The sequence below is a fragment of the Juglans microcarpa x Juglans regia genome, chromosome 3D (assembly GCF_004785595.1).
Source record: "Juglans microcarpa x Juglans regia isolate MS1-56 chromosome 3D, Jm3101_v1.0, whole genome shotgun sequence".
NCBI lineage: Eukaryota > Viridiplantae > Streptophyta > Magnoliopsida > Fagales > Juglandaceae > Juglans > Juglans microcarpa x Juglans regia.
In genome coordinates this window covers 11,121,035-11,191,917 of record NC_054598.1, presented here as the reverse complement: position 1 = coordinate 11,191,917, position 70,883 = coordinate 11,121,035, and the positions used below count along the sequence as shown (strand labels likewise).

Genomic DNA, 70,883 nt, shown 5'->3' with positions numbered 1-70,883 from the left:
ACCATTTCTAATTGATTAAGTTTCCTGTTGACATCCATATCATATCCTTTTCCATTTACATTCATCTCATTCATTCCAAATCCCATATTTACGTTAAGATACATTGAGATTCATAACACTTTGATGATGACAGGTGTCATAATTTAATTTGCACAGAATGCGTTGTAACTTGCCATTTGTCATTGGAATTCAATTGAATTGACATTTTCAGGAACCCAACTTTTGAGCACGACGTTGAGTGTGAAAGAATATGTGCAAAATGAATTTCAAAAAGTGGAAGAAGAAATCATATCCCCTAACAAGCAGCTTTTTACTTCTCCTATAACATTGGATGAGTTCTTTTGGGCATTTGGAATACTCAGATCAAGGGCATTCTCACGCCTGCGCGGTCAAAATCTTGTTTTGATCCCCCTTGTAGACTTGGTAAAGCATTTTTTCCCTCTTCATATTAGTTTTCAGTGACAGTCACCTGACTTTTAAATTATGGACAACACTAATTTGTATTGAAAAGTGAAATAATGTCTCCTACAATATATGTATGGACGCTATATATGATCATTTATATATTTTTTTTTTGATAGGTGTATATGATCATTTATATTTTATTGAAAAGATTTTCTGGTTTATTCTTTAATAATGGAGGGCACGATTATCAATCATCTCCATATGCTGATGCCTGTAAAAATTTGACTGCATAAAAGCTGTGTTGGATATCCCATAAATGGAATGCCATTTAAAATTTACTAGGTTGTAATGTACTCGTATTACTTGAGTATCAAACGCAGTTGTGAAGATGATGCCTTCATCCGAAGCACTTGTCATATAAATTGGTCTTAAGGAACTGTCCCATAAAACCTTATTAAAAAACTACACATTTTATTTATCATTTTTACATAAAGGCTGTATTTCACATTCTGATGAAAAAAAAAAAAAAAAAATGGTGCACTTTATGCAATGCTGTTGCTATTTCCTTTGATAATGGCTAAGCTGCCTCTAGTTATGAATCAGATTAACCACAGCCCTAGCATAACCACAGAAGATCATGCATGGGAGATTAAAGGAGCAGCTAGTCTCTTCTCTTGGGATTCCTTATTTTCTCTACGCACACCCGTTTCTGTCAAGGCCGGTGAGCAGGTGAAGTATTCCTGCTTCTGATGTTTCTTATTGAATTTGGTTCCATTGGCATTCCATAGATCTGAACACGCATATTTTTTCTAGTTGACATAAATGGTTATAATCTTTTAATTCATCAGCAAGTTGGACAAAGTTAATGAAAAATAATGTTCCATAAATGGAGAGTCATTTTGTGTCAAGATGAGGTGATGTGTTCAAAAGAAGTGGGATATTAAGAACTAAGTATCAACGTGTTCATGCCTTGAAACACATGACTGCTCTTTTGAGTTTTCATGACTAGCCCTCTCATTCCTTTTTTTTTTTTTTTCTAGCCCTTTCATTCCTTATGAATAAGTTCTGATTTTATTTTGTTAATGGGTGACAATTGGAAGTTTTTCAATAGGTTATGATCCAATATGATATAAATAAGAGCAATGCTGACCTGGCCCTCGACTATGGGTTCATAGAACCTAAGGATGATCGTAATGGTTATACTCTAACACTAGAAATATCCAAGTCAGACCCATTTTTCGGTGACAAGCTTGACATTGCCGAGGCAAATGGTTTGGGTGAGACTGCATACTTTGACTTTGTTTTTGACCGTCCACTTCCAACATCAATGCTTCAATATCTGAGGCTGGTAGCACTTGGTGGCACCGATTCTTTCCTATTGGAATCTATTTTCAGAAATTCTATATGGGGCCACCTTGACCTACCTGTAAGCCGTGCCAATGAAGAACTCATATGCCGAGTTGTCCGAGATGCCTGCAAATCTGCTCTTTCTGGCTACCATACCACCATTGAAGAGGTAAACTTTTGCCCTCCATGTTGCCATTACTTCTCATGCAATCTTATAAATTCTTGTTATATGCACTTCACATCATAAGGATGATAACGAAAAAGGTTAAACTACACTTTATCCACTTTTGTTTCGAGTTGAGTTTCCAACCTTTAATTTTTAAATATGAGCTTTATGTACCCCAAGCGTAATTGCATTTGCTTTTGAATCAGGAGTTTACTATAAAAAAAAATTTATAAGTAAGTTGTTGGTGTAATGAGGTTGCTATAACCCTTGGGGGTTGGCTCAAGTGGTAAAGGCCTTGGGCTTAAGGGTATGCTCCTCCTAGGTCTAAGGTTCAAATCACCATGGGTGCAAAAAATCTCTAGGGGTCATCAAACTGAGGGATTTTCCTCTTGAATTACCCGAGTTGGACTTGCAGGAAACTCCTTGCCAAGAGCCCGTGCACCCCCGGAATTAGTCGGGACGATGTTCCCAGACACCCGGTGCCAATAAAAAAAATGAGGTTGCTATTGCCTTTTTTTGGTTTTTCTTTTGTGACATGTGATTTAGATGTATGAATCTTAAGTGTTTTCAAATGAAAGTCTATTAAAATATGTGATCTCAGGTGAGTAATTGCCCAAAATGAAAAATATTAGTACCATTTGTATTTTGCTTGTAAAAAAATGAAGTCTTATTTGTCAAGGCCTTCTGAATGCAGTACTATAAGCTGCATCAAATACTTGCTAGGTAGAATTCCATCATACGCAGAATTATAATGTAGGTTATTATGTGGAAGCGTAGCCATGCACCTTTTAAGACAATGGTTACTGGTTGATAACAGCTCAGTTCGGCAGGTCCAACTACCTGAGTTAGCTACAAAAACAATTAAGTGAAATATTACACTGATCTCCCTGCCACGTCCCATTTGTTTTTTGTTTTTGTTTTTTTTCTATGGCTGGTGGGGGAACTCCTCCTTGTCCTTGGAACCTTCAATCTCTTCTTTGGAATTATAGATGGGTGGTGTCCCCCAATACTCAATCCATCTAAACTGATTATAACTAAATAGAAATGTGTATTGCAGGATGAGAAGTTAAAAGGAGCAAATCTTGATCCTAGGCTAGAAATTGCTGTTGGGATAAGAGAAGGGGAGAAGAAGGTGCTCCTACAAATTGATGAGATCTTCAAGGGTAGGGAATCAGAATTGGATGAATTGGAATACTACCAAGAAAGGAGGCTGAAGGATCTTGGCCTATGTGGGGAGCAAGGTGAGATCATCTTCTGGGAGCCCAAGTAGGGCCAAGTCTTCAAATGCCCCTCCTAAACTATGATCATTAGGTTATTACCTGAACGAAACACTTTCTTGAGAACTTCTCTAAGGGGAAAAAGGGACAGCCACTCAGCTTAATTTCTGCAGCTAGGTTGTACTTGTAGTTCAATAGCAGCAATATGTGATTGGTTGAGCTATAATCTTTCTCAATAGCTAGTGCATATTCTTGTCAACTCTCTTGGAGTAGCACCCTTACTTGTTAAAACTAATCGTGCAAACAAATTTCTACTCAAAGTAGCTCTTAAAAGGAAGTTACTGGGTTTTGTAGAAAGTTAAGAGGCTTACAAAATTATGGCTCTTGTTGGATAGAATCGTAGAGATACTTTTGACATACTCTGTACAAGACCCTTGGTCTCTCTCTTCACTTGAGGGTACAGTTTGTGACTTTCTTCGTTACCAATGTACACACAGAATTTTGATTATTAATGGCTCATCCCTCTGATTTGCGACTAATAGAATTTAAAGGGAATGCACACTACAAGGTCTAAAATAATTCAAACAAATTGATGTCGATTCTGTTCAGTATTTTGTATATTCACTGAGCATTTAACTCATTTGAACAATGATCTAGAATGTTGAATTTCTTGTCACCGAGGATATATCGATCCACTGAACACTCTGACTAGAGAGAACCAAAAAATATATAAATAAAAATAACACTGAAGACGCATCTTTTGAAACCTAAACTTTTCTTCTTTTTTTTCTCTAATCGTTTCGTGCAAAACTCTTCTGAAAGTGGTCGTGTATACATTGCATATATGCCTTATCTTATGGACGTGACATGAGAGCTGTTTACAATAGTATTCCCGGAAAAATTCAGAGGTTCACTGTCCAAGATGATCTCAAAGTTGGCTGATTGTAGTCACCTTAATATAATTGATTTTCCAGGGCCTAGCAAGTCATCACAATCTGTAATTCCCTCACAGAGGCACTCCTGCGGATTTGCATAAAAATAATCTTCCTCCTTTGGTCTGTCCACGGAAACTTTACGAGGCGTTGGCTGTCCCATTCTTTTCTCATGAGCCGACCGGACAGCATTGACAAACTCGTTCCATGAAAGTGTTCCATTCTGATGCATATCCAGTAACCCTACAAGCCTCTTCCGATCCAATAGGATAGTTTTTTTAAACCCAAGATATCTGCAAGAGATTAATCGGAAGTGTGTTTAAGATCTAAAAATAAGAGTGCTTAGCTTCCATTGCCATTAAATCAACTAAAAGGCCAACTTTGGAAGGGTAGGTATACAAACCTGCGGTGACCTTCCACAACTTTTGCCATGTTTCCATCGTAGGTGGGAATAAAAGTGCTACTGGCTACCGAAACCATAAAATCTAAAGCTGCCATTTGTGATGAATGATTCTGGAACTGTCGCAGCTCCTCTGGGGCTAGCAATGTTTCTTTTTTCACCTGAAGTTTTTGGGTCTCAAATTTTAGAAGGATCATGTGCAAAGATATGCAAGATGATCTGAATGATCCAAAATGTTTGTCAAGTATACCAGTAAATCCGATATATCACTTCACAACTGCTCAACAGACACTAAGGATTAGCTATTAAGTGAAACTTATAAAGGAAAACCCATCAATGTCATGCTTGATCCTCAGCTTGTGAAAATCACCATGTCATTTGGAAAGATTTCAATATGTTACAACTGAAATCACTCTTAACTAAAAATAACTACCAGACAGTGAGCCAATGAGCTATGGGCCAACTGGCTCTACTTGTCTTTAGGGATCATGGGGTGCAACACTGGGGGTTTTTGATCCCCCCCCCCCCAACTTGGCAATTGTGCCCTCTTCCAAAAAAAAAAATCCTACTGGAGACTGTAGAAAGTGGAGTGTTTTCACTAAAAGGAAAACAAAGATAAGGGCAAATGCAGAATAGCGATAAACTCACAATCTGAGGAAATGCAGCTCTTAGTGCCACAAGCCTCTGTTCACTGCCATAAATTTCACCAGCTGCGATATAAATCTGTGTCTCCTTATTGAAACCCAATGCCTGCAAAACCAATACCATCTCCTCTGGTGTCAGAGGACACAAACCTTGTGATCTTCTCTCTTCTGACACTATCTCTTTCTCTCTCCACCAAGGGTAAGCATACCTGAAAGAAAGGTGTGAAAAGATGAATGATATTTGTACTTAAAAAAAAACTAATTTAAAACTTATCAAAAAGGGATGAATGCTATTTGTAGGTGTGTATTGTAGTAAGTGGATGAGTACAAACTAGTTTTAACTTGAGATACTTTTTTTTTTTTTTTTTTTGGATAGGTAATCGTTGAAATATTATTAATAGAAATAGGCCAAGTCTAGGTACACAGAAAGTATACATGAGAAACACCTAATTAGGGTTTACAAACGAAAGGAGAAAGTCATGGACGTTAAGTCCATTACAAATAATGGTTCCCGCCTATAAAAGCAATGACTTATAGAAGAAAAGTTTTAATTCATCCATTGTTCTCTCGCAATCTTCAAAGCTTCTTTAAGTTGAGATACTATCATAGACTTGAGTGAAAATAATAGATACACTTTGGTCAGGAAGGATCATACATTATACTCTTTCCTCTGCTCGGTGCTAAAACCCTGAGCTTCTTGTTTCAGAAACAAACAAGCGGGAACTGACCTTATTAAAACTCAATCAGGACATTTCAGAATTACCCCCATTGACTCATCATACATTTGGCATCCTCTCCAAATCATCATACACAAGGCATTACAGCATAAAGAAATTTGAAATTCCCTGATCATTTGAAAACAAACAATGACTATTCCATACTGTTCCTTGTCCTTTGTTCAATGCATCATGAAGTGAAGTGCTTCCTAAGCAAAGTATACTTATAGAGAACGTTGGTCAAGCTTTTGAAATGGCATTTAGAACTAGAAGAGACCAAAAAAGTATAATAAACACTACAAACCTCATCCTCTTGAGCTCCGCAGCTTCTTCCTCAGTGCAGCCATGTGTACAACCTGAGAAAGCCAACATGTCCATCTCATATCTCAGATGCAGAGCCAGGAAAGGTCCCTTTTCTTGAAGCATGCGAACTAATTTGTATCCCAAAGTCTCAATCTGAGGAGTGAATCTCAGTGCCTGGAAATTAACACGACACCTGAGTTTCTGAAGATAAGGTGGGATCCCATTATTCGCCAAACGTGCATCTGTCTTGTTGAAGTGCAATACTTTATACTTGCCAAAAAGTGGAAGAATCTGCAGAATGTGATCAAAGACTTAGGATAATGATGGATAGCTGAAATTTAACAGTTGATTTTTATTTTTTATTCATTTATTTTTTTTCTTTTGTTTGGGGGGGGGGGGGGGGGGGGGGGGGGGGGGGGGGGGGGGGGGGGGGGGGGGAAGGGCTTTTTGGTTCAAAATTCAAATCAGTCAATCCTTTAAGGATGAGGCCAAATTTAATATGCACTCACATCATAATTTGGCAATATAAGCCCCACTGATAAAATGGATTTTGTAGGGAAATGAAGCATGCGATGGCCATATGAGGTAAAAATCTCATGTATGGTTCTGTAGTGGCAGTAAGCCCTTCATCTGTCAACTTTTCCACTATCACCCCCAAAAAACCATACTCTGGCAACAGTTCGAGGAGCTCTTCAAAACTACCTTTATGCCCCCAAAAAATTGAGGGAAAAAAGTACTTCAAGTTGATCAAAATCAAACTTTGTAAATTCTAATTATCCAAACTATCGATACCCATGAATTGAACTACTTTTTCTTTTCTTTTTCATGACTATATTTTTGTAAACTGTAATTATATAAGGTTTAAAACCCATATTAATAAGACTGACGGGTATCTTCATTTCTTCTTTTCATTTTCTCTGGGAAACAGATATGGTAGGTAAATAATGCAGAAAGAGGTCACACACTGAATACTTTCTTTTACCTCTGTAGTGCTTCTAACACAATACTCATTGAACTTCCACAAATGCACTACCATGCACGCAGGTACATATCTTGATACATATTTTGATATTCTACTTGTACAATTACATTCATCACTAATTTTTATGAGTTGATCTATGCATAGATTTAGATTGAATCCTGATTAGAGTAAAACCTCTCTAAAACTTGTTTTAGTTTTCAGTACTGACACTAAAAACAAGACATATCATGATGTTCATAGCATGAAGATCAACCCATGTAGATTTGAGGGGATCTTTTTCCTTTTGAAGAACCTTCCCCACAAAGATAGTTATCCCCTTCCACAAAAATAAAAATAAAAATCAAGTGAATTCCCCTATTTTTAGGACTCATTGAGAGCCCTAGTCAGTCACAAGATCAAACAAGATGCAGAAGTATTCTCATTAACCTAACAAATCTACAGACATGCTGTGAAGTTGATATGTAGCAAAAAAATTCATTAATTAAATACAAACTAATAAAAAGCACACAAACCTGTTGCACGTAATATTTTTCATTTGACCAGCTAACAGGAGGCATCTCAAGTGGAATGAGACCATGTTTCCTATTAAACCTCTTTGGCAGCCTTTTTATGATTCGGACTTCATCTCTTAGTGAATTAATGAAATGTCGCACATCAAAGATGTCCTCAAAGTTACTGCAGAAAGAATATTACGGGTTAAAAATTCTTATATAAAAATAAAAGAAGAAAATTAAGCCAGTTCTTTTAGAACAATCAATACACCTAGGGTCAGCCCAGAAAGATGTCTTGTCGAGCTCTGGAACAACCAAAGTGAGATTTAAAAGCCGAGCAACAGTCACCATGTCACATATCTGAAATGTCAAACTAGCTAAATCAACAATTTGACGTATGATAACAAAAGCAGGCAAAGAAAAAGAATAAAGGGTACCAACCGCTGCACGCATTTGATTCAAGCCTCCATTGCAAGACACTCGTAGAATACCATTACTTTTATACTTTCCTGGAATATTTCAGGAGTTAAGGTTCCATTTGGAAAGCAAGAATAAAATATGCTTAAAACCAATTAAAATGCAGGTACTTCATACGCTAAATTATAATACCCCATAATTCCCCAGTTGATTATGGTCTTGATCATATAAACCTCGTAGAAGAAAATAATTGTGAAGGCATGGAATGCGTTGGTATTTTAGAAAACCATACGATGGAAGCACTTGGGACTTTCAAAACATCACCAGAAAATGATTAGAAATTAATCACGAAATTTGATCAGCAATGCAGTAATTCAGCATCATTATTATGTCAAACAGCATGCAGGAGACAGCACAAGGCATTAGAAAAGTAGCAATTTAGCATAACTCATGCGGCTCCAAGCAACGGCATCCCCAAAATTTTCTCAGTATCCATTCTAAAATCACGTAGTGCTGTAACATTCTTTTTCTCTAATGAAATCAAACTATGCATCCAAAATTTATATCATATTGAAGTGCAATAGAAGTTTTTTCATCTGCAGTTTTCTACTATCCAAAGACGCAATATATCGCATGCAGTACTAAACTGAGACAAATTGAGTAGCGACATTATTGATGAACCGATTCCGATTACTAACGCACTAGAGCTTTGGGTCTCAAGAACTCACTTGCAGGTAGAAGAGGCGGCAGCGATTGCACCTCTTCGACGCGAAGCTGAGCTACCCTCGATATTCGATTTGTAATCCCAGCCAGCAAATGCGGATGCCATAGCTCCCCGACCGCCACCAGCTGAACCAAGCACGTCCAGAGCACAATGCTCGAGCACACGCGGATGAACCACAACTGCAATCGCGTCCTCGGAATCACTGGAGCCGGTAGCTTATCGCAGTGCACCTGTATACTCTCTGATCTAACCTCCATTTCTCTGCCCAACACCCAATCGCCGCTTCATCGAACCTCTCTGCCTCCACACCAATTTTTAACCCCGATTTCGCTACTCAATTGTAACACCACAAAGCCGGCATGAATTTCACAAACAAATAGGCATCCACACTGTAAACCCTAAGCTAGACTTATCCCCGAATCCGAAGAAGGAAAAGAAAATGGGAACGTAAGTAACTAGGATAACGCAATTAGGAGGTTGTGAAAGATCGAAAAAAATAATAAAACCTTAAGAGAGCAAAACACGAGCGGAGAAAAGGAGGGATAAAATCGAACAACTTTTATCAACAGCAGTACAAAGTACAAACCGATCAAGTCAGGTGCTTCGTTCTGAATTATGTTGGATATTTTTCGGGGAAAATTTCCTTTCCTTTTTCTTTTCCTCACAACGGAACCGTCAGACGCTGCATCATGTTTTCATGGGAAGAAATAATGAGAAAATGACAAATAGAAATATAGTATGGCTTATTCTCGATCCATCTCTTTATCATGGACTCGAAATAAAAGAAAGTGCTGTAAAGATCAGAGGCTTTTGAACGGAAAATCTTCGGAAATAGATCTCTTCATTTCTGATGGATCCGTACGTTCCTAAACTTCCTCTATGCTTCGAACTTTGAAGAGGTCGTTCTCTACTTCGCATTGAAATTTTCCCCGTTTATATAATTTTTCAAAATTGCTGAGATATTTGCAATTGATTTTATTTTGATTATTCCATAGCATTAACTATTACCAAATTTAATTTAGTTAGAATCTTAATTTTTTATTATAATATTAATTTTTGACTAAATGAGTCTATATTAGACTAGTTATCTTAAAGTTAAAATAATAATATAATATAATATTTTTTATTTTTTTTATTTTTTTTTTAAATCTAATTTATATATTTTTTATATCTTCATACTTTATAGAAATAATGTATCTATTCTATCAATATTCGCAATCAATAGAATAAATAAAAAATTTTATTAGTGCATGCCATGCATATTTTACCATTCTAAGAGAGAGGTAAGTGATCAAATAATAAAACATTATTTTCTATTGTGAATAGTAACTAGTCATGTTTGGAGAGGATTTAAGATTTACTGTAACTCAAATCTTAAATTTTAGACCATTGACTAATCTAATATAGAGATTTTTTTTTATATCTAACTAAAGTTTGAACTTACATTAACATTTAGCTAGTCTATTACCTAATGCTCTAAGGGGTAGGGACTAGGGAGAGTATTTTTCAAAACTGCAAACATTCTTGGGCACTGATAGCCTGTTAGGATATCGGTCCAAGTTTTAATTACCTGTATACAAGTGTTTGTGTTAAAAACCCAAAAAACAAAACAAAATAAAACTATTTGCTTATATTTTTTTGTCTTTTTACATATCTCTATCTAAATGGAAAAAATCTACACAATCTTCACACACCACACTTTTTTTAATTTTTATTATTTTTTCTTTTATAAAAAATTTAATATATGAATATTAAATAGAAGAATTGAATTAGTTTAAAAGGAATAAACTCAAAAAAAAATTAAAAAAAATATTAAAAATTTTAAAAAATGTGGTGTGTAGAGGTTGGGAGGTTGTGTAGCATTGCTTATCTAAATATTTGTGTCATCTAGTATAGATACAACACCATGTCGAATTAGGGATGGGAGACAGGCCTCCGCATCTGGCCCACTCACCACCCTCGTGCCCCTGCCTGGAGCGAGCAAGGGCATCTATCTGCACATAGCTGGCGTGTGGGCAAGCGCACACATTTGGGTGCCAGGGTTTAGGTTTTCACCCATTAGCATGACCCTAGGGGTGGGTGGTGGAACTCGCCGTCTGTCTATCCCCACCTCCCCTCCCTTCCCTTCCCCTCCCCTCAATCAGACCCCCAATTGGTCGAGGTACAGGCCCTTGCCCGTCCCATGCGAGCTACAGGGCATTCACTCGCATGGTTTCACCATGCGAGGGCTAGGCGCAAGCCAGCCCGAAGTTTATCACGTTCGACCCACACATTATATATAAATATATTTTAAAAAAATGTTTATAATACCCAAAATGACGTTGTTTCATTACAAGGTTACAAAATCCTACCACCTACGTATAAATATGACATTTTCTCTCTCTCATCTCATTTCTCTCAATCTAGGCCCCTCATTACCCCCTCCATCTTCTAAATTTTCTCCCTCGTCCATCAAGCTTTCACGCCTTAATGCCAATGGCATGCCCATGGCCACCATCCTTGGACCTCGACTTCTCTCTCATTTCTCTTTTTCTCCCTCTTCACTTCTTTTCCTCCTCCTCCTCTAAGCCGATAGAAATAAGAGAATTTCTCTTTGTAACGTCGTCATGGGTCTTTGTAACTTTGTTTTCGCATGTAACGAATGGCAGCTGGGATTGTGGGTGACACTGGAGTCCACGACGTCGTGACGGGTCTTCGAGTTTAATGACCCACGACCGCGACCATGGGCCATACAGGTTTGCCCACAGATATTTGAAGATCTGTGCACATATCCGTATGACCCATGAATGCGATCGTGGCCCGTGGGTCTGTTGTTCAATTTGTTCGATTAGGTTCTTTGTTCAATTTGTTAGATTTTTTCTGATCTCTTAAGACTGTAAGTTTGTTTGGTTTCTAAGTTTAGTTTTTGGTTTTCATTTGGATTTGTAAGATTTGTAATATTCTGTGCAATTTGGTTGCAATTTTTTTTTTTTTATTTTGGTTGTAAGTGTGTTCTGTAAGTCTATGACACTATGTAATGTAGTGTTCGACGAGGTGGCAAACAGGCGAGGGGGCCATTTTAAAATCCCCTCTCCCTCGCGTCTCTCTCTTCCTTCTATTTTAAAGTCTCGTCCAATCGCAGTCTCTCTCTCTCTCTCTCTCAATATGCCCCGTCATTCGAACATGAGCACCTGCCCACGGGGGCGAGGTTAGAGCCTCAGAGCCCAACTCTTCCCCCGGCCCATGCGAGGGCCAGGGGCTGCCTACTCGAGAGTTGTGGTAACACCCCTACGTCAAGTATGGATTCGAATTAGTTGCAATTCTGTATTTTGCTTCTTGGAGGGAATATTATAGACTAGATTAAAATGTATATAGATATGGTGCGAAGTTATTAAATATCCATAGATAAGTGAAGCCACAAAAATAAACTAATGTCACCACGTCACCATCTATAAAGTGAATCATCACGTGCAAAACGTAATAGTATGTTATGATCTAGAGTGTCATGTATAACTTGATTGTGAATTTAACAATGTTTATCTCATTTTAAGGATTAATTCTAATTAGAGTTTGTATCAAATATTATTTTTTTGTTTTAAAGAAACTAATATCTTATGGGAACAATTTTCCTTTTTTTCCCATTCTCCTTTGAGGTCCTATTTTCCTTCTCATAGAAAAACTTCCCTTTTAAGAAAAGCAAGGTGGAAGGGATGAAAAATGATTGATGCCATGCAATGATATTATACATCCAAGAACCTTAACTGTGACAACATTATGATGATGCGTAAGGGACCAACAAATATCAAAGTACTGTCTTATTCAAGGAACCCCCAAACCGTAGTGAGCCTCGTGTACTTGTGTTATGTGCATGTACAACCCGTTGATAATGAGTAACTTTGATAATAAGTTTATTAAAAGAAATGGTTTAGCTGTAGAGTAATTTTATAAAAGTAAATTTGCAAAATGATATGATAATTTAATGTAATATGTTAAATATACTTTACAATAAAAGTAGTTTTATAATTTAATGTACTAAATCAAACAACGTCAGTTTGTGAATTTACTTTTATGAAATCTCTAAGTGGCAAAAATATTTCTTTTACTAATAACGATTTCACAAATAATAAAGAAATGATAACAGTAATGATCGAGATATCGACGAAGAGTCTCCATTCTCAGATGATGACGACGGTGATAATGATGGAGACACGAGCACCATAAAGTTATGTTTTAATCCATAATGCCATATACAACTTCATTACATCCATTTATTTAGTAATTTGTGGTGTGATAGTTAATTAATTATCAAAGTAGGACTGGACCCATGGGGAACATTAAGGTAAGTTCACATCTACTCTTGACAATCCCAAGTGACAAAGGAGTGACGTGTTATTGTGTTTAGTTTATGAGCTATATTAATTACCGGGTATAAAGTAACCAACACGAACATTATGATTTCGGAGTAAGTTGTGCACGTGAAGAAAAATAAAAGTACACCGTATCCAATATATATTCGATATGCTATACTTTTATTTGTATTTGCATTTGCATTGTATTGTTTGATTTCGAGAAACATTATTGTTCGCATAATTTGACAATTTGACAATATGTTTCTTCAAGACTTCAAGTCCCACTCAATTCTACAATAATAAAGATTGATCTTGTTCTTATCCGTTTTGAATCTATTAACGTCGTGTTTCGTACGCTTTTAGGCTAAATTTTAACAACTTAGATCTTCAGAATTTAGACCTGCGAAAATAGAGATGAAAGCAATCTGGAAGAGGGTGATCTTGGGGCCAGAGAATCTCCAATCCCAAAGTCAGTAAATTTTCTTAGAAGTTTGTAAATAAGTATGAGAGTCTAGTGATAAGAGAGAGTTTCTCGTACCTGAGACTTGCTATTTATACCCTGAGTCTTGGGGGACAGATCGTGTCTGCCCCCATGAAGTTTGTGTCTTTCATACTGTTCCTTTTGTCAGAGCCCTTTAACGAGACGTGGCTCTACAACAACGTCATTATGTGGCGTGTAGCTAAGGTAGTGGTGCAATTAATGCAGCGTGGTTTCCCGATTTGTCTCACCCCGTTGGCGTCTTTGGTGGTTCGTTGATGCCTCCCATGTCAAATGATCGAGAGTTTCCCGTATTTTCCTCTCATTACGCAGACAAGCATTCAAGAGCTGAATACTATTCGAGGGGTTTCTAGATCAGCGAGTCACATCCCCTGTAACACGTTCCCTTATGTAAGTAGTGTTCAGAGGAGCCTACCAGCGGGCTGAGTCGAAGAGTCTACTTGCTCTGGACTGGGCCTTTGCTTCTTATCCCTTTAGTTGCCCTTCTCAAGCCAGCTGAGACAGAAGGGGGGAAAAACCCCTTACATGATGTAATAACGTCTTTAACCTTATATATACCGAAGAAAAATAATTATATCAACTATAGATAATTCTTTCTATGAGAAATCATATTTGTAGCTATAGAATGTGTAAATGCCGTATATTCATTTTGAAAAACGTGAATAAATATGAGATTCACATGAAAAAAAAAATTAATTTTTTATTGGTAAACTTCCTCTTTTTCAAAAATAATGCGTGGCGTTTACACGACCTGTTAACGTCGTGTTTCGCATACCTTTGGACCAAGCTCCAACAACTTAGGTTTTCAAAAACAAGCCCTGTACAAGGTAGACAATAATGCAGCTTTGAGATAGTGACCTTGGGGCTGGGGAGCCTATGATCACTAAGTTAGTAAATATTCTTGGAGTGTAGTAAATAAGTAAGAAAGTCTAGGAATGAAAGAGAGTTTTTCAATACTTGGGATTTGCTATTTATACTGTGTCTGGGGGGGGGGGGGGTGCAGATAGTCTTTTCCCATGAAGTTCATGCTTCTCTTTTGGCGTATGCGGTCAAACTTTCTTTAATGTAGCGTGGCTCCATGTCGACTTCATAATTGTGGCATGTGACTTAAGTAACAACGTTATAAATGTTGAGTGGTTCCCTGAGCCCCGATCCGATTTATATGAGCCGTAGATTACATGATGCTTATAAATCGAAAGTCCCTTGTGTTTTCCATGTGTTCTGTGCACATTCTATTCCCGAGGAGGGCTGCTGCAGTGTGTCAAGTCGTTCTGTCTTGTCCATCAATCGGCGTCCTTCCCTAGTTGTCATTCTATTCCTTGTTTGGTTAAGAGATCCCATTGGGTTGGGTTCTTAGGCTAAGGCCTTATGGGCATTTCCAAGAGAAAAATTTTTCATACATAATCCATAACTATATCTAGTATTATTCTTTTGAGCTCAATCCCTACAACAGAAAAGAAGATGGGCCCAATCAATTAAATATGGGCTTTTCATACAAAATATGTGTTAGTTTACATTTGGTGAAAGATTGTTAAACACATCCTATTAGAGTTTATCATTTTTTAGTCATCATTTTTTTATTATCTTCTTGTATGACATTAAATTATTGAAACATAATATAATATAAACAATAATTTTTTAAAATTTTTTAATACTATATAAAAGTAACAAAAGAAAAATGATTAAAATTGTGATATTACACATCTTTGAGCTAATTCATAAAATAAATAGAATATAATAAATAAATGAGTATGATATACATACAATATATATTGTATAATAATATTATAAAATAATATTATTTTTATAAAATATTTTATAAAAATATTTTTATTTAAAATATAATTATATAAAATATTATAAAAAATATTGTGTATAAATTATTTTCTTAAATAAATTATGCTCATCAGTGACACTTCCTCGAAAAATTATTAGATATTTTTATAAAACGATATATTTGTATATATAAAATTAAAATTATTTATATAAATATCAATTAATCAAATTTAATTGACATGGGAGAGAAACATCAGCCAATCAGCAAGGTCCACTTAAATGAACTTACGCGTCCTATGCAATCACAGATCACCACGTGGCTCAAATAAATAGGAAAGAAACGACAACTCCTCCTTCCTCGCTCAGATTTCGTCTTACGAAGTCCAATCTCTCTCTCTCTCAGGAAAAAAATAGAAAAGAACAAGATTTTGCCATATAGCTCTCACGCTATGATTCAATCCCAGCATCTATATTTCCTGCTAATCTTAGGGTTGCTATCGTGTACATCGGAGTCGATTCGGTTTGACCTGCAATCGGGTCACACCAAGTGCATCTCCGAAGATATAAAGAGCAATTCAATGACGGTGGGAAAGTACAGCGTCGTCAACCCCAACGAGGGCCATCCCATGCCCGATGGCCATAAACTCACCGTTAGGGTATATATATATTTTCTCTTTAATTGTGCTCGATGTGTTGACGTTTTTTAATGTGATTAGACTACTTATGGTAATTTGGCGACAATTTTTGGTGTTGCTATGCATAGGTAACTTCTTCTTATGGGAATAGTTATCATTACTCGGAGATTGTGGAATCGGGGCAGTTCGCGTTTGTGGCTGCGGAGGCCGGAGACTACATGGCGTGTTTCTGGGCAGCCGATCACAAGCCCCAGATCACGTTGACTGTGGATTTCGATTGGAAGACTGGTGTAGCCGCCAAGGATTGGTCTAATGTTGCTAAGAAAGGCCAAGTCGATGTAAGTCTCTTTTTTGCACCTTTTATTGGTCTAATATTACTTCCGACAGGTTACTTAAACAATTTTGTTCCTTTTTCATGCGATTATGGTTAGGTAGTTAGATTTATTGTTGGTCTTTGGGCGATGAAATTTGAGATTTTTTAATTTAATACAGTGTGGGCTTGAAGCTTGTCCATCACTGCGTTAGGAAAGTTGAATTTTAGAATTTTATGCTGTGTTATTCAGGAGTTACAAAACGAGATGCCAAGAAAATTGTGGGAAGGAGAGTTTCTTCCCTTTCCCAGTGAATGCAAAACGCGAGCATGGTATTTCAAGATAACGGACCCTGTTTGCTATTGCTTATGAGTTCTATAGGGTGTGAAGTTGATGAAATTTGCCTTCAGATGGATATGTAGAGAACCCCATTTTTTAAGGAGTATACCCTAAGCATGAATGAAGAACTGGTCTCTGAAATCTATTTATATAGAAGCCGAGCTGTTCAGTTCTGGAAAATGATTAAAAACACCAATTATGAGTTTATAAATTCTGGCTGCCTCATCTGTGTACCTGCTGCATTTCTTATATAGGTGGTCCAAATAATGTGGTGGTACAGTTGAGGGCTGGTTTGTTATCCACCTCTCCTGTCACAGCAGGAAATGCGACTTGTCAAAATTAAATGAAATATAGAGGAAATATTGGTGTAATGGGTAATGGAAACTTTGGGTTTCTTGAATTGCAAAGAAGTTGTACTGCAAGTGTGCCACAAGTGAAGATTCTAAGTCGCTTTTATGGTTGGTGAGTACAGCCGAATTCATTAAGAGTGTGTATAGTTTCTCACTCCAGAGGCACCCTTACTAGAAAACACTTTGGGTGCCATCTTTGAAACCTTTTTTGGCTATAGGTTTGGCCTTGCTTTTGATAGTTCAATATAAAGGCCTAGCTGGTGCTTTTATTTCATGTTTTAGCAGCATTCACTGCCCTTGAAGTGGCATTGCTGAAGTGCAGTTCAGAAGGAAGTAATGATTCCTCATTGTTGTTTCATAAATACGCTTGCTTATAAATATGACTGAGATGATGTGCTTGTGTATTTATTGGGATTTCAATACAACTGGGCTAATTTGTTGAACTAATTTGTGGTTTTGATTTCAATTTTTTATGATCATGTTATGCTTTCATAGAATTCATTTCATTTGCTATATCCAGTGTTTTTGCCTGCTCTTCAGACTTTTATTTATACAGTTTCTCGGTCATCTTGTTTGATGTAAAATTCTGGAAAGTCAAGATAAATGTTTTTTGGGGAAGTGTATTGTTTTCCCCAGTTCTGCATTTTTTATTGCATTTTCAGAATCTTCACTTGTGGCACACTTGCAGTACAGCTTCTTTGCATTTTTAGTTTTATTGCAAGTGTGCCACAAGTGAAGATTCTGAAAACTGTTTACTGTTAACTTAACAAGTTTGTTGTGCCAAACCTCAGAAAATGCAATAAAAAATGCAGAACTAAATGGAGCCTGTATATGGAAAGTTCGTGCTGAGGATAAACCCTCTTCAGCTGTATGTAGATGGTTTCCCTGGACTATCCTGGGATTGGGAGCTGGGAGTGAATAGAATTTGGTGTTTTTCATGTGTTTTTATTATTAAATAATAACAAACAAATAAAGAAAGGAAATCTATACCTTATGATATGATTAGTTACTTTTTGGGAATTATGCTGGATGTTTAGTATGTCTATTTTCAAATAATTGTATTCCCATTGGCCTGCACTTTTTAATCAATATATTTTTAGTGGTGTTATTTTCAATATAAGTCTTCAGCTTTTTACATATTCCAGGGTTGAGATGTGAGGGGAAAAACTTATATTGTTGTCATTACTTCATATGTCAGGCCATGGAACTAGAACTTAAGAAGCTGTATGATACTGCTATTTATATTCAGGAGGAAATTTATCATCTCCGGGAGAGGTAAGGAAGCATCTTTATCTCGACCAAGTTGTCATAGAAGGGATATGTTTTGGCATCAGTATTATTACTTGAAAAAATAAAAAATAAAAAAAGAATTCTAAAAAAAAAGTCATAGAAGGGAGATTTTTTGTTTTTTTGTATTGTTTTAATTGTAATTGGAGCTATTTTTGCTTGATGTTTCAGAGAAGAAGAAATGCAGGAGCTCAATAAAACTACCAACTCCAGGATGGCCTGGTTGAGTTTTCTTTCGCTCTTTGTTTGCTTATCAGTGGCAGGCTTGCAGCTATGGCACTTGAAAACCTTTTTTGAGAAAAAGAAGCTCATTTAGTCTTATTCTGGGCAGGTTCTACAATTTTTCTCATCTGTTTCGATTTACAACATAGAATCAATGTACCTTTCGAGTAGATTACTACAGTTGAAAATTGCTTACAGCCTGCAGAATCTTGTCTGCGTGTGTAGCTACCTTACATGAATCTAGGAGCAGCGTACCTTAATCATCAGTTATTTTGTTTCAGTTAAATTTGATATGTTGTAGAAGGTTGGATTTAGGTTCATGTGACTTTTAGGCCTCTTTTTTGATAGTCAGATGAGATGAGAAATCTATAAAATAATAGTGAGATGGTTTGTAAATAGTAGTAAAATAGTTTGAGTTAATATTTTTATTGAGTTTTGGAAAATGAGAGATAAAAAGTTGAATAAAAGTATTATAAAGTTAAAATATTGTTAGAATATAATTTTTTAATATAATTTTTGTTTTGTGATTTGAAAAAAATAAATTTTTTTGTGTTTTATATAGAAATTGAGAAAAGTTGTAATGATTAAATGAAAAATATTAGAGAGAGATTGAAAAGTGTTTGTGTTTGAATAGTGTTTGGATGTTGAGATAAGATGAGACGAGACTAATTGACCATCCAAACGAGGCCTTGATTTCCATATTATGTGTTCTTGGAAGGTTTTTTTTTTTTTTTTTTTTTTTTATCAGTACCTTCTTGGAAGTTCTTCACATATGTTTATACCCACAATAGCATTTAGAGGAGACATAAAAATTAGTAAACAATGGATGCTTTCATAATCATCAGCCTCGTAATTGATCAACTTGTTGCATGGCAAGATAGCATCAAACCCTTTCAAATAAATTGTCCAAAGGCACCATATAATCTTGGTTTAACTAAGGCTCAAAAAAAGCTTTTAATTTAAGCCGATTCAAATTGTATCAATAAGAAATCGAATTGATTTTAGTGAATATTTTTATTGTTTACTAAACTGCTTCAATCAGCTGATTTTGACTGATTTGAGTCTATTCTAACCAATTCAAAATTGTATTTTTTTAAAACTGTCTAATAATTGTGTTTTTTTTAATCAAAGAAAAATTGAAAAATAAAACATAAAGTTCCCATTTCAATATTAAATTTGTGGTTGCAAATAAAATATTACATTTATCATGTGCTTATAAGTTAATTAATGGTCTTTATCTTCTTCAGCAAAAAGAAATGTCGACATTTGAGGTTAAATACATGAATTCCAAGTTTATTCGAAACTATTTAGATTTCATATAATATTTTTATTAAAGCCAGTCAATGAATTTTGTGGGTTTCAGAACTTGCATCAAGAAAATTATAAAATCTGATCCATCTTCATTAATATATTTAATTATTGCACACGGGTTTTGTGCTAAACAATCTCCCTAAAAATGTTTAAAGTTGTTTAGATTACAAACATAATTGGTAGAGCTAATTAATCGTTCTCGGCTACTAATTACTAGACACCAAGTACAAGCTCCAACTGTCAAAATTAACAGCAACAAAAATACACAAAATCTTCACTTTCAGCCAAATACATCCTTTACACAAAGGATATGGGGGCTTAACCCCCACATCTAACTGTTAAAAGAGAACGCCTACAGAGCAGATATACTAGATGTTGCATGTTCTCTACTCTCAAATCCACTTCGGTACCAAAAACAAATTACAATTAAACGATAAAAAAAAAAAAGAAGCAAAGAGAATTAAGGTCAAAGGATGAGAAGTTTCTTTCTTCATATATGCCAATTTGGACGAGACTCTTAAAACGGGGTTGTTCACATCGAGATAATTGTAGAAAGTGAGAAAATTAATCAACATCACCATCTATCCGTTCATGACAAGATTCCAAACAGAATATTGGTAACCTGATCAGTAGTAGCTATTTCCTTGCCAACGACCAGTTTGGGTCTATTCACAATCCCCATCTGCTCTCGATCGGAGGCAGCACAGGAGAAGACCGGTAGAAATGGCAAATATATTATCTACTAACTGATCACACAAATTGGTCTTGGATATCATGTATTGAATAGGCTCCAGTGATGGTCAGTTGGTAGATTTTCCTTTATCTTTTCAAGCCTCTTGAGGATTTCCAAGAAAGAAGGTCTTTGGTTCATGTCAGCAGCCCAGCACTGCTCGGTTAACCTAAAACCATTCAGTACTAATGGAGATCAGAATAATTTCTAAAAAGCTTTTTGACTAATCTATCAACACAATAGTAAGTAATCAAAATATAAAAAATATCAATATCCTAATTGCATATTGAGCAACATGAATAGTTTTGGCCAAAAAGATTACAACAATGTTGAATAGGACCACTAAGGGGATACTTGGGAAATGAGATGAGATGAGAAATCTATGAATAGTATTAAAATGGTTTGAGTTATGATATTTTATGGAGTTTTGAGAAATGAGAGAGAAAAAGTTGAAAAAAAATATTATAAAGTTAAAATATTGTTAGAATATAATTTTTTAATATAATTTTTGTTCTGGGATTTGAAAAAGTTGAATTCTTTTTTGTGTTTTGTTTTTGGAAAAGTTGAATTTTTCCAACATTGGCATCTCCAGATTCTTAAATCCCCATACAAAATATAATAAACATTGGCATCTCCAGATTCTCCACCCGAAGGATGGTAGGGGTGGGGCAGAGAGGGTAGGAGCAGAATGAGGTGTAATAGGTTGTATGATGCACCATATAGCCAATTTGCTATATTAATCAATATTTTTACCAAATAAGATATCAAAGGCTTTGCTCAAACATGCAGCACAAAATGTGGACAAGAGAAAACAAAAAGGAATAAAAACAGATAGCAAATTGGATGAAGGGAAAACAACAACGAGAAGAATGAAAGCCATCCCGAGCCAACTAATCATTGCATAAGGAGACATTAGTTAAGTTAAAAGAGTTACAAGGACAAGAGAGATGGTAAATAACTTGGAGCATGGCCGTGAAGACGACAAGATGGCCATGAGGGAGGGAGGGAGCCGGAGTCAAACAACCACAAAATCATGGATTCAATTCAATTGATTGATCAGAGAAAGAAAGAAACAAAACAGGATCCAACTCCTCAATGACCTTTTGATCAACAGCAAATTATGGCAAACTTAGGCCTCGTTTGTTTTCGCAGATGAGATGAGATGAGTTGAGATTAAAGTTAAAAGCTGAATAAAATATTGTTAGAATATATTTTTTTAATATTATTTTTATTTTGGGATTTGAAAAAGTTGAAATGTTTATTTTATTTTTTGTTGGACTTTGGAAAAATTGTAATGATTAGATGAAATGAGATGAGATGAGTTGAGAGGAGTTGTGAAAACAAACGAGGCCTTACTCTTTCAGTTCAGGGATGTATCCTTTTGAGCGAAATGTAGGCCTGTGTCCTTCAGCCACATATTTGGCTGCTTCATAAGGCTCATGATTTGAAAGTGGCGGGTCCCCTTCAAGCATCTGAACCAGTTTGGGAATGTCATGAATTAGAAATAATGTCAAACACTTGTATGTCTTAACTCGAACCCTGTATAGAGAAAGTAGCATTACCTCATACAGTATCATGGCAAAAGAGAACACATCAACCTTCTTATCATATTTCCGATGCTTGAAAACTTCAGGAGCCATATACCGGTCTTTCATTTTGTGCCATGCCAAAAAGAATTAAAAAAAAAATTAAACATTCAGTATTGAAATTCCTATATGCTACAACAACTTTGTTAAAACACTCACAGCTTCCAGTCTCTCCGGTCATCTTGTACACGTCATGAGAATTCTGAACCTTGATGAGCTTGCTTAATCCAAAATCTCCAACTTTTAAATGGTCAGCACTGGAATTTACCAGAAGTACATTCCTGAAATTGATAAACAAATTTCAAAAGGTAAAAATGAAAACCCAATATCAAGGTCACTAAAGTTCTTGACAGCAGAAGCCAGAGAAAGAAATAAAAGGTGCCTTTTCAATTGGGTAAAGAAGCAATCCACCTAAGAACAGTAATCTCCTCACTATGAAGATGCATTAAGGGTACTAATTAAAACATAGCATCTTCAGCTACCAGTACAACACAGAATATAGTACGCCCACAAAGATAAGATACAAAATCAACTCACCTTGGTTTTAGGTCCCGGTGAATTATGACATTTGGTTCATTGTGAAGATAAGCCATGCCTCTGCCACATAAGATTTACATAAGATTGGCATAACAACTGAATTCACAGAGGATGCATCTTTTTAGTATATAGTATGATTGCATAAACTCAAATTGGGCATTCAGCAATATGCAACTAATTCTAAATATGTATTGTCACTCAAACTTGCCTTTCCTGGGAAGAAATCTCTGGACAACTCTCTCTCCACACAAAGTTATTTCATACAACCTCAAAAAGGTGTGGCTTAATTGAACTTTCCCACTTATAAGACAGCTTCTATTTACGATGCACAAGTAATCATAACTTGGGATAGAGGTCTGGCATTTTTCTTTAGGCAGGTATAAGAAGTCGAAGTACCTCGCTATGTCCAGTGCAAAGTTGATAGCTGTTGAAGGACTAAGGGAACTTTTTTCCTTGAGATATTGATGAAGATCACCCTATAACGGCATATAAATGCAATAATTAAGTGCTCTGCAAGTACATGTTTCAGATCACTGAAAAAGACTTCTCTCAATTTGAAACACAAAATAACCAGGCATTTGCTCACCCCTCGTAAGTATTCAGTAATTAACATAAGGGGCTTCTTGTCAGTGACAGCTCCGAGAAATTGGACTATATTTGGGTGACGAAGCTTCACTAGCAACTTAACCTCATGTCTGAAGTCCTGACTGAATCAAGAAAGTGCAGAACAGGTGAGTAATTTACATTCTCGATCAAGTAGAAATCAGATTGGTAAGGAAAACTTGATTATAGATAACAAGCACTCGATTAATAATTTTCATGAGGATAGCTGCCCTCCAGACATGTTGACATATGAATAATAAAGGCCTTTCTAATTTCAATAGACACACCATTTATTGGAAAGAACGCCAGGTAAATCATTAAAGAAAAGTTTTTTGGTCCGAATAAAACAACTCACCCATCATTTTGGTTCTGGTTCCATTGTATATTAGAACAGTTCATAATAAATCTACAGCCACAACTCAACTCAACTATGCCTTACTCCCAGCTACTTGACGTTATTAGAAGGATCTTATGCCGGTCGGTCCAGACTAGGGGCATATCCCTAGTCATATATTTTCAATGTCAGTCAGGAATGCCCCAACTCATATCTCAATAGGATCCATGCTTCATAGGAGGTGAAAAGTTATGTGCTGGCTGTCTACCTGCCATAACCCTCTGCCTTTATCCAGGCTTGAGACTCACTATCTAAAAGGATATAACATTTAAGCATGACTTAAGCAAGTTACTTCAAGAATATACATGCAGATATACAGAGGAAAGATTGTACCATGTCTCCAAAATAATCAGCTTATACAGGATTAAATAAAACAAACGAATAACAACCCCTCTATATGAAAATGTCATAAGAAAAATGGATCTTACATCACCAATCTGTCATCTGAAAGTGATGGGAGAATGCGTTTGATTGCTACAGGTGTTCCACGCCAATAGGCTTTCAAAATCTCACCAAAAGATCCCTGCTAGCATCAATCATCATCAGTTAAAAGCATGTCTGACAAATGGACTAAAAAAACACACCAAGAGCTGAACTAGATTCAAGTGCAAACAAAATGACCAAAAAGTCCAAGGCACACCAGACCAACAGAGTGAACTACGAGAAAGTACCAAATACAGATGAAATTATTTTAGCCCAAAGAATCATCTCGGCACGATGGCACTTTACCTAGCTAGGGGAAATGAAGTATAGGGTACAGGTGGAATAAAATTATGTGATTGGTATGGGGGTTCCTAAATCAATATCTCACAAGGCAGAATCTAGAAACTCTTGAAAATACAATTAGATTCTGCCTGCAGTAAAATAGTAGACAGAAAATCCTAGTCATTGTATTTGAGGAGAACCATCAGGCTCAGTTTAAAGAAGACAAATAAGAGACTTTTAAATATCATAGTGTACTTATCAAAAAACAAAAAAAATATCATAGTGTACCTATTTGGAACAGATTATTTAACTGGCCCTTATATAGTTTGCTCGTTACCAATCTTAAAAGAAATAAAATCAAACCTTTCCAATAATAGCTGAGTTTGAGAAGTCCAGTTCAGAAGGGTCAATTTCCCAGTCACACTTGTTTGGCAGAGGGGGTGGAACGGGCTTTGGTTCAAAATGGCTTCCATTTTGGCCCTACAGCATGAATAATCAAAATTAGAGCCTGTGAAAGAAAATAATATAAAACACTTATAAACAAGTCTTCATGAAGTAATATGATATAGGTCGCATTGATATTGAGCCAATTTAAATTCATCATAAGAGCATAAACAACAAATAAGAGAGTGCATTTCCATGGTGAAGCAAATTAGTCAGATATGACTTGTAAATTGTTTTCACATCTATGAGGAAACAACTCTACACATATTGATATTGAAGCTTGATACAAATATAATGCCGTGCCTTGTTATCCAACTTCCATTTGAAAACTAGTAAAAAACACGGTAAGGACATCATCATATTTGAAGGTTCATAGCCAAACACCACCAGACATTATTTTTTTTTTTTATCGGTAAACAAGATTTTATTGATCATAAAATGTGATATCCCATATGATAAGGATAAGAGTAGGTGATGCATGAGATCCCACATTGCTTGGGAATTGGAAGTTCTTGCTCTTTATAAGGTTCTAATGGGGCTCCAATTGTATCATTGACTAGTCCTTTCGGAGTATAAGTCATGTGGTTTGGGCCTTCCATTAGAGCATTACAAATGGTATCAGAGTCTATCCCAACCAGAAATGTGGGGCTTGAGCCGTGCCACCTACAACGCAGGCCCAACGAGGACGTCGAGAATTTAAAGGGAGTATATTGTGATATCTCATATAATAAAGATAAGGGTAGGTGGTGTATGGGTCTTGAATTTCGTATCGTACAATATTCCGTTTCTGTTGCGTAGCCGGTACAGAGAAGGGTACAGTTTCGTACCGGTCATAATTTCGGCCCGTACTGGCCTATATTTCACCTGTATCGGCCGATATTTCAGCCTTTAGTTTTTTTTTCTTTTTCATTTCTTCAAACTGCAAGCTCGTTTTTTGACTCCTAATTCAGACCAGACTATTTATAATTTATATATATATTTATATATAATTTATTCATATATAGACTATTCTGAAACGGTACCAGTACCGAAATATCTCGTTTCAATGCTTCGACCAAAACGGTCACCGGTACGGTATTCAAAACATTGGTATGGGATCCCACATACTTGGGAAGGAAAAGTTCTTACTCTTTATAAAGTTCCAATAGGACTCCAATTGTGTCATTGACTAGTTCTTTTGGAGTATAGGCCATATGGTTTGGGCTTTCCATTGTGGTGTTACATAAAATAGACAAAGCCCTAAGTATATGGGACATACACAAGAGCATCGCTTATGCAATCATCAGTAGACATTATTACATGCTCATTCCGATGGAAGACAACTTAGTCAGTCCAAAGTCAAACAATTTTGGACCAACTAATGAAACAGAACTACTTTCATAATTTCCCAAGCAAACCAAAGTTCTTCTCGCCCTATTCTTCTCAAACATAAATCATATATTAATGATCAATCTAACCCTGAAAAATGTCGAATACTCGATTGTATAGTTAAAGGATTAGGTTTGTTTTAATCTTAGCCAAGCAAACCAAAGTTCTTCTCCCCCTTCTCTTCTCAAACATAAATCATATATTAATGATCAATCTAACCCCGAAACGTGTCGAATACTCAATTGTATAGTTAAAGGTTTAGCTTTGTTTTAATCTTAGGTGTGGGATTTTTTTGTAAACCCTAAGGTAGTTTGTACTATGGTATACCTCCTCCATAAGTGAGGACTACTAATAAAATTGAGGGTACTATCCTCTTAAAAAATAGTGTCTAATATCCAATTATTTATAACTTGATGTGATGAAATACTTATAATGATGTTATGCTGCAATACAAGTGCTTAATGGAACCCAAAATCCCTAAAACGTCATGACCTCAATTTATCCTTGATGGCAATACATGCAACAGACAACAAGTTTCCAATAAACACACCTCTGGAGAAACCAGAGTATAACTTTTGGTTCTCTCTTACTGAAAGAAAGCCATGTTAAAATAACTCAGACCGTTCACTAGTTTATTAAGAAGCCTATTTTGTCATTCCATCATCAATCAGATATCATAAAAATGGATCCTCAAAATAAATCTTTGTCAGCCCTTTACCCATAAAGTTACAACACCAATGCAAAGACCACGCACACACACAGATTTATATATATATATATATATATATAGAGAGAGAGAGAGAGAGAGATGTCTGCACTTTTTTGTTATATGTCCATATATGGCCCAAGGATTCACATCCTAGAAAACCGGCTTGCTAGGTGGAGGTGCCCCCAAGCTTATATGCACACATACCATTTAACTCCTAACCAATGTGGGACTATAACATACCCCCACCCTTCAAGACTAACGCCCACGTTGGTCGAGCACTATGGGAGGCTTTCACCAAGCTGGGGCAACATGGCCCATCCCACTGAATCCATAGCCGGCCACTCCACAAGCTCAACCCATTAGGCGAGGCAGCATGGGAGCCCACAACCTGCTCTGATACCATTTGTTATATGTCCATATATGGTCCAAGGATTCACATCCTAGAAAACCGGCTTGTTGGGTGGAGGTGCCCCCAAGCTTATATGCACACATACCATTTGATTCCTAACCAATGTGGGACTATAACATTTTCTCTCTCTCTTTTTTTTTTCTTTTGAATTTATCCACCAAAATTAGAGCCCCCATTTCTTTTACTGTAAACAAATTACCGACTACATGCTTTTAGAGAAAGAGAGGGGGAACCATAGGCTTACATAAGACGAGCCACCGTACGATTTTAACAGCTCAATCATGATATGCTTTTTAGCTCCTTCGGCATCAGCTAAAGGCTGTCATAAGAGAAACTCCAGCTAATTAATCATCTGATGCCAAATACAATGAAATAAAAACAATAAAACTCTTATGCAAGTCTTATGTTAGCACTTTTTTCTTTTTTATGGGCAAACCTAATGTTAATACTTCACCGTCATACTACTTGTTTCTTGCTCATGATAAAGGTCCAGCGACTGGAAGCCGAAAGGAAATTTGTACTTTTAGAGTTACACAGTTTATTCACTTGCAATTCTATTTTCAGATGGACAACAGACGAATGCATTAATAATTTGTCTGACCCCAAGCTTACTGACTCACACAACTCTACACTCCTTGACTTAAGCTTCTCCCAAATTTATCGTGTATTTTGCACCAGCTTTTATGGATACGCTCCTCTCAAATAACTAGAACTAATAAATTATACTCGCACTGGTTGTTTGGAAAAGCCTAGAAAAGTGAAAAAGAAAATCGAATGTAAAAAAAAAAAAAAAAAAAAAAAAAAAAAAAGAAACGAAAGAAGGGGGAAACAAAAGCAGTGATTTAAAAGAATTTTACGGTGTTCTTCCAGCGATCTTGGGCGTTGACGTCGGCGCCATACTCGATCAAGCACTTAGCAACGTCGATCCAGCCGTGGAGAGAAGCGACGTGGAGCGGGGTGCGGCTGTCGTAATCTCTGGCATGAACGAGGGAGCGATCTTCTTCGAGAAGCTTGCGGACCGCAGCGGGGTCGTTCTGGTGGGCGTGCCAGAGAATCAGGGAGGTTCGGCTCACCCTCGCCTTCTCCTTCTCCTTCTCCTTCTGCTTACCCTTGTCCGAGGTAGAGCTTCCCTTACCACCGGCGGCCTCGCCTCCGGAGGGGCGTCCGAGCTCATCACCAGCGATCGGATCGGATAGGAACTGAACCGTTCGCTTGACTGAGTGAATTCGGTTAGAAGTTTTTTTATTCTTTTAATTTATAATTATTGGTGCGTTGGAATCTGTTTTATAAAAAAGTGGGAAAAGACTGAGTGGGGGCGGCTAAATTGTTAGTTTTGTGTCCGTTAGTCCGGTTTTACTTTTTCAACAGAATCTTATTCAGATCCTCTTTCTTTCTTTACTTTTATTTCTATTCTTCTCGCATTATCTTTTAATTATCGATTTTTTTAAATATCAACAGTACAATAAAATTATGTCATTTTGATAATAATATTGAATGTCGGGAGGTAATGTTTTAATATTCAAGCCAAATAATATTACGAATCCAATAAATAAAGAATTTAATTAGTTTAATATTACAAATTTTTTGAATTAATCGTTAAGTTTTTAACTAATAATATTAAAAAAAAATCTATTCATCCCAACTCTCATCATCATATTATATGACATTAAATGATAGATTTACAAGGTAAATATAATAAATAATTTCCAATCACCTAATGTCATATCATAGGATGATAGAAATTAGGATGATAAGTAACATTACTCATAATATTATAATAAAAATAATGTTACGACGCGAAGGGACGATCTATATTTGATGCACCAAATCTGAATATAGAGCAAAATCAAATAAAACTGGAAGTCAAGTAAAATATAATTCAAGCCTAATTAGAGTATTAGTAGTGGACTCAACAAAGTTTGGTCAAAATTTATCTAAAGAATTCACTTTTATAAATTTAGCTAGCCAATTTTCAACATCAAATAACAGACTCTCCAAATCTATCACTATTCTATTAAAATATTAATTTTGACATTTTCATTTATTTTAATTATAATTGTAATTTGAATATTTATTCGTTATTAAAAAAATACACATTAATTTTCTAAAGTTCATATTAGACTTTAAAAGAAAAAATTGGTATCAACTGATCATAATATTGTAGAACTAAAATTTGAAGCACTCCAGCAATGTGATGCCACATCATTGAAATGATGACTGATAGAGACTGGCTGCCTTTTGTGGTTGAATTTGAGATTTGGGCGCTTCATGTTTTTGAGATAGAGATGAATTTTCTAGAATTGTGAGTTCGTACAAAACGAATAGGACACAGGAGAGTGAATTTTTTATGCCAAATTAATATTTGGCCAGCAACTTGGACTCAACAGATTTAGCCAATGAAAATTATCAAAGTTAAAAATATTATAGATTTGTTGAGTCTACTACAGTAAATTTTTATGCAATCTAGTTAAACATTGGCCAAAATATAAATTTGTTGAGTCTACTACTAGAGCTCTGAGCATAACTTGTTGCTCATTGCTATTCTTTTGCCATTGAGGCTTTGTTTGGATGTCAATATCACATCATTAATCCGTCTTAAACCAATTATTGATGTGACCCACTACTTTTTTAACTTTATATGAAAACTTAAATTCATATTAACTACTTCATACATTCAAACACATATATCAATTTATTTACATTAAAACAATCTCAATGAGACCTATAAAATATTATCATTCACAGATCAACTCAAATCATTTAAGATCACATCAACATCCAAACGTAGTCTAAGTCTTCCAATAATTCATCAGAAAAAAGAAGAGTCCTCAAATATTATTTCGTTGCGGACCTTGTGGCCGTTAAACATGATTGGATTTAACAATAATTAATAGTGCCAAAAGAAATTGTTATGGGCATATCTTTCCGACATATTTCTTTGGAGGTTCTCCAGCCAAATCTGGGCAGCCCTCTAACATGCATGCAAGCCCGCCTGCGGATCAACCATCAAGCACCAAAGGTTTTATGCAGAGAATGTGAAGCTTAAAAGACAAGATCAATGTTGCTTCAACTTGTTCATAAGATATGGAATCATCATGACCTTTGAAGACAAACCAAATTATGCAATTTCCATTCGAGCTTTATAATTCACTTGTAAATTATGAGTATATTCTGTTGGCTAACAAAACTTATATTACATTATCATGTTCCAACCTTCAGCGTTGATAACGTTAGTTTCTCGTACGTACATGTTCTTCCTTCATTCTTTGGGAACTTCACAGCAAATCCTCAGCATCTTCAAGAGACCGCTTCCGTGCCTTGAGGTTGAGCTCAAGGCTCTGAGGTAGAGGTGGTGTCCTCCCACGCCGGAAGAGAACTGCAAGAGCCCTCATTTTCCGACATAGATCAAATACCTGTAGATAATTTAGAAAGTCTTATTATAAAGAACCATATACAGTACCAAATTTGAAGATTGCTCTGTTCTTACTGAGGAGGCTTCTATCTCCGCAACACCTTCACAACCTTGGCCTCTGCCTTGCAGTAAGTCACAATATTTTGCCGCTTCATTTTCATCTTCAAATACCTACAACAATTATGAAGTTTTTGACCATGCAAAAGATACTTGGCCTGCATTGAACCATTCACACTGGAAAGTGACGGGATACAGTGACTGGAGTGACTTGCTTCCGGGTGGGGCGGAAGCAAGTGGGTAATTAGTTCCACAGACGGTGATGGTAGACTTGAGCATTATATTTGAAGTTATCTACAAATAATATATAGGGTCTTGCTCATGTATTCGCATTAGCGAATACTGATCCAATGAAATATGTATTTGAAAACCAAAGCTTAATTATCACTTACTAGCACTCCCTCCCTAATATCCTCCACAAGCATCTGAAACTTTGTCCCGGTTCTTGACTGTTTGGGCTGATTTCCAATTCCAGACGTCCACTTTCCTCCCTTGGAAAACAATAACCCAAGCTCCCTTTCGACTTCACTGTTACAGAAAGAACAAAAAAATTGATCTGGTGCAACAGTAATAACCATCCAAAAGAATGATGGAACTAAACCAAAGGAAAGTAGACCTGCGATTCCTTCGGGTTTTCATAGTGCACAATTGGTTTTCCCTCTGGGCAAGTACATATACAGGCTTTGAAGTTTCTCGCCAAGGGTTGGCATCCAGTACTGTACAATAATAAATGACCGAAAATGAGAAACATTTTGCAGAAAAACAAACATAACATTATATATGAACAGAGCACCAAGAATTGTAGAAATAAAGCCTATCACCATATACAATGCAACGTTTATGAACTATATATGAATGAACGAGTAAAACTTGGAACACTCAAATTTACAAGATAAAAATGGACACTGCATTCTGAGAGAGAGGTACCAGTAACAATGATATATCTCAACCAAAAATGATTGATGATTGAATGGTCAGGATACAACAAAAGATGCCAATGTGTTTAATTTTCCAGTAAATAAGTTACACATAAGCATAACTAGGTATGTATTCAGGAGTGCCCAGAGAAGTAGAAGAAACGGGTATCCGGCTGAGCCAAAGAATTTTGGTACTAAGTACTCAGGAGATCAGTACCTAGTGAAATAGAAAGGAACGGGTATTTCAGCCGAGGCCAAAAAGTTTTGGTGAGGCTTGAACAATAACTAGAATAAAATGACAGAACTGACGTTTGGTCAATCTTATTGCAAACACATCGAAATATCAAAATCCACATGTAATAATAGATAATATGCCAACCGGAAGGTAGGTAATGTTAGAGTGAAATTTATCTAAACCACCATCAACTTTTTCCCTCTTTAAGCAGTCCCCACTTATGTGATACTCCATGTGATATGAATGAGGGTAGATAGTATATGAGATCTCACATTGCTTGAGAATGAGAAGTTCTCGCTCTTTATAAGGTTCCAATAGGGTCCAATTGTATCATTGACTAGTTATTTTGGAGTATAGGTCATTTGGTTTGGACTTTCCATTGGGACGTTACAAATGGTATCAGAGCCTATTCCAACAAAAAATGTGGGGCTTGAACCATGCTACCTACAATGGACAGGCCCGACGAGGACGTCGAGAATTTAAGGGTGGTAGATTGTGATACTCCATATGATATGAATAAGGGTAGGTGGTGTATGAAATCTCACATTACTTGGGAATGATAAGTTTTTCACTTTATAAGGTTCCGATGTGACTCTAATTGTATCATTGACTAGTCCTTTTAGAGTATAGACCATATGGTTTGGGCCTTTTATTGAGGTGTTACAAATGGTATCAAAGCTTATCCCAACTAGAAATGTGGGACTTGAGCTTAGGGCTGGGCTCTGACTCCGACGGAGTCGGAGTGCTCGTTTCCGACCTCCGACTCCGACAAGAGTCGGAGCCAAATTGGAGCTCCGACATAAGATCGGAGCTCGACATGCGCTCGACGTGGCGCTCGAGCGGAACTCTTTTAGAGAGGTTCGCTCGACTTCCGCTCGATATGTAGCTCGAGCGAACCTCTCTGGAAGAGGTTTGCTCGACTTCCGCTCGACATGTCGCTTCGAGCAAACCTCTCTGGAAGAGGTTCGCTCAACTTCCGCTCGACATGTCGCTTGAGCGAACCTCTCTGGAAGAGGTTCGCTCAACTTCTGCTCGACATGTCGATCGAGTCAATGTTCAATACAACGTGTACTCGACTTGCGCTCGACACCTCGCTCGAGCGCAAGTGTACAGTAAAAAAAATTTCGGAGTCGGAATCGGAGCTTCTTGGAGCTCCGACTCCGACTCCGACTCCGAATAGATATTCGGAGCTACTTCGAATTCCGACTCCGAATTCCGATGACTCCGACGAAGTCGGAGTCGGAGTTAGAGCGGAAGTCGGACGGAGTCGGAATTTTCGGAATTTTGCACACCCCTACTTGAGCTATGCCACATACAATGGACAGGCCCGACGAGGCATCTGGAATTTAAGGGGTAGATTGTGATACCCCGTATGATATGGATAAGGGTAGATGGTGTATGAGATCCCACATTACTTGAGAATGAGAAGTACTTGCTTTTTATAAAGTTTCAATAGGGCTCTAATTATATTATTGATTAATTTTTTTAAAATATAAATCATATAATTTGGACTTTTCACTTGAAGGTTACAACTTAACAAGAGGCGAGGTAGTAAGGTGAACTAAGACATCCAGCCCACAAGTAAATATGTTGAGAGGCCTCACGACGTCGCCCCTCGAGATGGAAGAAGCTAAAACATTTTCTTTTTATCTTGTAATAAACCATTCTCTTTTACATTTCTCTTGATGATGGAAAGTGGGGAGGCAGGACATTCAATGCGGCAAACAACACTAAATACAACAAGACAAAATAGTAAGAAGCATTTGGTGCGAAGAGATGCAAAGCATGTGCACTTAATGCGAGGCAATTGGGACATGACACCAAGCACTTAAAAGATCAGACCAAAGGGCTAGGGTATCAAGGATAATCATTAAATACATCCGTGGCTGGAAAGAAAGGGGGATTCCATTGGACACAGTGACCCAAGAATCAAGGGATCCCGCCAATATAAATAGCCCAACAAATGAGGTGAAACTCTTAGCAATTCTGCACATACTAGAATATCCTCTCTGAAGATTACGTGAAGTATCAGAGCTACCCCATGTCGGACACACCCGGAAAGTTTTTTCTTTCTTTGTAGGCATTTCATTGATCTCAAGGTTCACGTCTTTGGCACCGGAAATTGTACTAACATCCCCAAAAGCAGGATGGAGAGGTTCTACTTCTGCCTGCCAGCATTTCTTTATCTTCAGGCAAAATGTATGCATTATTTCAAAAGCATATGTAGTTAAATTTACAAGTTTCAACTTTGTAACTGTGGCCTAAGGGTATATGCCTCTAATTTTAGAGTCAAAATAACCGTTCCTTTACTTTTTGTAAATGTCGAACAAGAATGTTAGAAGATTTGGTGTTATATGGTGCGTGGGATGCTAAATTCTTACTATTAACATAAAATTTTTATCTATAAAAGGGAAAAAATTACTCTTTGATCAGCTGAAAAGAAGCAAATTTTCATAATGCATGATCAAAAGTCAGCACGTCAAGAAGGGGATCCAAAAAGAATTACGGCCTTAATAATGTTTAAATGGTTATATATGAGGCCCGTCGCACGCAAAGGGAAAAGCATTGCATTCCAACCAAATAGCACGCATTAGCAAAAATCACGATCAGGTGCGCCAGCTGGAGCTAAGCACTATAATCAAACGCAACAAATAAGAAGCAAGCAATACCATCGTAGCTGCTGCTATCGAAGGTCTGGTGTAGGTGTCTACGCATGTCGTACGCACGCGACGACATCCGCTTCACGAACTCATCCGAAGTTCCAGGAATGGTACCATCCAGGTCAAGCGCCCTCTCCACGTCCTCTCTTCCGTCTTCGTCGTCGTCTTCTTCATCTGCGGCTCCACTTCTCAGACTACAAGAAACTTCAAGAATTCTCCTTCTGTGAAGTTCTGGAGAGTACGAGAAGCCGAAGAAAGAAGAAGAAGAAACACGACGGTTGTGGGAAGCGGATAAAGAAGCAACGGAGATTCGCCGGCGGCGGCGGCGGCGGAAGATGTCACTGGTGGGAGGGAGAACAATGGAAGGCGAGACGGAGGAGAGAGAATCCATGGATGATGGTTCGATTTTTCTGTAGGTGTGTAGGTTACATGTATATAAATGGGAAGAAAGAACAGCTTGGGAAGAATGGATTGCTGGACTACTCGGTGTGAAAGGCTGCTAATGTGCCTCTTGGGTTTGGTGTGGTGGAATTAGGAAGGAAGGAGACGAAAGGTTTGGGTCCGTCTAGTGAATCTCAGCGTGATATTTTCCCTCCAGTCTGTGGTGGGTACGGCAGAGTTGGGTCTGTGAAACGGACGGGTCAAATTCTGAGAAAAATTATGTGATTTATTTTATTATCTGTTTATATCATTTTTATTATTTAAACGATAAACTTTGATTGATAATATTTAAAATTTAAAATTTATTTTTTAAATTAAATTAAATTATTTTATATTTTAAAGAGTAGTCATGCAAGCCAATGTTCAACCAATAACTGGTGTAGAAGATAAGTTTATTACCATATATCATTGTTTTATGTCTCTTGCATAAAATAATTAACAATGAGTTAAAAATAACATATAATTTTAGCCAAGTATCATTTTCCTTTTATAATTGTTTGATATCATTATCTCTTATTGATTTATTTTATAATTATTTAATACTACGTCAAGAAATAATAAAAAATGATAACTTTGTTCTCATTGCTACTGTAATAATTGGAAATGTCGTTTTATACGTTGGCTCAGATGATTGCCCCTAACGCACCGATGGACCAACGCCTTCGTCTATCACCTGAATTTATTGATTAACGAAGTCGAGTATTTACACTTTAGATCTCATGACTCGACCTGTAGACGGTAATATCGCCACCTTCGAAGACGTGATCTTCTCTTATTCACTCGTACTGGAGAGATCGGCGCAAAAAAATAAAGCCAATTAGGCCTGGTTGTTTAGTGAAAGAGTTTTTCTATATAGTATCAACTGTAGTGGTACACACAATGCGTAGTGATGGCTGCTTCTTTTTTTTTTTCTTTTCAATCAAAATGTGCATTTTGACTCCATTTAAAAATCAGTTCCAGTTTTCATCCCTATTCGAAATCATCCCGTGAGACCACCCTCCCCCCTCGACACCAACCCACTTCAGCATTCTCTACCCAGCGCCTCCCGGCGACACCGTCTCTCTCATCAATGCGACTGAGCGGCACTCCTCCGTCTGCCTAGCCCAGCCCAGCGTCGCCAGCTCGTTGAACGGAGAAAACCAGTCTTGAATCCCGCAAAACCATCCTCTTTCCTCACCACCAACCCGCGTCGGAAAGGTCTTCTCACTGCCAGCTCGAGACGGCTTCCTCGCTGTGAACCCCACGACGCTCCTACATCGACCCAATGCTGCCACTCCACACAAGCTGATTCAACGGACCAAACCAGCGAGAAGTTCCAACAGTGTGCTCTGTTTTTTTCTCAGCTTCATAGGTAAATATTTTCCCATTTTCCCTTCCATACTATTATGTTCTTCATGTGTACATAAAGATTTCATTTTTGTGTTTTCTGAGATAGGTATTGTGGCTTAGGGCATGGAGAAAATCAATGTTCTTTCCAGGAAAACAGGGTTCGTAAACTATTCTTCATGTGTATATAAAGATTTCATTTTTGTGTTTTTTGAGATGGGTATTGTGGCTTAGGGCATGGAGAAAATCAATGTTCTTTTCAGAAAAATAGGGTTTGTAAACTATTGTTTTTTAACAACTTAGGTTTTGAAGACATGATTGGAACTTATTTGTTTTAGCAGGGATTTGTAAATAAATATGTTAATGATATAAACAATGCTGCAAATCAATCCAGTGAGGGTTGGATTCATAATGCATGACATGAGATAGCTGTCTTTACATTAGTTTAGAACTGACTCCATTGCTACTTCTTTCAATTTTGCTTTTTAAATTCTAGACTTGGTGTTGTGAATTTGGCTAAATCTCAAATGGTTGTCTAGGCTGTGAGCCATTGGAGGAGGACTCTATATGCATGCACACTGATATGACTACAGATGTGGGCTAGTGAAATGTTTTGGCAAAAATTCTATGGGTACAAAAAAAGAGCTGGTGAAATTCAAGCAGAAATTCTAGATGATGCTGCCTGTTTCATTTATTAATTAGCTGGTCTTTGTAGAGGATGTATGAGGTTGTCCTCTTTGTTAATTAGCTAGTCTTTCCTACATGCTATCATTAACAGTCTTCCAATCTTTTGGTTATCTTTATTTGGACAGTTAGCTGTTGGATGGAACATTGTAGGTATGAAGCGTTTACCAACAAGTTTATTTTCTTTTTCTAGTTTTTCCCCATGTTATTATTTGGGACAATCTCTTTTTTGGACCTCTTATGTTTCTTGGTATATTTAGGTGTATTTGTTCTTATGATTTTCATTCCCTGTGTCAGTACACGCTATTTTCTGGTATGATGCCTCTGCTCATATGGTGAGTTTCTTTTTGTCATTTTTTCCTCTATTTTCCCCTTTCATCTCCTCAATATAATATAAATAAAATGCACTGCTTTGTTCACACTATATCAAGGTTACTCCAGATGTTATTTAACTTTACCATAAATATGTTCTTGTACATGCATAAATATGTTCTTGTTGTCCTAAAGGCTTGTATTATTATATATACATGCTTCTACTTCAAATATATGATGGTTTTTCTTGCAGACTGTGATTACCATGATAAATCATGCAATTGGAGCCTCTGGAGTTGTTAGTCAGCAATGCAAGGCAATTGTCGAGCAGTATGGACAAACCATTATTGATTTGCTTTTAGCCGAGGTAAATACTTGCATTTTATTATGTTCTGATTTATGTTTCCCTATCAGATAAAATTTATGTACCTCTTTGCAAAATATTCTTGTTATTCTACTATTAAATTGATTTCCAGCCTTCATATTTCTATATAACATGCAAACCCAAAGAAGATCTGCTCCCATATTGGCTTGTGCTCCTTTGATGGTTCCCGTGGTGTTAGGTCAAACCAATATTCTTATAATCTTTTAGCTTTTCAACATTCTCTGCAATGATTTTATAATTATCCTTATTGATAATTTTAATTCCATTACCTGTTACCTACTGCATCATGAACTTTTGATGGTACCCATGTTGGCTGTCGCTAGGTTGGGCACAAAAGATTTTCTGTTGACATAATTCTTGTGTTTCTGTCACTCTCTTGTGATGCTTATGGTTATTCCTAGTTTCTTTTTTTCATTTTTTTTTTGGGTAAAACTCATATACATTTTGATTGATTTATTTATTTATAATACTTAGCTAGACATGGATGTTAGATGATGAACCTGTTGGTTTATGAATGTCTTTGCACAGTACGGGCATCAAGATTGTAGTGGATGAGAGCAGCGGCAAAGTTTCTAGCGGAATTTGTGATGCCATGTGCCCTGCTTGTGAGATGGTTGTTGCTTGGATGCAAAACCAGATAAAGCAGAATCAAACACAAGATGTGCTAATCTTGCCATCATCATGGCCAATATAACATTATAAACAAATATTTGTTGCTTATGGTATGCACTAGAGTTGCTGATTTGGAGCAGGCAATTTTGTCACTATTTTATTTGATACCAATGAGAATGGATGGTATATATCTGGATACACCTACAGGAGAGTCATATTCATATGAAAGCTCTGTTTAGTGAAAGCTTTGTATAATTTACTTGTACTTCTTGCCGAATTGTAGTATACATAAGTGCAAGAATTGTATGTATTTACTCTTTTTTTTTTTTTTTTTTGGACTGTTGGAATCAGATATTCCCTTTGGCAAATAACTATGGTAGCATACGGCATCACATAAAGTTTATTTATGTGAGCTCAAGTGGGTCATATTTTAAACAGGTTGAGCAATGTCAATACGAGAGGGAACACAACCTATTTCTTTCTCAAAATTTCGGTCACTGTATAAAGACATCTAATAAATGCATAATCTCAATGATCACCAATAATCTCCACAGGAACCCTCAGCCCCCCTTGCGTGACAATCTCAAAAAAAAAAAAAATCTACATAGACTTGTGTTGCTTTAATTATAAATTAAATTATCATAGTCGATCAACTACATAAGACTTGGCAAAAGTTTTCAAAAAAGAGAGAAGTGCACAACCTGTTTTCATTACACAGGTTGATTTAGCAACATAGAATTTACAAGATTTTCATCAAAATCTAATCTATACAACGTGCAAAAAAGTCTAGGACAACACTTTATCATCACGAACTTGTAACTAATGATGTTGTGTCCCTTTTTAGTTGAACTTTGATAAACTTTTCCGGGTAATTTAGTCTGGCTGTTCCTGCAATTCAACTGGAAATATTATAATTAATTATAATTGATATAACAAAACACGCTTCTTCATGAGTCAACATAACATTTGTACCTATCAAAAGGTTGTTGCTCTTCCCACCATGTCACAATTATTACTGTGTGGAACTCCTGCACTTGTAAAAATGAGTAAACCATTTCAAATACTCATGTCTGTATGTTTTAACAAAACACTCTTCTTCTCGATATAACTCTGAACTTGGACTTGATGATATTGTGTCCCTTTAACCTGAACTTGGAATAATGATATCTAAGTGAACTCACACCTTGGTCAACAATTGAAAATTTATTAACATTATGCAAATAATAATTGATGAAAACATTTGAAAATTTGAAAATATTTCCCCTAGATGCAAGTCCAAGACTAAAATTTAACTCAAGATGCTCCACATTTCTTCCCGAGCCTCTCCAAAGTTACTTAACACTTTAAAATTTTGAAGGTATCTGTTAGATTGTTTCCCTCCATTTTCAAAGATAATTATTGGTAATGTGAGAATAGAATGATCTACATGGGGTCAGAGACGAATTCCAAACAGAAATCTCAACAAACACTTATCTTAAACTTTGTACAAACACTTTGATTTGAACAAACCCGACTAGAGTCCCATGGTGATGCACCATCCATAGCCTACGTTCGTGATTCAAAGCAATATATGTCCAATACGGCACATATATATATATATATATATATCTATATACATGACCAAAATCAAGATATACAACATACCCAAGAGGTTACATTGCACCACCCTCCACTAAAATCTGATTTGTTTTAGCTTTTTCCACCTTCAATAATAAACTAAAACTAGATAGGATAGAATGCAACCTCTAATCTCTAGCTAATACTATATATACATCATCCAAAAATAACTCCATTAATTTCTAACAAAATACCATTAATTTACAGCTCATATAACTAAACCCTAAAGGAAAAAAGAGATGTTGTAAACACAGAGAAAAAAAAGAAATGTATGACTAAACCCTAGAATCACAGGAAAAAAAGGAGTAATACATGGAAAAACTTGAAGAATATTATTTACAAGAAATGATAGGGCTTCACGTCGATGGATTGAGGGCTTCAATCTGAGTGTGTCGAACTCGCAGAGAAGAAGAAAAAACCTTAGAGAAGAAGAAGAAGAAATCTCAGAGAAGAAGAAAAAGGAAGAAGAAGAAGAAATCGTTAGGATCACCTGCGAACTCCAAATCGCAGTGCAGAGGAGCTTGGGGCTTCAGGGGAGGAACTTGAAATCTCAGTGCAGTGTAGAGGAACTCGGGAAATCACAGTGCAGTGCAGAAGAACTCTGGAAATCACAACGCCGTCTCTCTTAGAAGCTCAGGGGGTGGGGGGAGAAGAAGGCAAGAAACGAGAAGGGAGAAGAGGAAAAAAGAAACAGGGAGGGAGGAAGAAAGGTAAACGCGGGGAGATGGGGAGAGAGGAACGAAATGGACGAAATGAAAATTCAAAATGTGTGCAAAATGGTGGGAGCCCCGCGTTTCGACACGTAATGTGTGCAATTTGGATGTAGCAAACAATGGCTGCTACCAAGCATTTGTCTTAGTGAAATTATCTTACCTCATCGAATTATTATAATTTTCTCAAACTTCTAAATAAAATACAATAAACAATGCAATTTTTTCAAATTTTAAAACAAAAATAATATTAAAAATTTATATTCTAATAATATTTTATTCGACTTTCATTTCATCTCATCTCTACTTATTATCCAAACCAGGTCTTAGTGTGTCATCGCTAAATACGAGAACCAAAATTCATAGCCTTGTAGTGCATGTGAATGGTTTTTCAAAAAAATAAAGCCAATTAGGCCTGATTTGTTTAGTGAAATCATCTCATCTTATCTAATCATTATAACTTTTTCAAACTTAAAAAAAAAAATACAATAAACAATTGACAAAAATTATATTAACAATTATATTCTAATAATATTTTATTCAACTTTCATCTCGTATCATCTCATATCAACTCATTATTCAAACCAGGCCATAATGTGTCATCGCTAAATAAGAATACTCTCATTAGAATAACCAAAGCCAAACCTAAGTTTTAGCTAATATGAAATGAATTTGACTTTGACTATTTCATTCACATCAAATCCATATATTGAATTATTCATTTATTCATTATATAATAATAAAATAATATGAGATGAATTTGACTTTAATTATTCCATTCACATCAAATCTCCACATTTGATTATCAATTTATTCATTATATAATAATAAAATAATATTAATTTAATTTTTTTAATTATTAATTTATTTAATTTTATCATATTTTACCATTTAATTAGTAATTATATTCTAATTAATTAGTAATCATATCCAGAATTTGCATGTTTGGAGCTTTTCCAACACATTGCAAAGTTCACAAATGATTCGTGCATCAATCTTAAATCAACTAGACCAAAGTAAGAATTAATAATTTTTGATGATGAGGAATACCGAAGAACTTGTCAATAATAATGATGCCCAATTCACAATAGCACCAAAATAATAGACATGAAAGCCACGCAAAGGCATGAAATCTAAACTTTATAAAAAAATATCTCTAAATCTCTACTCAATTAGTGGAACAATTGGCAGCTAAATTGCCACCACACCGAATCATAGAATGTAGCTAATATGTATAAAATGTTGTAGTCCAATTCAAGTTGCACCGGCGCCGAGCAATTGCCTAGGTTTTGTATTTCCACAAAATACGTCCACAAAATACATCACATAGTGGCTGCCCAGCCACATGTATTTCCAATATATGTGGCTAGGTAGCCCCTAAAATCAGAATTTTAGAGTCTACCATCTAACTACATTAATGTGCATTTACAACAAACAAAAGAGTAGGAGTACCAAAGAGTTACTTCCCTCCAAAAGGTGTGGATGGAGATGTAGATGTGGATGTAGATCTATTCTTCATTTCCTCGTAAACTTCCTTCTGAAGAGTTTGAAAATAGTCTTGTTGCATTGCATTCATGCCAGCAAGATCTAATTTCATGATCTCCATATCAATATTCTTCTTCTTAAATGCAATTAATAACATTCGATCGCTCTTAGCCTTGGTGACCGCTTCTCTCCTCTCCGCCATGCACACGGTTCAATCATTGGTCATGCGACTTAAGGCTTTATTATTAAACTTAGCATCTTCACTTTCTCTAGACTTCCTCTTTCTCTCCCTCTCTTTCTCACTTTTCTTGCCTAGAGGTCTCTCACCAATAATCTTGACGTTGTCATCGAGAGTGTCATTTGCTAGTGGAGTTGAGTTAGCAATGGTTGGACGTTTCCCAGGCGGTCTCCTCCTCGTATGCAACATCGACATATGTTGCTGCCATTTTGGTTGGTATCTTACTATACACCAACAATGTTTCATGGTGTACTTCGCCTTCGCCTTCTCATTCTCTTTATACAATATTTTGGCCTTCTCCAGCTTAAATGAGCCAAGTGAGAATGTTAGAATAAAAATGAGCTCAAGCACTAAAAGAACATAAAAGAGAAACTAAATTATTACCTTGTCCTGCTCCATGGCACCACTAGGATGTATTGACTCTACTTGGGCAACAGCAGCACAAAATTTATTTGTGCATTTTTGGATACATTGCCATCGATTGGTCAGTGACAGTACAGAACGTTCAGGACTATTTGGTTTTTTATATTGATTAAATATTCCCCTATTCTCTCCCACATTTGAGTGAATTTTTGGTCAGTCCCGCATATAGCATCAATGCTAATATTTAGCAAAGCTGAAACAAGAAGGGTGTTCTCCTCTATGGTGAAAGACACACCTTGAAATGATTTTTTAGAGGGTGACATTCTTTCACCTACGCAATGTGAAGCTTTGATCGGAACATTACCATCTATGCTATCGAACGGAGTGTTGCCTTCCCCATGTTCACCACTTTGTAAGAGAGTGATGAAGAAAGGATACTCATCAAATGGTGCGGCCATCCTTCATCATATTAACATGGTATATAATAGGATATAATAGTTGGGATACAATAGGATACAAACTAACATGGTAAATAACTATATAAGAGGATCTTACCTAGATAAACAAATCTGGAATTATGGTTGAGCAATGGATTTTCAACAGTTATCAAAGAGGTTCAGCAATGTTGGATGCACAGCTTCAGCAATATAATCAAATTTACCTGCACATTAATAGATCTCAAATACCCAAATGATCCTAGCACGTGGGCAGAAACTCAAAACTGACACAATGGACAGATACATGTAAACATAGCTCAAACAGATAAAAACCCACATACATGTAATAAAAAAATGATATGTTGGTGGTCTCTTTTGCATGCATCAAGGAATTTAAACGGATCAATGACTTCTCACAAAACTGAAAGATCCTTTTACTCATAATGTTCATATCAGATGGGGAAAATCATATAATTGAGAATGGAGTTTTGAACTTTTGACGGGTCCAATCAACAGGCTCCGGTGGGGATGGCGGGGACAATCAAGGAGGGGTTGAGGAGCATTTTAAGAGGATGGTGGAAGAAAATCCTGGAAGAAAATCCTGGAAACCCTTTGTTTTTGAGAAATTATGCTCAATTTCTGTATCAGGTTAGTTTTGCCATATTTATTTGTTTGCATTTGGGCATATTGTTTTTCTCATCCTGTGCAATCATTAGGCTTATAATGGTTTTTTTCTTTTAATTTTTATAATTTTTCAACCATGGATAACTGTATACTTCAGAAGCCTAAACATTTGAACAAAGGGATGATTTCGCTTAATTCTCAAGTTCTTAGGAATTATGTTTCATCTGGGCGTTAATAGTAATGCTTACAATCTTATTGTGTTGACAGTCCAAGAGAGATCTTCAGGGGGCAGAAGAGTATTACTCTCGTGCAATACTAGCAGATCCAAAGGACGGTGAAGTTCTATCACAATATGCTAAGCTAGCATGGGAGCTCAGTCATGACCAAGATAGGGCTTCAAGCTACTTTGAACGAGCAGTTCAAATTTCTCCTCAAGATAGGTGTGTATCTAAGAAAACTTCATACATTAGAATGAAAAAAAAAAATTATTTTCTAAGTCAGGCTCTGCACTTGCATGCCATGCAACTTAACTTTAGGATTGTTGGTTTTCAGCCATGTTCATGCAGCATATGCACGTTTTCTCTGTGAAGCAGAGGAATATGTGGATGAAAGTGTTGTGCCAGAAGAGATCCAAGTCATGCCATCACATTTTCAAGGAGCTGTCGCATCTGCAAGTGCTTAAAATTTGGGTTGTGGGAGCCTTGTGACCAAGGCACATAGGTTTTGAACCTTCTGCAAGTTCAACCTAGAGAGAGAGAGAGAGAGAGAGAGAAAGAGAGGATGGAAATTCTTTCTGAGTGAGCTATTGGCTGGTAGATGATAGCATTATTCGAGAATAAGAATGGCCTTACTATTGTATGTGTATAGAGAAACATTGTTTATGTATACAGGTAAACTGACAATGGAAGCCAGAGTTCATACTCAATGTCACCGTTTGATTCTTTTAAGTGTGACAGTGTGCTGTAGTTTTGAAATTGTCACCCATGCATTCCACAGATTTTTCTGATACAAAGAAAAACATTCAGATATGGCCAGTGTATGTACTAAAGGATATATGAGAAAATGAAAAACTGAAAGGTGATTGAGGCCTTTTCACAAGCAGTTCATCCTCATTGCATTTACACATTTCATTAAGATAAGATCAGTGGACTAAATCTTGCCACGATAAACCTGAAAGGTGTAGCAACTAGCTGATTTCATTACATCTTATCCGGCCAGAGATGCCACCGTAAATAAGTTTAGGCATTAGCTTTTCTGGGCTTATCTAGAAAACATTTCTAAACTCACGTTCCATGGGTTCAAGCACAGAGAAGCTGACCAAGCTCAAGATTTTCATAGAAGCTAAATTAAACGGCCTCAATTGATTGAATGTGTAAAGGATCGCGGCCTACAATGGAGGGCAAATCATATCCAGAAACATCCAAATCCAACAAGAAACAGTAACAACTCCTGTAAAATCAAAACCCACTACTATGAAAGGAGGAGGATAGAGAGATAAGAGGAAAAGGAATTTAAAGCAGGGGCAGAAGGACCAAGGAGTCTGCGAGAGAAAGAGGGGTTTACCTGGTTCTAAGTCAACTCGGCGATTTCCAGTCCTTGGAGTGCGGTGGTGCGGTGGTGCGGTTTCCGAAGAGACTTGGGTTGGTGGTGCGGTGGTGAGGCGGTAGCGGAGCTCCTTGGTCGAACAAAGGTCGTGTGAAGAGGAAGAGAGTTTCTGGGATAGGAATGGCAGAGGAAGAGAGTCTCTGTGAAAGGTTTTTTGAGGGGGAAATAAACGTAATGATATTTGGAATTGGGATAGGAAACGTCGAGGGAAAAGAGAGAATGTGCGAAAAGTAAAAATAAAAAAAGAGTAATAAGTTATTGTAATAGTGTATATTTTTTACTCACTATGTAGCTGTTTTTAATTTTTAATTTTTTTATTTTATATTTAAGATATGTGTAATTTAGATGATATTATATTATATGTGTAAAATAGTTGCTCTTAACTTTGACTTTTTTCTATATTTATTCATAAAAAAATATTTGATTCATCTACTGTATATATCAAATTTAACTTTTGTTTTAGATATACACTTGAGTTTAAATTTTAACTAGAAAATCGAACTAAACCAGTATGAACAGGTGGAATCGGTCTGGGTCTGGTTTTGGATTAGACCGGTTCACTGTAATATATATTCAAAGTAATTTTTTTAATATTATATATAATATATAATAATATAAATTATAATTATATATAAGATATTATATAATTATCACTATGACCATATATTAGTATATAGTATTAATATTACTATTAGTATATTATATAGTATTAGTAATAATTTAATATCAATGTATTATTATATAATATATAATATATATTCCATAATGTATAGCATATAATATTAATACATTGACATACTCTAAGTTAGTAACAAATTAGCAATTAACAATATAAATAATTTTCTTTTTATTACAGATTTTTTGTATAACATTTTATTTTATAGCAGTTTTTTATAACAGAATTTTTTTTACATAGCAGATTTTTTTATAACAGAATATTTTTTACATAACAGATTTTTTTTTTATAAAGCAGATATTTATAGCAGAATTTTTTTTTACATAGCAGACTCTTTTTATAAAGCAGATTTTTGTAAATAGTAACAGATTTTTAATAAAACAAATTTTTTAAAGCAGATTTTTTTTAAATAAAAATATTTTTTTATGACAAATTTGTAAATTATTTAAACCGAAAAACTAGACTAAATCGGACTGGAAAACGGTAAAACCAGAGGTACGATTTAGGAGAATAACCAGTGCGTAATCGGTTATGAAAAATACAAAACCGATGCATATTGGTTCGATCCTAAATTTTATCTAAAACCGGACAGGATCAAACCGGTTACACCCTAATACTGTAGCGAAAATTAACTTTCAAGTGCTTTGCATAATCGGGCTGAATTTTATCCCAATAGCTCTCAACATTTTTTTTTTTTTTTAACATTTGGGTAATCCATTAAGACTGCTCCAAAATGTTTATAGCCCTGTAGTTCATATGAACAGTACTAATCAATATGGTACCTTTCATGTGAGAGGGGTCCATGAACGATGAAACCTCTTTGTTTCTGTCATTTCTCCATTGCTACTTCATGCTCCCTTCTTTTGGCTGTAGCTTCTTTCTAAGAAGCAAAAATAATATACATATAATTATTTTTACAATTTCTATTTAATTATATTTTAAATAATGGGTATTTTTATAAAATAACTTATAAAAATAACATAATATTACAAAAATACCGTCAATTTAAAACACGATTAAATAAATAAATAAACTATAAAAAGAATTATATGTATTTTAAGGTCAAGTATAATGGCACAAAAACCACTCTCTCACTAGAGTCTCTCCTCACTGCACAATGAATACCCACTTCTGTATGAAGTCATCCTCTTTTGTATTGAAATCCTGACAAAGATTTTGAGCAACAATCTCAAACACAATGGAAATGGACACCCTGATCACACAAACTGAAGCCCTCTCCTGGCAAGACCTCAATCTTGAACGTGCAATAGAAGCAACAAAGTAATCATCATATTTGGCTTTGGTGGATCATCTGGCAGCTGAAGACCTCTTAACAAATTTGCAATACACTCAACCATCAAAAACTACTTAGAATTTCAAACAAAAATTTAGATTAGGAGGCCAATATGTTTTTATTCACTTTCCAGTCACCTCAGACAAACACAGAGTACTCAATCAAGCACCATGGAATTTTAAAGGTCATATTCTCGTCTTAAAACCATGGCCCCCAGGATTAAAATTGAAAGAGATCCGATTAAGTCACTCAGTTCCTTATGTGCAAATTCATGGCCTCCAACTAGATTACATGACTCTGAAAAATGCAACAAACATAGGAAAAGCACTAGCCAATCCTTTGAAGGTAGAATAAGACTCGCAGTTTGGTATAGCATGCAGGAAATTTATTAGAATCAAGGTAGAAATCGACATCACAAACCCACTAAGCAAGGTTTCACACTACCTAGAGCTTTCAACATTAACACATGGGTTTCTTTCAAGTATGAGAGACTATCAGATTTTTGCTATGCATGTGGAAGACTATGGCATTCATAGATTTTCTGCACCTATCTCAAGTCCCCACCCACTCACCTTCGATTTGGACTAGGGGTAGCAATATGTGACACGACCCGTTAACTCAATACGAACACAACACGATAAAAATGAGTTAGAGTTTAGTCTTATCGGGTTCAGGTCAAAACGTGTTGACCTGTTAAGACATGATTGCTTAATGGGTCACTAACGGGTCAACCCGTAATGACCCGTTAAGAAAATTAAATTTACCTTTATACCCTTAGACCTAAAGGGCAAAGAGGACATTTCACTTCATTCTTCAAGTTCTAAATTTATTTAGATCTGTGTTTTTAATTTTTTATTATATTTGAGATTGTAACATTAATATATTTACATTGTATGTTTTGTTTATTATATTTGGAATGTAATTTTAATAATGAATATTATTACAAATTGTGTGAATCATATTTGTTTGGATTGTAATTTTAGACTTGTAGTTAGTTTTTTATTTTTTATAGATATTATTTATATTTAAATATTTATATAAAATCAATCAAGTCAAACGGATCATGTTGTGTCGTGTCTGTTCAACCCATTAACGTAAACAGGTTGAAACGAAACGGGTCGTGTCGTGTTGTGTCGTGTCAATTTATTTCTTATTCATTAACAGGTCATAACGGGTCGTGTCGTGTCAACCCGTTATCTTACCGTGTCGTGTTCGGGTTTAAAATTTTGACACGAAATCCTTAACGGGTCGTGTTCGTGTTGACTCATTAAGTGTAATGTACATACCTTGACACGACATGAACACAACACGAACACGACCCGTTAACACGATTTGACACCCCTAATTTGGACCTTGGTTACGAACGGAATACACAAACCCAACACTCTCTCAGACAATTCCTCAAACAGCAGACAGTCAACAGACCCAAGTAATCAGTACCACCCCACACTTCTAGCCAACGGAGAATCAGTCGCAAAGCTCAAAAGGGAAAGAAATAATGGTTGACAACAGACAAGAGAAGTGAACAATCATTTGTTACTGCTCAACACAAAGGAAGTCACTAATGGGAAAAACAAGAGCTATACCGAAATGGTCATCAAGAACTTCTCCCCAGTCAGGCAGCCATAAATCTCTCAATTTTCCCCTGCTCCAACATATCTCCTACTGTTCAGTGATCCAAATTCCTTGTTCCATTACAATTCTTCAACCATATTCAATTTTATAACACCTACCGCACTAACTCAAATCAGTCATGAAATAAATTACTTCACTGTAAGCTCCAACCCATCAATCGGGTTGAATCTAATCCTTAACAAAACTAAAGCTCAATATACTTTACCTGATATGACTAAAACGGCACAGCAATTGGAATTTATATCCCAAAGTTCAGTAAAGAATACTCCCCCTGGCAATCACAATGGCGACCGTGCAATCTACAATGCTTAGTTATATATCTCAACAGGCAAAACATAAGCACAGCAGAACAAGGCCCAATTTGGTGAGCCCAACTCCATGTTTTCTAATCTCATTAGGCAAGGTTCTTTTTTCATTAACAAGTAAGCCCAACCTCCCTCAACCCCAAAGCCAAGTAGCTTAAGCCTATCAAGCCCACAAAACCCATCACAAGAAGACCTCTCTGATGTTGAACTCACACACAACACTCACTCAACCCCACCTAACACAGACAGACTATCAAGAAGGCCCTGCACCTCTGCATCTTCTGATAAAGTCCAACCCAAGAAGAAGAAGCCCCAAAAAAATCAGTCGAAAAAGAGACCATCATAGTTACAACTACACCTCTATATCAAAATTCAGAAAAATCAACACTAGCACTTACGCTGCTTGAGATGTAGTCAGGATCAACGGGAAAGTCAAAAAAATTAAAAGGGCTTGCTCGAACATCTCTATACCGAAAGCCACTACCACCCCTATCTGGAAAATCCAAAAAAGCTGAAGAGGCAAGCTCAAAAATACCCCCCCCCCCCCATAAAATGAAGACAATGATATGGAATTGCAAGGGACTCACCCAGCCCAAAGCAATTAAAAATTTAAGAGGCAATATTAAGAAATATAACCCAGACACTATTTTTTTTGTTAGAAACCATAGTGACAGTAGAATGCACCTTATCTATTGTTAATAGCTTAGGTTTCCACTAAGGGTTGTCTCCGACTCTGACAAAGTTGGAATGCCCACCTCCGACCTCCGACTCCGATTAGAGTTAGAGTTCGACTATGATCGAAATTCAGAACTCGGAGTCAAAGCTCGGAGCTCCGATCGGGGTTGAAGTGGGCTTGCCCTACTCAGATTGGGCCTGGACCCACGACCTAATATCCAAGGCCCAATCTGAAATTTAGATTGGTCCACCCCTATAATTAAAAAAAAAAAAGATAAAATAATGTAAAAAATTAATTGAAAAATCTAAGATACTGTAAAAAAATAAGTTAAAAAGCTAAAATTTAAATGCAAGGACTAAATTGTGTACAATGCAAAAATATGTGATTTAATGTGTGCAAACGATAAATTTAAATTTAAAACTACAAATTCGCAATAAATCTAAATTTATAGTACCAAAATATAGATAATGTTATATATTTGATTCAAATAGCCACAGTCCCCACATCAGTCCTGACAGTCCATGCATTTGAGTCAATGACTCGATAGTCAATAGTGATTTCTTGCATGAAGTTTTATTGAACATATGCATTATCATTTTTCTTTAGTCATTTAACTATAATCTTCTAAACCATCAGCCAAGTAATACATGACATAAAATATAACACATTATGAAGTTATGAACTCATATCCACCTCTAATTCTAACGAGTTTTGCATGAATAATTGTATTGAGTTTCTCACTAATAAAAGGGACAGGGGGTTCTCCATCCCATGGTGCGTCCGTCTCAATCACCCACAATTAGTCTAGGGTTTACTGCTAGATCTACAAAATTATATAAATTATACTCTCTAGCAAGTGGCAACAAACATTTTCTACATCGATGCTTTCTCCTCGGCATGCATATTCAAACAATCGAGAATCACCATATACCGTGAAGACATGGAAAATCGTGGCTTTAAAGTGTGCACAAATTTGCGGAAGCTTGCTTTGTCAACCGTGGTAAAATGAATCTCATCAGTGATGATCATATCCGCAAGAACATCCCTAGACATCTTTTCACTGTATTGAGAGATTGAAAACTTTTTAATATGCGTGCTATTAGTGGCTGTAAAAGCCTCGTAATACTGACGTGCCTTGCTCCTTCGAATGACAACCACATAGTTGCTCACAGTAGTGGCATCAAGCCTACGGGTTCTTACGATCATAAAAAATTTTAGTGAAATGTCTCATGTCCACGACCTTTTTTACTAGGTCATGCTGGTCAATCGGTCTCAACATTCATCAACTCCTCATCATTAAGCATATCAACATCTTTTAGATCTATTGGGACTCGACTATTTGCACAGGAGGTAACTAATCTAGATGGGGGTTTACGGCCCAAAGTACCTATCAGTGACACCGATGGTTGTGCGTCATCCTCATGTGGAGAATCGCGGCGAGATGGTGTGGAATCTATAGTTTGCTTTGCGAAGCCTTGGTATAAAATTATCTGAAACAATTAACAAATAACCGACATTTAACATTTTATTAAAATTATCTACACATTGTCAAGGTCATTTGAACCAATTGACAACACCTTGGTTTCTCACTAAGAAAACCAAGAATCGAATCCTCTCTCCCCCCATGTATAAAAAAAAATTATCTACACATTAGAAACACATTGAAAAGGAAAAATATACGTGTCTGACTATGTTTGCGGTGTTAAAAATAAATAAAACATAAAAACTGACCGTCCGCTCTAGCCACACTAGAGTAAAGGTTTGAGCGAACAATATGTGTAAAATACGCTCGAGCGAACAATTTGTATGAAGTTCGATCAAGCCACACTCGAGCAAACATTTTCAGCAACCAAAAATCCTTATTTTTCCAAAACCTAAATCCTCCAATTGTTAAATATAGCAGTCTAAAAACCGAAATCAATGAAATTCAAACAAAAAACATACACATTTTACAAATTTCAAACTACAATGTGACAATTAAAGGATTTTGGAACCCTAAAATTCTAAAAAAAAAAAACTAAGTGAGAGAGCAAGCTTATAAATAATTTTTGGTTTAATGAACTCTGGAAGGTGGCTCGCGGCGGCCTCAGGCGATGGCAAACACTGTGGGAACAGTGTGGACAAGAGAGCTGCAAGGTGTAAAGTGTTGTAGAGAGGAGAGGTGAAAGGTGTAGCAAAAGTGAGGGGAGAATAAGGGGGTCCTGCGTTTTGGACCCCCTCCTAAACAAAACAACGTTGTTCCTCTTTAAGTGGAACGACATCGTTTTTGATAATGTGAATTTTTTTTTAAAAAGATTTCAGAGTTTGAAGTCGGAGTTCGAAGCCAACATGGACTCTGAACTCCAACTCCGACTCCGATTTTTGAAAAATCCAATTCCGTTGGAGTGTTGTCGGAGCTCGGATGGAGTCAGAGTGGGATGAGTTTTTGCCCACCCCTAGTTTCTACCATTTTGTAAGTTATTCAGCCTCAGAGAAAAAATGGGGCTTACTGTTTTGTGGTGTTTAGGTGTAGAAGTGGAACCTGTACATATTAATATGAATGCAATTTCAGTTTTAATTTGCTCAGACCCTCCATATCACCCTTGGTTGATCACATATGTCTATGCACCAGCTCAATGGAAATTTAAAGCAAGCTTCTAGAACCACTTGGATTCAACGTATCAAGCATTTATGGGACCTTGGGTTTGTATAGGATAATTCAACGGTCTCCTCAACCAATTAGAAAATTTTGGTGAGTGTTCGGTTCCCTTATCGTCAATTGGAGGACTCAAAACTCTAATAAAAAATCACGAATTGATCGACATTGGTTTCACAGGTCCTTTTTTCACATGGACAAACAAAAGACACGGCAATGCACTTATAAGAGAAAGGCAGACCGAGGGATAGCAAACCAACAATGGAGACTGTTATTCCCAGACGCAGCGTTGCACCATCAGGCCTCTTCGGCCTTAATCCACCATCCGCTTCTATTGCACACTTGCAGCTACTCAGCAAAGAATGTCCTCCTTCAAATTTGAAGAATTTTGGATTCACGAGCCACTCAATCAAATTATAATTAAAGAAGCATGGATTAAACAATTCAACGGTACTCTGGCCTACATGTTGTACACAAAAATTAAGTCTATAAAGCAAGCTCTTAAGCTATGGAAGCAAAGAACGTCCTCCTTCAAATTTGAAGAATTTTGGATTCATGAGCTACTCAATCAAATTATAATTAAAGAAGCATGGATAAAAAAAATTCAACGGTACTTCGGCCTACATGTTGTACAAAAAAATCAAGTCTATAAAACAAGCTCTTAAGCTCTAAAATATAGTTTACTTTGAAAAAATTTAGGTTAATATCCAAAATATAAAACGTGAACTCCTTGAAGTGCAAAGTAGTCACGCAACTCCTTGGAACGAAGGAAGAGAAAAACACCTCCAATTTAATCTCCAAGAACAACTGAAGAATGAAGAAAATTTATGGCTCCAAAAATCCAGAATCTCATGGTTGACATCCTCAGATCTCAACACATAATTTTTTCATTTTTCAACAACAATCCAAAAGAGAAGCAACGCGATAGACTCATTTAAATTGGGACCAGGTAAATGGAAAATGGACCAAATTATTATTAAATCTTCTTTCATTAATTATTTTCGGTCTATATGTACTTTCGCAAAACCATAAGTCTCAGAGTTAATAGAAAATCTATTTGAAAGGCAAGTCACAGATCAAGACAACAATTTTCTTAGTGTTACGCCTAGTGAAGAAGAAATTTTTGGCGTACTAAAACAAATTCCTAACCAAAAAGCGCCAGGTCCGGATGGAATGACAACCCTGTTCTACAGACATTATTGGAGTATCATAAAAAAAAGAAGTCATAGAAGCAATACAAAATTTCTTTCAGCAAAGGAAACTCTTGAGACAGATGAATCATAAAAACATAGCTATCATCCCTACAATCTCAAATCCAAGCTCTCAGCACCATTGTCCCATCAGCCTGACAAATATTGTCTACAAATTCATCACCAAAATATTGGTCAACCGCTTCAAATCCACTCTGCCCAACATTATCTCCCCTCTCTAAACGGCTTTTGTTCCCGGCCTTAACATCAAAGAGAATACGATGATAGCTCATGAACTATTTCATCACTTAAAAAAAAAATCGTGGAGAAGAGATCTAATGGCTATAAAGCTCGATATAGAAAAAGTTTTTGATTTTGTTGAGTTGGATTTTATATTCATGGTGATGAAAGTCTTGGGTTATAGCAATAGGTGGTAAAAGAATGTGTCACAACAACAACTTTCTCAATTCTTATAAATGGCTCATCCAGAAATTTCTTCAAAACACAAAGGGGACTTAGACAAGAGGATCCTATCTCACATTTCCTCTTCATACTAAATATGGAGGTGTTATTAAGAATTATAATCAGATCAGAAGTTCAAGGAAATTTTGAAGAAATTAAACTAAGCACGAATAGTCCACCAATATCGCACCTACTATTTGCGAACGATATAATCATTTTTGGGAAAGCTAGTGAAAGAAATGCTCAAGCCATTTTTGAAAGTCTGAAGAAATATCAACAATGATCGAGACAAAAAATAAATCACAACCAAGTCTTCCATTTTCATCATAAGAAACACTAACCAAGGAACTAAAACTAAAATCTCTCAGTTATTGACATACAAGTCCTCATCCTCAAGAATGAAATACCTAAGACTCTCAACTTCTTTCAACATAACAAAATGAGAAAATTACCTAGAATTAGTAGAGAAAGTGGGGAAAAAATAGAGGGTTGGAATTACCAACTTCTTCCATCTTATCAAATGTCATCATTTTTGTTGTCGAAATCAGTGTGCAAGACTTTGAATTCCTGCTTTAAAGATTTCTGGTAGGGATTCCCAAAGGATCAAAAAAATAATCTGACTTTGAAGTCCTGGAAATCCAAATGCCAACCAAAACAATTTGGAGATCTCAACCTTAGACTAATGGAAAATATGAATCTAGCACTTCTAGCGGAGACCGGATGGGAAATGAGTAAAGAAAATTCTGGTTTGTGGCACTCTATTCTCTCAGCAAAATATCTAAAAGCCACAAACTTTTGGAATACAACTTCAAAATCATCAGACTCATGGCTATGGAAATGAATCCTCAAAACAAGAGACCTGCTTGCAAAAAGCAAATGCTACCAAATAAACAATGGATTATCAGTCAATGTATGGTCAAAACCATGAATTCCTACAGTGGAGAACTTCATACCAAAGTCGATACAACTAATGAACCAAGTACATTCCCTTTTGAAAGTTTCTGATAAGATCATAAACAACCCCCTTTCTTGCGATATTTCAAAAATGCAAAATTTCTTTGACCAAGATAGCATCATTGAAATTTGAAAAATTTCCCTTCTATTGAATAACCTGAGGCAGGACCAACAGATCTGAACCCCAAACCATAATGGAAAATATCCAGTCAAAACAACTTACCATATAGTGGCAAGAAATTTTGGAAACACTCCTCAAAGTTTTCCGAGTTCTATTTTTTAAACCTCTCTGGAGATTGAAAATTCATAATCGCCACAAGCTGCTGCTCTAGAAAATCTTATGGAATGTTCTTTCCACCAGTGAACGATTGAGCAATGATATTCCCTAGCTCCTTTGGGAAAATTGTTCACTATGTAATGAAGCAAAAAAAACTTCAGTCCATCTCTTCATAGAATGCCCCATCAACAGATCATATGGCAGCAAAGCACTCGGCCTCTAAATGTTGCAACACTACCAATAACTTCTATGTCAGACTGGATACAAATGATTCTCAATCCAGGGAAAGAGTTGAGATTAAATGATTTAGAAAAACATCATTTTCAATTATTTGTAGTCATCATACTGGATTTTATCTGGAGGCAAAGGAATGAAATAGTCCACAATCACATAGTTTTCTCTCTAAGAAAAGCAAAAGACCAATTAAATCAAACATACTGAGCTTATAGACAAGCATGGGAAGGAAAACAAAATAGTCAAAGGAAAATCTAGATACCTCCCCCGCAAAACCAATGGAGCCTTAGATGCAACAGTTGCAGATTCTTTCTCAACAGCCTCTGTTGTATGTCGTGATCACAAAAGAAAGATTCTAGAAATATGGACTTCAAAAATCCAATCCACAAACCCAATGATAGCCGAAGCTTCAATAGCTCTTCTGGCGTCACAATTAGCAACTCATCTCCAAAAAAGTCAAGTAATACTGGAGGGCGATGCACAAACTATCATAACAACCATTGAAAGCGCAGATTCAACACCAAGTTGGCAAATGACTCCAATCATATATGACATCAAGCAAAGCTTCCAACAACAAAAGGATTGGAGAATAGCCAAAACTCATTGATCCCAAAATCGATGTGCGCATTCAGTGGCGTAATGAGCAACAACCAACTTAGTTTTTGGTTGTATACCTTTAGATAATCTTTTCAGATGTATTTTGTATATTAATAGTGGAAACGATCCTCTCTTATACTAGTTGTATTATGTTTTAATTATCTTCAATATTAAGCATGCTTGATTAGAAAAAAAAAAGGGTCAAGTATAATGGAAATTGAAAAAGTTTAAAGGAAGATGATACTATGCCGGGTTTGCCCCCTCAGTCTGACCGTTTGTCTATTTAAATTTTTTTTTTTTAACTTTGGTTAAGGAAGTGATTATTAGTGAATTTATGTATTTTTATTTACAAATGTTTAAAGATGTTTAAAAAATATTTGAAAGAAAAAAAAAATAAATGAATAATGTAAATGCACTATGAAACATGTCTAACAGTACAAACTGGGTGGCATAATATCATCTTCCAAATTTTAACTGTAGGAATGCATGATTGTTAATAACACAGGAGTTAATTTTTCAAATTTAGCACATAGGAGTTAGTACCACTGACTGCTGGCCTCATAGTCTAGGACAAAAGAATACAATTTATGCAAATTCATCATTTTCTTTTCTTCTTATAATTTGAGCTTTTCCATAAATTTTGAGCATCCAATCTAATTTTTCCTTAATCCCAAGATCATTTTCTATTCTGGATATGGTTGGCATGGTTATTGATTTTCTTCTAGATATATGATTTATTGCTTTTGATATAATTTGAATGCTAGAATTGTAATGTTCTTAATAATACTCTCTAAAAATGGACCTTCATGTCATGAGGGCGTTGTGCCGTGGGGTGGGACAATATGGTTGGGTGCCACCGCTCTCCGGTGTCGTTCGGCAGAGGTGATGAGACTTTTAACTATGGTGGAGCCAATCTAGTGTGCAAATTATATCTATCTATAAAAAGGATTATGTTGCTCTTCATTAATTTTGAACTTATCATTCTCAATCTCGCTAATTAATGTTGGTGGAGATTGGGTGGTTTTTTCTTTACCATTTTTTAAATGAAAAAAATAATTTAAAATACGACACATCAGCTAGTATAATTAAGAACACAATACTAGTATACTAAAGCCAGGTTTTGATTCAAGAATCACTTCAACTCATCTCATTTCATCTCATCTTATCATTATAATTTTTTCAAATTTTCACACAAAATATAATAAACAATTCAACTTTTTCAAATTCTAAAATAATAATGATATTAAAAAATAATATTTTAATAATATTTTATTCAACTTTCTTCTAAAATCATCTCATCTCATCTCACTATCCAAACCTCACCTTAATCTTATTCAACTTCTATTCAAAGATTGCCAAAAAAAACCAAAGAACAATCGCAAAGGAGGAATATATATATCGTGAGCAGTTAGTTGATCAGGGCCAGTTAGCTAGCTTCGTCTCTTCTGTTGGGTTTTGCCTCACAATTTCATTAGACTTTTCCCTGGCCTCCTCAAATTATGCTGCCTCTTTATCACTGATCTCTTTCTTCTTTTCCTTTTCCTCGATCCCCCTTTACAAGATGGAATGTTTGAGATGATATGAGACCCGATGGAGGTGGGGATTAGAGCTTCTAAATTACAAGTCATTATGTTATAAAATGCTACTCAAATCCTTACTACTACTATTCTCTTTCCACGTGAATCATTGGTCTCGTGGTAAATTTGATGACAATAATATTGAGTTAAATTGGAGATCTTATGGCAAAATCTCCAATTTTACACCCTTTAGGGTGAATTGGTTAAAAAATAAGTCCTCTTTATAAGTTGATATAGGAATATTAATTGAGGTAAGCTATGTGACGATATGATATTTAACTTTATACAAGCATATTGATTTAGAAGATCAGTGCCAGTGCCGCTCATCACGCAAAATAAGTCATATTGACTTATGTGCATGATTTATTTTATTCTTTTTTGTCAAATTCTTAAATATAAAATCAATTAAAATGCCTCTCATCAATAAAGTTCTCTAATAGGATGTGTTACTTACTTTGGGTGAAGAGTAATATTTTATATATATATATATATATATATAAAATAAAATAAAATAAAAAAGAGGAACAACAGGGGCAGAATAAATTAACAAAAATAAACCAATAAATAAGAATAATGATAGAGGACCATCTTCTTCTCGAAATTATGAACTTAAAAAAGAAAAACCGAAAAACGAAAACAGAAACGTCAGAAGGATAGAGGGGGGTGAATGGCAAGAAGATAGTCTCTATCGTCAATGAGTTAAAAGAGAATTTGTGCAACGTCAATTCAAAGAAAATAATGATTCTAATAGTATGAAAATTGGTAAAAAGATCAAAGGGATAAAAAGGTGGTCATGTTGTTGTCAATCGAGGCCATGTTAATACTCTTTTCCTGATGTTCTTTTGCTTCTCTCTTTCTTCAAAAGCCCCCAAGTGAAAAATGTGGGATTGAAAGTTTGGCTTTTTAGGTTTCGCGTCTACAACATTAATCATAGGTGGTCTGACAAAAACCAAAACCTCAAAAGAATGATCAGTACAGAACCACCGCCCACCCCTCCCCAACCCACGGTTTTGTTGATATTGATTGTCACTGACTGTAATTCTTTAGACTTTCTTGATTGCAGATGACAGAGAATGACAAAGTCAAAAGCCAAAAAAAAAAAAAAAAACACATGATTCTTTGAATTCTGCTCTAGCATTAAAAGTGAGATCCTTTGTTTTTTGACAAGAAAGCCGAATTCATTACAAAGACATTATTAGCTGCATGCGAGTAAAAGTGGCCCTCTCGAACCTCTTCTCGCTGCATAGCATCTCCTCACTCTGATGTTACATGCATGTCAGAAAATGACATGAACATGACAACCAGCTTGTAGAATAGCTTTTTCAAAATTTCAACCATCAGACAAATTAAAGATACAGAAACAGAATCATGAATTGTAGAAAATAGAGAATATGGTGAGTAGGATACAGAGAAGTGAGTGTGAAGAAGTGGAGGAAGACAGTGACAGAAATCTGGGTTTGGACTAGATGATGGAATAGGCAGCTGCCGTAGCAGCACTGGGTGGAGCTCAAAGATATAGATGTCGACAGAGATTTTGATATGTTTCTTGTAGATTTACAGTAGATGATATGGGATCTGTCAAGGGTATGTTATCTTAATACGTTACCTTAATAGCCGGCTTGACATATTGTCCTTAATTCTAGAGATTCATTTGTACATATTTATTCTTTCCATTTTTATGCACATTGTAATTGACAGTATATAAAAGAAATACTCACCACGATTAAGTGTGGTGGTTTTGCAAACCTTTACATAGTATCAGTAGTCCTCTTGGATTAACCTCCATCGATCCACCTTGCTTCACTGGCTGTCGAAAACACCTCACCCATCCTTCTCCCTTTCAACACCATGATTCACATGGTAACCATAAAACTATCCTCCTCAAATTACCTCTTATGGAAAAACCAGCTTCTCCCTTTCCTTGAAAGCCAATAACTCCGCAGACATGTGGATGGCACGCTTGCACCTCCTCCATGTTTTGAACCTGTTGGCTCTCAGACACCAAGCATCAAACACTTGGCATGGAAGAACACTAACCAGTGCCTCTTGAGTCTCTTGCTCTCCTCTCTCACAAAGGAAGCCATGGCTGAAGTGGTGGGCCTCTCCACCTCACGTGAGGTCTGGTTAGTTCTCGAAAATACCTTCAGTCACCGATCAAAGGCTAGAGAAATTCGTTTGAAGGACGATTTGCAATTGATGAAACGTGGGACACGTTTGGTCATAGAGTATGCTCGGGCGTTCAAGGCTCTTTGCGATCAACTCCATGCCATCGGAAGACCCGTTGATAGCACTGACAAAGTCCACTGGTTCCTCCAAGGACTGGGTTCGGAGTTCACCAGTTTCTCCACCGCTCAAATGGCGCAAACGCCTCTGCCTTCCTTCACCGATTTGGTCTCTAAGGCTAAAAGTTTTGAGCTTTTCCAGATGTCTCTTGACTCCTATGGATCCCCACCTGCTGCTGCTTTCACAGCCTCCAATCGTGGCCTTCAACGCTCCAGTTCCAAGAACTTCAATCGGCATCAAAAGGGACAAAACTCCTCTTCCAACCGCAGCAATGGACGCTCCAACAATGGGCAGGGACGCCGTCCACCATGCTGCCAAATATGTCGGCAGGAAGGACATTATGCTGACTGGTGCAACCAAAGGTATGCACGGGGAGGAGAAGTTGTCGGCAACACAGCTCACATTGCTGAGGCTTTCAAAGCCTCTTGTTCCCTTAATGGGCCGGAGTCTAGTGATTGGTACCTGGACACAAGGGCTTCGGCCCACATGATACAGGACCTCTCCCACTTGGATCAAGCAAATAATTATATGAATAAGGATCGTGTAATTTTCGGGAATGATACTTCCCTCCCAATTACCCGCACTGGTACCATCTCTCCTACCCAACACTTAATTTATTGGATGTATTAGTTGTTCCTCGTCTCACCAAAAATCTCCTCTCAATTAGTAAATTAACATCTGATTTTCCTCTCTCTGTTACATTTACTAATAACATTTTCTCTATCCAGAATCGTCAAACAGGAAGGGTGATGGCAACCGATAAAAGAGATGGTGGCTTATATGTGCTGGAGCGCGGCAATTCCGCTTTTATTCCTGTTCTTAAAAATAAGGCTCTTCATGCCTCATATGATTTATGGCATGCTAATCTTGGACATGTGAACCATTTTGTTATTTACTTTTTAAATAAAAATGGTCATCTCTATCTTACATCATTATTGCATTCTCCTTCATTATGTGACGCATGTTAAATTGCAAAGAATCATCGCTTGCCTTATTCTCATAATGAACGTCACTCATCTCATGTGTTGGATCTTATTTATTGTGATATTTGGGGTCCCTCCACAATCAAGTCAAATTTGAGATTTATTCATTAAGTCCTCTTCATTGATGATTATTCCCATTTTACTTGGTTTTATCCTCTGAAATTAAAATCTGAATTTTATGATGTTTTTATTCACTTTCAAAACTTGTGGAAAACCAACATTCCACCCGCATCAAACTTTTTCAAAGTGAAGGTGGTGCTGAGTTTATAAGCAATCGCTTCAAAGCGCACCTTAGTACCTCGAGTATTCACCATCAACTCTCTTGCCCATATACACCCGCCCAAAATAGCCGCGCTGAAAGAAAACACCGACATGTGATAAAAAAGGCCTGGCACTCCTTTTTCATTCCCACCTTTCTCCTCGCTTTTGGGTTGACGCCTTCAACACTGCAGCGTACATCATCAACTGTTTGCCTACACCGCTTCTTGGAGGTATGTCTCCCTTTGAGCTTATCTATGGTTCCTCACCAAATTATGAGAATTTCCATCCTTTTGGTTGTCGTGTCTATCCTTGTCTGCGTGATTATATGTCTCACAAATTTTCCCCTCGCAGCATCACTTGCATTTTTCTAGGATACAGCCCTTCCCATAAAGGTTTTCGTTGTCTTGATTCCACCACCTCCAGGCTTTATATCACTCACCATGCCCAATTTGATGAAAACCACTTTCCCTCGAGAGATAGCTCCCAGGCCGAGCTCCCTTTCTCTCTCCATTTTTCAAATTTCCTCGAACCAAGCATGCCTCATACCGACCCACCTCCACTGTCTCCTCTACATCATTCCCCGCCTATTAGTCCATCCAGATCTAACCTGTGTGTTATTTGTATTGACCCAGTGGACGAGTCTTTGCAGGTTACTGACTCTCTTGCAGGTCCCTCTTCCCCATCTCAGGAGCCTCGACCACCTCCTGTTGCTTCTGATGTTGCTCCTACTCCAGCTCCTCCGTTGGGTTCTCATCCAATGTTAACTCCAGCTAAAGCTGGCATTTTCAAGACTCGTCATCCGGTGAATCTCAGTGTTTTAGGCTCATTTGGACTTCTCTCTGCTATTCTTGCCTCCACTGAGCCTAAAGGATTCAAGTCTACTGCTAAGAATCCTGCATGGCTTGCTGCAATGGATGAAGAAGTTCAAGCTCTACAACATAATCGCACCTGGGTTTTAGTCCCTCGACCTGCCAACACTAATATTGTTGGTTCCAAATGGGTGTTTCGGACCAAATATTTACCTGATGGATCCATTGAGCGCCTTAAGGCTCATCTCTTAGCATCTGACTCGTGCCCAGTTACTTGACAACAAGCCTGTTCACACTCCTATGGTCGTCTCTTAGCATCTGACTGGCGATGCTACTTTCTCGAACCCCACTCTCTACAGATCTCTCGTTGGTGCCCTCCAGTATTTAACCATCACTCGCCCTGACACTACTCATGTTGTTAACTCTATCAGTCAGTTTCTGCATGCCCCTACTACAGATCACTTTCTTGTGGTCAAGCGCATCTTACGTTATGTCAATGGCACACTTCATTTTGGCCTTACTTTTCACCCTTCTACTGCCTCTGGTGCCCTAGTTGCTTACTTTGACACTGACTGGGTCAATTGTCTCTATATTTGCCGTCCCACCTCTGGCTACTCCATTTATCTTGACGATAATCTGGTTTCTTGGAGTGCTAAGAAGCAACTCATTGTCTCTCGTTCTAGCTGTGAATCTGAGTATCGGACCTTGCAACTACTGCAGCTAAACTCCTTTGGCTCACCCATCTACTTCATGATCTCAAGGTTCCCATTTCACAGAAGCCTATTCTCTTATGTGACAATAAAAGTGTGATCTTCTTAAGCTCCAATCCCGTTTCCCATAAATGAGCCAAGCATGTTGAATTAGATTATCATTTTCTTCGAGAACTTGTTGTTGCTAGCAAACTTCGCACTCAATATGTGCCCTCTCATCTACAGGTTGCCGACCTTTTCACCAAAAGTGTTTCTCAACCTCTCTTTGAATTCTTTCGTACCAAACTTCATGTTTGTTCAAATTCGACGCTCAACTTGCTGGGGGGTTTCAATGATACGTTACCTTAATATGTTACCTTAATACTCGGCTTGACATATTGTCCTTAATTCTAGAGATTCATTTGTACATACACTACAAGAAAATTGGTCATTTTCAGCATTTTTAATATCACCGCAAATAAAATCGCCACAAATAATGAGTATTTGCAGCGATTTCTATGCCGTCGCTAAATTTCAGCATGAAGTTATAATCTGAAGTTCATTGTTTGATTTTGCGGCGACTTTTTACTTATTGTGGCGATTTTTGTCTTCACAATAGGTAATTTTAACTGTAGTGGCATTTTCTTTCCGTCGAATAGGATAATCGACGTAGTAGATACTTTTTGCGACGTAGATTATCATCCTAAAAATTCACATTGTCTCCATAAAATAGATGTCGACTTGATTGCAGCCAATTATTGGTTATTTGTAGCGACAGAGAAACGCCGAAAATATTGTGCTTTCAATGAACCCCCGCGGGCGCCTTATTTTTCCCACCCTTCCCAATACTTCCCCCATTTCCCGATACTTCCCCCCTTTCTCTCACTCTCTCTGCTGTTCTCGACTGCAATTGTCGACTCCGGTGCTATTGTCGTCGCCATCTCGCCGCCTCGCCGACGCTGGTGAGCTTGTATTTCATATTTTTGGTCTCCATCCATCACTCTCTCTCTCGTCTTCGCAAAGTGGTTTCCAATTGCCAGTGTCGCCGTCTTCTCGCCAACACTAGTGAGTTTCTCTTTCACTATTTTAGGCTCAATCGATCTCTCTCTCTCTCTCTTTCTCTCTCTCTCTCATCGTCGCTCGGTGACCCCCTTCTCTCTACATAGAACAACCATTTTCATTTTTCATTACTATAATTTGGTTGCTTTAGGTCATGAGAAATGTTTTCCATTCACAGAGCCCTAAGGAATCGAGCCCCTATGTGTCCCTAATTTCAACCTAATTTCTGTCGTTTTCTTTATAATTTCGTGTTACACATTGTTATATAGTGTCTTTAGTGACTTTATAATTTTGTGGGAATGAGATTTTCATTTTTTAATTTATAGAAGGTGCTCAAAATAAGCGTACGTGTTTAGGCCTATACCAATTGCTTTTCTTTATGGGTTCACATTTGATTTCTACTTGACCATATGTGAGTGTGTCTTGATCTAGATGTGTATAAGTAAGTATATGAACTGTAGATTATTCTATCAGTGAGTAGTGGGAATGCTATAAGGATAGAAAAGAAAGGATTTTTATATTTGGTTGTTAATCATGCATAGGTGTCTCTTTTGTATATGTCCGGTGTACATAGGCTATACCAATTGCTTTCGTCAAAAAAATTCTTGATTACTTTTAAAAGATTTTTTAATCTAATTACAACGAAGGTAATTTTATCTGTTTAAACTTGGCTATCACCTATGGTGTTTCCACTATTGCTTTTTAAGTAACTTCAATCTCACAGTGAGATCAAAAGGAAGACTTTGGTCTGAATAATTGTGCCAGGTTTTGGATACCGACTTTACCATGTACCGGTTAATAGGTTTTTATTGGTAGCCATATTCGGTGAAAATGAAAATGATAATGTTGTCCTTCATCCTGCAGTTCTCTTGATAATGTTCAATATGCAAAATCATATTGAACATGTTACTTAAAAATCTTCTACTACATTTGTTGGTGTAATCAATTATTATTAAGAAATGAAGATTGAACATATTTGAATGATGTATTCTCAATATTTAGTAGTTAAGTTGTAAGTTTTGGGTTTCGATTGGTCCACCCCAGTGTATAGTCCATAACTACATTAATGTGAATTCCCCACCTCATTGGATGAATTGAATGTCATTAATTTATTAAATTAGATGGAAATGGTTTGAAAAGGTCTGTCATGGAATCCTACATGTTCTCAAGGCATATATAGTGCAAGTTCAATCTTTTTCCTTTATGTTTCATGTTTCTAAGTATTTAATATCATAAGGCATGAGTACTGCTGGATAAACACTAAGTATTATATAGCAATGAAACAATATTATTTTACTTGACAATATTAAGTGCAATTTATTTTATTAACAGTATATTTATCCTATTCCAGGTCAGTCACTAAAACAATATTATTTAAATCATCAGATTTAAATAATATTTGATGATTTAATTAATATTGTTTTAGTAACTTACTTGGAATAAGATAAATATATTGTTAATAAAATAAACTGTATTCCATTAGATGAAGTGTACAAATGAAGTCCAGCCAACGTCTCTAAGTGTAGTGGAAAAAAAAAATCAAAGAACCTTTTGCGGCGATTATTGATCGCCGAAAAGAATGTGACTAAATAAAGTGTAGTTCGCGGCGATTTAAATAATCAATGCAAACACTCAACTACAACGAGCTTTACACGCCGGAAAAAGTAATCTTACAGGGAGATATTTATAGCAACGACAATCTTAATCGTTGCAGTTAACTTTTGGCGGCGACTAGGATCCTTTTGCGGCAATTACTCCTCCGTTGTAATAACTTCAAATGTGACGAATGTGAGGATCGTTGAAAATGGACGAAGATAATTGTGGCGAATAAGTTGACATTAGCGGCGATCAAGATTCGTGGTAAATCAAAAGAAGCAGCGATAGTTTGATATCGCTGGTATTAACATGGATTACTTGCAGCGATTAATTGAGCATTTACGATGGAAATAGTCGTTGGTATTAATTCTTTCAGCAATTATGTGGGAACCTGATACCATATATTTCAGCTTTTTTTTGTTCGTTTTGTGGCGACAATTTATCGCTACAAATAGTTGTAATTCCGGCGAGTTTTTAAAATCGACGAAACTGATCTAAAATGGATTTAGGATTTCGTCGAACCTGTGGCGATTTTAAAATCGCCGACAATAAGCAAATCCAGCGATTACTATGTGTATTTGCAGCGATTTTGAGCGCTGAAAAATGTCTGATTTCTTGTAGTGATATTTATTCTTTCCATTTTTATGCACATTGTAATTGACAATATATAGAAGAAATACTCACCACGATTAAGTGTGGTGGTTTTGCAAACCTTTACAGGATCCACTTGTTATTGTTTGCCTTTAGAGATAGCAGAGGAAATATTGAACCTTCAGTGCATGTTAATGGGATCCCACAAAAATCAATAGAAATAGGTTCTTATTCTTCTTCTTCTTCCTCACTTTTCAGCGTGGAAAGTGCTGTACTGAGTCTTTGGAGCCCTCTCAATCTTCCTCCTATCTGCCCTATATGAAAGAATGATCCTCTCATCTTTTGCATGTCCATAGCATCTCGCGCTGGATTAATTTCTTTGTTTGTGTGGTGCATCGAACGGACTTCAGTAGTATATATGCTACTTTATTTACACTGATTTCTGATATGATTAAGATATATAGGTTACGTATGGATTTCAGTTCGTAGTTTAATGTCTGTGTGATACCCCATATGATATGTATAAGGGTAGGTGGTGTATGGGATCTCACATTGCTTGGGAAGGAGAAGTTCTTGCTCTTTATAAGGTTCCAATGGGGCTCCAATTGTATCATTTGACTAGTCCTTTTGGAGTATAAGCCATGTGGTTTGGGCCTTCCATTGGGGCGTTACAAATGGTATCAGAGCTATCCCAACCAGAAATGTGGGACTTGAGCCGTACCACCTATAATGGACAGGCCCGACGAGGACGTCGGGAATTTAAGGGGGGTAGATTGTGATACCCTATATGATATGTATAAGGGTAGGTGGTGTATGGGATCCCACATTGCTTGGGAAGGAGAAGTTCTTGCTCTTTATAAGGTTCCAATGGGGCTCCAATTGTATCATTTGACTAGTCCTTTTGGAGTATAGGCCATGTGGTTTGGGCCTTCCATTGGGGCGTTACAGTCTGCATGAAGCTTTTACGATATAGAAAACATTGGAATTTGGAAGGAACCAAGGGGGAGAAGATAGCTAGCTAGGAAGGACGAGAGCCCCTCTCCCGTTTATTCGATTTCGATCTTCAAGGATCAATATACGAGAGAACAAACACTTCTAGCCTGCAACGTTTCAACTAGTCTTTCTGCATATTCAAATTAATGATGATCAAATCCATGCACATGTGACTTTTACTTGCATAAAATTATAAAGACATGAGGCCGATCGAGCAAGAAATATCTAGCAGCTGACACCCTAATTACGTACGTCTTACGATCCATTTAGATTTAGAATTCAAATCTCAATTGTGTCATTATATTTAGCTAGGAGATCATTGTTGTTGCAGCAGTACTGACTTCTCACAGAACCGCATGCAGGAGTCAGGACCAGCTTTTGGTGAAAAGTTCTTTTTTGAAAAATATAAAAAAATAAATAAAAGTTATTCGCATGCTTCGATGACTGAACTTCCATGGAAGTACTTGAACCATAATCTTTCCCCTGGCCTAAAAAAAATCTTTTGGTTTGAACTTATAAAAAGGGTAAAAATTAAAGAAAGCCTTCATTTAATTACCACTAATATTATAATTTCCCGCATGCATGCAGTCAGAAACATCTATGAGGAGGAAAAATACTAGCGAACATGCATGCATGGTTATATATCCTATAAGCTGCAAGCAGAAAGGAAGGAGCTAGCCAACTTTATCACGACAAAATCCCACTTCTTTTCCCTTTTGTCGAAGCTGGTAACAATGCCGACACCGGGTTCAAGCAAAAATCAGATAATATTCTTCAACATGATATCTTTCAAGTTGTCAAGTGCTGCATGCATTAATATCTATGCATAGGCCTAGTGTATATCAAGTTGTAGTCAAGTGATCATGATTTAGCATTTATAAGGTAAATCATCGTTAATCTCTTTAATTATTTAATTAATTCGGTCTAAGTCATCATTAATGTCCGATATCTTCAGATTTTAGAACAAATCTTAGTAAAATATTCGAGATATATATATCGGGTGTGATACGCTCTAGATTATTTCTAGATCTTCTCGATCTGCCAAACCATAATTCATTGGTCAAAAACGACAAAAAAGAAAGAAAGAAAGTGGCACCATTAACTTTAATTATATGCAGATTATATATGATTCTAATAATTAGTCGACATTTCAGTGCATGCAGATTAATATTAATGTTGAAGTTCCTATTGCAGATACTTATAATGGAATGAGCATTTTTTATATTTAGTTTTTATTAGACAGAAAATGCTGTATCAACACATGGATTTCCGATTATATATATTATAAGCTATATATATATATATATATATATATATATATATATATATATATATATATATATATAGAGTTGTAAATCATATATATCAGTATCCCATTACGGATTGAATTTAGTTTTGTGCAAAGAAACATGATCGATCTTAGAATCGATGGCATTGTGAAATAGCGAAACGAAGGCTTACGGGTATATCGGAGATGAATCAAAGCTGGTAGGCTGTAGCCCTCGCCTCAACGGGTGTATCATGTGATAGCAGGAAATTCGAGTTTGAGTTTATGTTCCATAGGGAAGAGGGGATATAATTTAGAAACATGATATCAATACCTGATCACATCTCTATACTAGTACTAAAACAAGCAATGAAAAACATAATCAAACACTGCAATCAAGAGTTCAAAGCGATCGATGAAGAATTCTACTTATCAATCACTATTCACTTTCACACTCCACACGTACACTTTTTTTTTTATAGAATGTGGGAGGTTTTTCATAAAATATAAAGTGTAGACTGGTAATAAATAGTGACTAATGAGAATAATTTTTTATTATAGTATAATATATATGTGATATGATGATCATTGAGATCACCCATAAGGATTAATTAATAGGACTAATATTCCTAATAGCAATAGCCCAGAACGATCAAAGATTAACGTATCGCAGTACGTAGTACTGAGTAAGTTTTAGGTTAAATTAAAATTTGTGAAGCAAACATATCGTATATATATATAGGAGTTTCGTACGTGCAGCAGTGAGCAGTTGACGGATGGACGATTTAAATCTTTAAGGGAAAAATGCCGGCTGATCACCACTCGACGTAAAAATATAATCTGTTGATTAATCTCCTCATCGTTTTAATTTTTATTATATTCTCGCCATTTTATAATATGATATTAAATAATTAAAAAAAAATTATTCTATTTTATTTATAAACTTATCACTAATATCATATTATGAGATGATAAAAAGATGAATATATTTCTACATCAAAGAATACATGACACCTCTAGTACTATTATATGTCTAGTGAGAAATATATTTATAATTATAAAATGTGTAACTATTGCAGATTATTTTTAAAAAAAAAATTAATAAATATGATATTCATATAATTAAAATGCCCTTGTTTGCATTCAAAACTCACCTTAACTTATTTCAACTCATTTCATCTCATCATTACAACTTTCTCAAATTCTCACACAAAATATAATAAACAATTCAACTTTTTCAAATCTTAAAATAACTTTCTCAAATTCTAACACAAAATATAATAAATAATTCAATTTTTATACTACTATTTACAAACTATCTCAATTCATCTCTAAATCCAAACCACTCACAAATCACATTTCTTTTTATTTCTTTAAAAGTAATAGACGATACTTGTACGTGCTCATTAATTTTCAGTACACAACCAGTGCCATAATACGGTTTAATCAGTCCATTGTACTTGTCCGGTAACTTTATCATAATCTAATTGTTTTTATAATAAGTGAGTGTCTTTTTTAATATATTTAACCATAAGCTCAAGGGCCAAAGGCCATCACTGAAAGTAACCAAAGCAAGCATGAGCAGCTGACCCCTACATACGTCATCAGTTTGTATTTATCTTATACTAACCAAAGCACGTCATAACGCATTAAAATAATAATTTTTATTAGAAAATAGAACCCATCACCAGCAATTTTCGGAGTCGATTTACATTGAAAATACGAGAAGTCATTGGATCGAACTCTTGACATTAATATTACATCATCATATGATGAGATGACCAAATGATCATTCACTTGTTTTTATGTGTATATTTAGGCTACTTATTCGACTGTCATTATATTAATTATAATCATCATTAATATTGCACTGTCAAAACCCACTTAATAGAGATAGTACCATATCCACTCGATTTCCACTAACATCTTTAGCCTAAAAAATCTGGTACAACACGATGTAGCAGCAGTAATACAATGGTTCTGGAAAACATATTTTGTCTGTCTTTGGTTCAACTTCTTTAATAGGATGATTGCTGGTCTTTAATTTGATGTTTTTTTTTCAAAATTATTTTTTAATCAATTTTATTCACCATTTTCTCGGAATTTCTTGATATCAAATGATTAAAAAATGAGGATTTGTTCGGATACAGAACCACATCTCATTTCATCTAATTTTAACTAATAATTTCATTACTATTCACAAATCATCTCAACTCATCTCATCTCACTATCCAAACAGATTCTAATATATATAGTCACATGACTCTCCTCCAAAATGAACATTGCATGCACATAAAATAAACGTCCACCTTTTCTTTTTTCGAGGCGAACTCACTTAAAATATACATATGCAGAACTAGATGTTTTAATTTTATCTGGAAACGGTTCTTATCTGTAATTATGTTATCTTGGAATAATAATCTTTCTTGGCAG

The 70,883-nt window shown here is 36.3% G+C and overlaps 7 protein-coding genes across 9 annotated transcripts in view; 4 read left to right on the top strand and 3 right to left on the bottom strand.

Moving 5' to 3' along the window:
• LOC121254670 (ribulose-1,5 bisphosphate carboxylase/oxygenase large subunit N-methyltransferase, chloroplastic) overlaps positions 1–3,455 on the top strand; it is a 10,292-nt gene extending 6,837 nt beyond the window's left edge. The window contains exons 3-6 of the mRNA XM_041154793.1: positions 212–423; positions 1,009–1,134; positions 1,517–1,921; positions 2,976–3,455. Coding sequence (XP_041010727.1) covers positions 212–423; positions 1,009–1,134; positions 1,517–1,921; positions 2,976–3,188 — 956 coding nt within the window. The 3' untranslated portion in view covers positions 3,189–3,455. The remainder of the gene's footprint in view (positions 1–211; positions 424–1,008; positions 1,135–1,516; positions 1,922–2,975) is intronic.
• A 493-nt stretch (positions 3,456–3,948) lies between these two features.
• LOC121254669 (rhamnogalacturonan I rhamnosyltransferase 1-like) lies at positions 3,949–9,686 on the bottom strand. Of its 2 annotated transcripts, XM_041154792.1 has the most exons (9): positions 9,331–9,671; positions 8,749–9,074; positions 8,045–8,112; positions 7,875–7,963; positions 7,625–7,787; positions 6,132–6,421; positions 5,116–5,320; positions 4,471–4,628; positions 3,949–4,360 (listed from the first exon to the last, which is right to left on the bottom strand). In XM_041154792.1, exons 2-9 carry the CDS (start codon positions 8,999–9,001, stop codon positions 4,084–4,086), a joined length of 1,503 nt encoding a protein of 500 aa, XP_041010726.1. In that variant the 5' UTR covers positions 9,002–9,074; positions 9,331–9,671; the 3' UTR covers positions 3,949–4,083. The 2 variants fall into 2 exon arrangements, with proteins under 2 accessions (XP_041010726.1, XP_041010725.1); XM_041154791.1 differs by having other exon boundaries at positions 8,749–9,686.
• A 6,025-nt stretch (positions 9,687–15,711) lies between these two features.
• On the top strand, positions 15,712–18,757 carry LOC121254671 (transmembrane emp24 domain-containing protein p24delta9-like). The gene is made up of 4 exons (XM_041154795.1): positions 15,712–16,003; positions 16,111–16,320; positions 18,181–18,257; positions 18,441–18,757. Exons 1-4 carry the CDS (start codon positions 15,797–15,799, stop codon positions 18,583–18,585), a joined length of 639 nt encoding a protein of 212 aa, XP_041010729.1. The 5' UTR covers positions 15,712–15,796; the 3' UTR covers positions 18,586–18,757.
• A 1,505-nt stretch (positions 18,758–20,262) lies between these two features.
• Positions 20,263–28,537, bottom strand: LOC121254667 (integrin-linked protein kinase 1-like). The gene is made up of 10 exons (XM_041154790.1): positions 28,145–28,537; positions 24,721–24,837; positions 24,081–24,175; positions 23,242–23,362; positions 23,052–23,131; positions 22,656–22,715; positions 22,278–22,399; positions 22,095–22,180; positions 21,889–22,004; positions 20,263–20,701 (listed from the first exon to the last, which is right to left on the bottom strand). The coding sequence occupies exons 4-10, from the start codon at positions 23,266–23,268 to the stop codon at positions 20,575–20,577; spliced, it is 618 nt and encodes a 205-aa protein (XP_041010724.1). The 5' UTR covers positions 23,269–23,362; positions 24,081–24,175; positions 24,721–24,837; positions 28,145–28,537; the 3' UTR covers positions 20,263–20,574.
• A 1,544-nt stretch (positions 28,538–30,081) lies between these two features.
• LOC121254666 lies at positions 30,082–35,178 on the bottom strand. 2 transcript variants are annotated; one of them, XM_041154789.1, is made up of 6 exons: positions 34,578–35,178; positions 31,373–31,472; positions 31,149–31,284; positions 30,775–30,870; positions 30,536–30,700; positions 30,082–30,279 (listed from the first exon to the last, which is right to left on the bottom strand). In XM_041154789.1, the coding sequence occupies exons 1-5, from the start codon at positions 34,957–34,959 to the stop codon at positions 30,563–30,565; spliced, it is 852 nt and encodes a 283-aa protein (XP_041010723.1). In that variant the 5' UTR covers positions 34,960–35,178; the 3' UTR covers positions 30,082–30,279; positions 30,536–30,562. The 2 variants fall into 2 exon arrangements, with proteins under 2 accessions (XP_041010723.1, XP_041010722.1); XM_041154788.1 differs by lacking the exon at positions 30,082–30,279 and having other exon boundaries at positions 30,406–30,700; positions 34,578–35,177.
• Positions 35,179–37,560: 2,382 nt separating this feature from the next.
• LOC121255030 (aspartic proteinase-like) lies at positions 37,561–38,410 on the top strand. The gene is made up of 3 exons (XM_041155326.1): positions 37,561–37,698; positions 37,830–37,894; positions 38,245–38,410. The coding sequence occupies exons 1-3, from the start codon at positions 37,597–37,599 to the stop codon at positions 38,408–38,410; spliced, it is 333 nt and encodes a 110-aa protein (XP_041011260.1). The 5' UTR covers positions 37,561–37,596.
• A 5,296-nt stretch (positions 38,411–43,706) lies between these two features.
• LOC121254665 lies at positions 43,707–44,742 on the top strand. Its single transcript, XM_041154787.1, has 3 exons — positions 43,707–43,826; positions 44,070–44,242; positions 44,355–44,742. The coding sequence occupies exons 1-3, from the start codon at positions 43,707–43,709 to the stop codon at positions 44,482–44,484; spliced, it is 423 nt and encodes a 140-aa protein (XP_041010721.1). The 3' UTR covers positions 44,485–44,742.
• The last annotated feature ends 26,141 nt before the right edge of the window (positions 44,743–70,883 follow it).

Coding starts and splice junctions, on each gene's coding strand:
- LOC121254669 (XM_041154791.1), bottom strand. CDS start 9,001: ATGGAGGTTAGATCAGAGAGTATACAGGTGCACTGCGATAAGCTACCG. Junction 7,964..8,044: donor TGAATCAAATGCGTGCAGCG/GTTGGTACCCTT, acceptor TTGACATTTCAG/ATATGTGACATGGTGACTGT. Junction 7,788..7,874: donor TCTTTCTGGGCTGACCCTAG/GTGTATTGATTG, acceptor TTCTTTCTGCAG/TAACTTTGAGGACATCTTTG.
- LOC121254671 (XM_041154795.1), top strand. CDS start 15,797: ATGATTCAATCCCAGCATCTATATTTCCTGCTAATCTTAGGGTTGCTA. Junction 16,004..16,110: donor GCCATAAACTCACCGTTAGG/GTATATATATAT, acceptor TGCTATGCATAG/GTAACTTCTTCTTATGGGAA. Junction 18,258..18,440: donor ATTTATCATCTCCGGGAGAG/GTAAGGAAGCAT, acceptor TTGATGTTTCAG/AGAAGAAGAAATGCAGGAGC.
- LOC121254667 (XM_041154790.1), bottom strand. CDS start 23,268: ATGTTAATTACTGAATACTTACGAGGG. Junction 23,132..23,241: donor TTACTGAATACTTACGAGGG/GTGAGCAAATGC, acceptor ATGCCGTTATAG/GGTGATCTTCATCAATATCT. Junction 22,716..23,051: donor TTTGCACTGGACATAGCGAG/GTACTTCGACTT, acceptor CTTATGTGGCAG/AGGCATGGCTTATCTTCACA.
- LOC121254666 (XM_041154789.1), bottom strand. CDS start 34,959: ATGGATTCTCTCTCCTCCGTCTCGCCTTCCATTGTTCTCCCTCCCACC. Junction 31,285..31,372: donor AAAACCCGAAGGAATCGCAG/GTCTACTTTCCT, acceptor TTTCTGTAACAG/TGAAGTCGAAAGGGAGCTTG. Junction 30,871..31,148: donor ATATTAGGGAGGGAGTGCTA/GTAAGTGATAAT, acceptor TAATTGTTGTAG/GTATTTGAAGATGAAAATGA.
- LOC121255030 (XM_041155326.1), top strand. CDS start 37,597: ATGATAAATCATGCAATTGGAGCCTCTGGAGTTGTTAGTCAGCAATGC. Junction 37,699..37,829: donor TTGATTTGCTTTTAGCCGAG/GTAAATACTTGC, acceptor TCTATATAACAT/GCAAACCCAAAGAAGATCTG. Junction 37,895..38,244: donor GATGGTTCCCGTGGTGTTAG/GTCAAACCAATA, acceptor GTCTTTGCACAG/TACGGGCATCAAGATTGTAG.
- LOC121254665 (XM_041154787.1), top strand. CDS start 43,707: ATGGCGGGGACAATCAAGGAGGGGTTGAGGAGCATTTTAAGAGGATGG. Junction 43,827..44,069: donor ATGCTCAATTTCTGTATCAG/GTTAGTTTTGCC, acceptor TTGTGTTGACAG/TCCAAGAGAGATCTTCAGGG. Junction 44,243..44,354: donor CAAATTTCTCCTCAAGATAG/GTGTGTATCTAA, acceptor GTTGGTTTTCAG/CCATGTTCATGCAGCATATG.